At 28.2% G+C, this 72089-nt stretch overlaps 1 protein-coding gene across 1 annotated transcript; it reads right to left on the bottom strand.

Annotated features, from left to right (window-relative positions):
• Window positions 1–25141: 25141 nt before the first annotated feature.
• On the bottom strand, window positions 25142–60317 carry LOC129981263 (uncharacterized). Its single transcript, XM_056092033.1, has 3 exons — window positions 60079–60317; window positions 48229–48287; window positions 25142–28274 (listed from the first exon to the last, which is right to left on the bottom strand). The coding sequence occupies exons 1-3, from the start codon at window positions 60281–60283 to the stop codon at window positions 26754–26756; spliced, it is 1785 nt and encodes a 594-aa protein (XP_055948008.1). The 5' UTR covers window positions 60284–60317; the 3' UTR covers window positions 25142–26753.
• Window positions 60318–72089: the final 11772 nt, after the last annotated feature.

Here is a 72089-nt window from a genome sequence, read left to right on the forward strand (position 1 = left end):
AACAGGTGAAATAACCATTTTTCCCATGTGTCGCTCAAACACCTGGTGGACAACCCCCCTCTTCCCTTTTTTACTTTACATTTTCAAAGGGTTTTAAAAAATGGTAAAAGACAGTGCGCTTTAAAAGGTGAAAAAAGGAAACAAGAAAAGAAAAGAAACCACGAAAAAAGAAGGGAAAAAAAAGAGAAACAGGTGAAAGTGAAGAGTTGTGGTTATAAATTAAAACTCATCTCCCCCTCCCCCTTTCTAATGCTTTTGTTAAAAAAAAGGTAAAGGCCCCCTTCTAGTATCAAAGAGGGTGAGATTCCAGATACGATTTTTTTCAAAGGTAACCTTCAACGGTTTCGACAAGGAAACTGGTAGCAGCTGTCAGGCGGTAATCTTTTGTGTACGAATAAATTTTTAGACAAGCTGTGAAACATCAAACTCCCACAGTACATTTTTTTTTTGTTAACAGAGTACCCTTTTCTGTGCTCAGAAAAAAAAATGTAATGCTACGCGTTTAGAACTTGAAAAATCTGGATATTAATTGTTCTCTGATTTCCGTTACATGTTGTGTCACGCATAGCTGTGATTGCCATGGAAAGAAAAGTGACATTGGAAATTTCGGTACGATTATGTTTCAGGTATTTGTATTAAGAAAGAAAGGATCTCTCCTTTTGTTGTCAGTTTTTTAGTTAACAAAATGAAAAGACACTTCATGTTACCGAAAGGTCACTGATAACATAATGTGAACTCTCTTATAACGAATTAACTTGCCGTGTCTGCCCGTTTTCTGTACATTTTGGCGCCGATACGACTCTTATTTATAATAGAGAAGTTCTGAGTTTATGAAAAAAAGAAAGCACCAAGATTAATTCCGGTCTTGAGTATTATGAAATTATCTTCTATTATTTTATGCGTTTAAACAATATTATTATTATACAAAAAATAGTAAGAAGTTGAAAGAACCTATATTAATACCCCTATAATATAATGCCAATAATAATACCATTTTAATGTCTCCCATGCCCTAAAGAAAAGAAAATATTGAAACTTTTCATTTGCTACTGTTTCATTTCTTATTCATTGGAGGGCAACGATTCGTATTGCTCTATTTTTCATTTTATGAGCTTATAGCGTTTTATTTAAATACATTACTGTTTTTTTTTTTCTATTCCCAGGGTAAAATGAACTTCAAGAAAGAACAGAAAATTCTTTGTTTCAGTGTTTAACTGAATATTATTACAGTCATTTAAATGAAGGCTTCTTAAATGGCTTATTTTCAACATACTTTTTTGGTTTAAAAAAATTGATAATTTTTATGTTGTACTAAATCATTTTTTTTCACGCAATGAATGAATATCGACTTAAATGATTTCCTCAATCATTTTAATTGTTAATATTGTCACAAATAGACTGAAATTCTCAAAGTATACACATTTATAAACAAAACATGAGACAATCGTTTGCACTGAAGTTTGTATTGAAAGAAAAATTTTAAGATTAGAGCAGTATAACTAAAATTTCGTAACGTAATAATGCTTTGACTTTATTCGTTAGAACTAATATTGCTTGTTCAAATTGACTCATCGTTAGAGCAAAAATAAAATGCACAAAAAATTAGTTTCAATATTGTCTCAACGCGGTCTCCTATAAAATCAAAAGCAAAAACCGATTAGCATTCCAATTAAGATTTGACAAAACAGATCATTCACGGTGTGTATTTACTGACAAAAATAAAATACTCCCAAATTCGGTAACTCAAAGGTCAATATGTAGAGCACTTAGAAAGAATTTTTTATCATGCATCATGCAATGTATGGATTGTGTACCTATTAACATTAATGTGTAATAGTTTTTAGAGCTAAATTGCTTGCTTCTATTTATACATTCTGCAAGTCTGGAATAATAAATTTTGCGCATCGTAGGATGCAAAAGTTTACAGTTTTGAATTTAAAATTTAATTAATTGAATTCAGATACAGAATATTTTGGTCCATATAGATTTAAATCCATAATTACTGGCTAGTTTCGAAAATTGAATAAGCTTTTCCAAATACAACATCATTGAAGAAACAATCAAAGCCATGCATTATAATTTTAGTTCTCTTCAATTCAGCTTTTAAAATAAAAATTTTCAAAACTATATCACTCTGTTCTCTCTGTCTAAGATATATTATACCAAACCTTCCTCAGTCTGTCTCTCAATATATATTTATATATATATATATAGAGAGAGAGAGAGAAGGAGGGAGATTTGGTATAATATATCTATCTATAATATATATTATTTAGTTGATATAATTACTGAAGTTATTAAGTTATTTAACCAATAAATCCATAATATAATTGTATGCTTTTGTTTGTAATATTATTGTCCAAACACGTGTTCGTCGAAGACGTTTACAGAACACAGTCTTGTATATAAAAGACGCTGACTCATCGATTAAGCCCCCCTCCCTTCCTCAGGAATGTTGGAAACAGGGACTGCCTTTATATCGTTTCTCAATCTTTTCCGGAAAATGAAAGAAAAGTTTCTCTGAAAAGAATTCTTTTCAGTTTTTTATGTCGTAGTCTGGCTAGACGAAATACGAACCCATGGGAGTGCTTTAGCTCTCCACGACTCATCAAGAACTCTCCTCCCCCCTTCCTTGTCGTCCCCCCATGATTCCCTGGACTCTAATTAGAAAAAGAACTCGTAGAACCTTGGTCCTCAAACTCCCAGAAGAAATTTTTTTCGGGATTGAAAGTGATTTTTTGAATAGGAAACAGAAATCTAGGTTTGTAGGACAGCTTGCATTTCTGCCTTTCCTCCTACACCTCTCTTTTGGTTTGCAGAAATCAAGATCTCTACACGTTATTTAAGTTTAGATGAGTTTTTGTTGTCATTGTAAATAATATGGCATTTTTTAATAAATTTTCTACATTACCAAACCACTTTTTGAATTCATTTAATTTGAATGATATGTAAATTTGTCGATTAAGTGATTGTTGCTTTCTGAAAATTTTAAAATAGTACTTTATCATCGAAAACACATGTTTAAAATTGGTTTTTAAAAACTTAAATTCGGAAGTAAGTAAAAAAAATCTTTAATCTTATATCAATCGCCGTTAAATAAATGAAAAATGTTGATTTAAAAAGAAATATAATTTTGAGGAAACTGTTAAAAGAATATCAACTTTGTGAATGAAGTCTATCAATTTTTCTATATGAAAAACAAAATACTTTACATAAACATGTAATTGTTTATTAACAGCAATAAAACAACCATTTAAAAAGTCTTACATCAATTCTTATGGTTTATTTTTGCACTATACGATTATTTTTTATTCAGTTTTACTACTATTATGTATCATAATTAAGATATGTTTTGGTAATAGAAATTGAAAGGCATGACATTATTTTATAGATAATTTGTTTATAGAGTTCATAAATATACTGCAATAGTTTCTATCAATTGAAAAGATGAGCAGTTTATTTCTGATCCACAGGTATGAGAGATTCTCAAATTGAGTGAAAAATAATTCTTAGTTATAAAATTAATTAATTTTAACTGCATCATCTTAATGAAATAGAATATTTATAATGAACCATAGGATGCAACTGCATATTGGGCAATTTTACACAGTTAAAATAGCAAAACAGAGAAAAGAGGCGAAGAAAAAACAAACAATAATAGTCCATTTTGACAAACAAAACCTATTCACATCGAAGACCTTATTGTAAAAGCAACAAAAACTGCCCGATTTCAGTCCTACGAGGTGGCCCTTAGAAATGCAAGTCTTAGGGGCCTCTTTTCCAACTCTAATTCCCTGCACCAGATATTTTAAATATCGGTGTAAACAGTTTTATATCTAAATAAATTTTTTTGATAGCCTGATAAAACATGTGACTAACAGGCTCTCTCCAGAGAGTTGGTCTTAGCATTTACCGTATAAAAAATTTTAGATTAAAATTTCAAAGAATTTCAAACAAAACAGGACAAACATATTTTTTGAACACAGTCTAAATACTACTTAAATATAAAAAAAATGACAACTTTAATGAATATACAAAGCAATATTTTTTTTTAAAGTTTTTAAAAAACATATCATAAAACTTGTGAAAAGTTAAGAATATCAGAATATTATTTTAGCATTTAATCGATAACTGACTTGACGTGAATGAATTCGAGTCCATTTTTACGACATTTTCTGCAATTTAAATGAAATCATAAAATCAATATAATCAAAAATTATCGAGAAAAAATCCATCAAAATTTCGGGTCCCCTTTAATATCTCTTGGCATTTTGACTGTTTAATAATCCGACACTGGCTACAGGCCCATATTTGGAGCATTTTAATATTCAGTTCTTTCTACCCAAATCATCAAAGTACGTCAAAATAATTTTGAAAAAAAGGATAATTTTTGTGAGGTAGAGGGTTGGCGAACAAAAAAAATATAGCAATCTCCAGTCAAGGTCCACTTTATCGGATAATTCTTGACATTATGTACGATATGACAACAGGCAATGCTCAATAAATTGTTGCAAAGCTTCAAATAATGTCTCCTTTTTGTAGTAGCTATCTTATAATATGGTAAATAAATTTGTCTCTTTGGTGGCGTTTTGAATTTACTTCTATTCACTAATTCTTACTTCTCTATTCAATAAAGTGATTTAGAGTTGCTGTTTTCAATTGCATAGGTAATAATGTCAGAGCGTGTTTCATATTATTTAATATTTTTATTTAATGTCTAACAGCTTCCTAATGCTTTTTTCTGCTTTTTTCAGGTGCATTAACTTATTTATTTGGAGAGAAAGTATATCTTTATAATAAATTTTATTCATAGAGAAGAATATTCTTTTAAGTCAATTTCAATAGTTATTTCATACTTCTCTATTGTATGGTGAAATTGGAAAACAACAGTAAAAGGTTATAAACACTGCATTAATGGAACAAAAGAAATATAAAAATGTAATAAATTATCACTATTATTAGCCAACAATCTAGTCTTCTTGTTAGAGGGAGCATACAAGTCTAATAGTGATTCGTAAATGATGGTTGATTATTTATTCTCCCAAAATGGAGTGTTGGGAGGAAAATTCTGACGCAATTTGTGAGAACATTGACTTCTATACATTGTTCTCTGAGTCGTGCTGCCCTCTATTCAAATTTCTGAGTACTACAAAGTATAATAAAAGTAGGAATTTCCTATCTTAGTACATTCACCAAGTTAAAATCAAAGAAGGGAATATGAATGTTATCAATGCTTTAAGAATACATATGCTTTATTTTATCGCAAAATATTTTCATTTCGTCATGCAAGAAATATAAATAATAGAAATACCTTCCAAATTTTACGGTGAGAGCGAAAGCTGATTTTTGTTCGAGAAAATATTAATTGAAAAAATTACTTCACTGAAAATTTTTACACAGTAGTGAATTTAAGCATTTTGTTATCCTATGTAGCGGACATTATGAAGTTCTCTTTGAATAAGATGTTCAATTTCATTTCGTATTTCAGAACATTTCAAACATGTTAATGATTTATTTTAAGTTAATATTGGTTATTAATTTTGTGAATATGCACTTGTTTTTATTTATTTATTATGCTATCAAATTGGCAGATATCCATGTTTATACACAAAAATATTGAAACAGATATTCGATTTTTATAAATATCCTAATAAATAAGGGAATACAATAAGGGTAAACAGGAACCTATCCAATTATAATTGAAAATATTAACCCAAATATTTTATCATTTTTAGAATACGTATTCTTTAAAACATTTATTTAGCAACCAGTGAAATAAAGTCTTTTAATTCACTTGCTTTTGAATCCTTCTTAGGAAATTCGTAGGTGTTTAAGAAATCTGTCACACCATTCTTCCGTTTTCCATGAATGAATTTATAGATAGAATTATCCTCTTCCTGAAATTTAGCCAAACCTCAAAACAATATCAATTTCTTAAACAAAAAGCGATTTTTAATTTATTTCGGTAGATTTTAAAGACTGTTTGTGTTTCCTTAATAAGTAATTTTTATTTCATTTCGACTAAACCACAGCTTCAAATTCAGAAGGAAAAAACAGGAATTTGAAATTTCCCATTACTCTTTAGTTGTTTCACATCGTACTAGGAACTTCTACACTGAATAAAACCAGCCTCAAAAAGATTTTTTTTTTTTGGTATTAATTTGAGATTTTTATTTATGTTTCGACCACAAAAACAATTAGAGATTTTGAACAAGAAGATTAGAGGGATGGGGGACGTGCAGGTAAGTCGATTAAGAAATGTCACAGTCTAAGCGCCAAATGAATAGACGTGCAAAAAATATAAAATCCTAGGAACATTATCCACCATTAATTCTTCATCAAACCAGGCTTCGATATTCTTTATTACAATATTTATAAACACCGAGTGTCCGCTTAAATATAGTTATGTGGATGACGAGAATTCATAATAAACAAATAAATATATAAAACATTACATTTTCATAAAATTACTGAAATATATATAAAAAAACAATTTAAAGGAAATCATTGATATCTTCTTTATTACATTTATTTATTACAATATCTATAAACACCGAGTGTCCGCTTAAATATAGTTATGTGGATGACGAGAATTCATAATAAACAAATAAATATATAAAACATTACATTTTCATAAAATTACTGAAATATATATAAAAAAACAATTTAAAGGAAATCATTGATATCTTCTTTATTACATTTATTTATTACAATATCTATAAACACCGAGTGTCCGCTTAAATATAGTTATGTGGATGACGAGAATTCATAATAAACAAATAAATATATAAAACATTACATTTTCATAAAATTACTGAAATATATATAAAAAAACAATTTAAAGGAAATCATTGATATCTTCTTTATTACATTTATTTATTACAATATCTATAAACACCGAGTGTCCGCTTAAATATAGTTATGTGGATGACGAGAATTCATGATAAACAAATAAATATATAAAACATTACATTTTCATAAAATTACTGAAATATATATAAAAAAACAATTTAAAGGAAATCATTGATATCTTCTTTATTACATTTATTTATTACAATATCTATAAACACCGAGTGTCCGCTTAAATATAGTTATGTGGATGACGAGAATTCATAATAAACAAATAAATATATAAAACATTACATTTTCATAAAATTACTGAAATATATATAAAAAAACAATTTAAAGGAAATCATTGATATCTTCTTTATTACATTTATTTATTACAATATCTATAAACACCGAGTGTCCGCTTAAATATAGTTATGTGGATGACGAGAATTCATAATAAACAAATAAATATATAAAACATTACATTTTCATAAAATTACTGAAATATATATAAAAAAACAATTTAAAGGAAATCATTGATATCTTCTTTATTACATTTATTTATTACAATATCTATAAACACCGAGTGTCCGCTTAAATATAGTTATGTGGATGACGAGAATTCATAATAAACAAATAAATATATAAAACATTACATTTTCATAAAATTACTGAAATATATATAAAAAACAATTTAAAGGAAATCATTGATATCTTCTTTATTACATTTATTTATTACAATATCTATAAACACCGAGTGTCCGCTTAAATATAGTTATGTGGATGACGAGAATTCATAATAAACAAATAAATATATAAAACATTACATTTTCATAAAATTACTGAAATATATATAAAAAAACAATTTAAAGGAAATCATTGATATCTTCTTTATTACATTTATTTATTACAATATCTATAAACACCGAGTGTCCGCTTAAATATAGTTATGTGGATGACGAGAATTCATAATAAACAAATAAATATATAAAACATTACATTTTCATAAAATTACTGAAATATATATAAAAAAACAATTTAAAGGAAATCATTGATATCTTCTTTATTACATTTATTTATTACAATATCTATAAACACCGAGTGTCCGCTTAAATATAGTTATGTGGATGACGAAAATTCATAATAAACAAATAAATATATAAAACATTACATTTTCATAAAATTACTGAAATATATATAAAAAAACAATTTAAAGGAAATCATTGATATCTTCTTTATTACATTTATTTATTACAATATCTATAAACACCGAGTGTCCGCTTAAATATAGTTATGTGGATGACGAGAATTCATAATAAACAAATAAATATATAAAACATTACATTTTCATAAAATTACTGAAATATATATAAAAAAACAATTTAAAGGAAATCATTGATATCTTCTTTATTACATTTATTTATTACAATATCTATAAACACCGAGTGTCCGCTTAAATATAGTTATGTGGATGACGAGAATTCATGATAAACAAATAAATATATAAAACATTACATTTTCATAAAATTACTGAAATATATATAAAAAAACAATTTAAAGGAAATCATTGATATCTTCTTTATTACATTTATTTATTACAATATCTATAAACACCGAGTGTCCGCTTAAATATAGTTATGTGGATGACGAGAATTCATAATAAACAAATAAATATATAAAACATTACATTTTCATAAAATTACTGAAATATATATAAAAAAAACAATTTAAAGGAAATCATTGATATCTTCTTTATTACATTTATTTATTACAATATCTATAAACACCGAGTGTCCGCTTAAATATAGTTATGTGGATGACGAGAATTCATAATAAACAAATAAATATATAAAACATTACATTTTCATAAAATTACTGAAATATATATAAAAAAACAATTTAAAGGAAATCATTGATATCTTATTTATTACATTTATTTATTACAATATCTATAAACACCGAGTGTCCGCTTAAATATACTTAAGTGGATGACGAGAATTCATAATTTAACAAATAAATATATAAAACATTACATTTTCATAAAATTACTGAAATATATATAAAAAAACAATTTAAAGGAAATCATTGATATCTTCTTTATTACATTTATTTATTACAATATCTATAAACACCGAGTGTCCGTTTAAATATAGTTATGTGGATGACGAGAATTCATAATAAACAAATAAATATATAAAACATTACATTTTCATAAAATTACTGAAATATATATAAAAAAACAATTTAAAGGAAATCATTGATATCTTCTTTATTACATTTATTTATTACAATATCTATAAACACCGAGTGTCCGCTTAAATATAGTTATGTGGATGACGAGAATTCATAATAAACAAATAAATATATAAAACATTACATTTTCATAAAATTACTGAAATATATATAAAAAAACAATTTAAAGGAAATCATTGATATCTTCTTTATTACATTTATTTATTACAATATCTATAAACACCGAGTGTCCGCTTAAATATAGTTATGTGGATGACGAGAATTCATAATAAACAAATAAATATATAAAACATTACATTTTCATAAAATTACTGAAATATATATAAAAAAAACAATTTAAAGGAAATCATTGATATCTTCTTTATTACATTTATTTATTACAATATCTATAAACACCGAGTGTCCGCTTAAATATAGTTATGTGGATGACGAGAATTCATAATAAACAAATAAATATATAAAACATTACATTTTCATAAAATTACTGAAATATATATAAAAAAACAATTTAAAGGAAATCATTGATATCATATTTATTACATTTATTTATTACAATATCTATAAACACCGAGTGTCCGCTTAAATATAGTTATGTGGATGACGAGAATTCATAATAAACAAATAAATATATAAAACATTACATTTTCATAAAATTACTGAAATATATAAAAAAACAATTTAAAGGAAATTATTGATATCTTCTTTATTACATTTATTTATTACAATATCTATAAACACCGAGTGTCCGCTTAAATATAGTTATGTGGATGACGAGAATTCATAATAAACAAATAAATATATAAAACATTACATTTTCATAAAATTACTGAAATATATATAAAAAAACAATTTAAAGGAAATCATTGATATTTTCTTTATTACATTTATTTATTACAATATCTATAAACACCGAGTGTCCGCTTAAATATAGTTATGTGGATGACGAGAATTCATAATAAACAAATAAATATATAAAACATTACATTTTCATAAAATTACTGAAATATATATAAAAAAACAATTTAAAGGAAATCATTGATATCTTGTTTATTACATTTATTTATTACAATATCTATAAACACCGAGTGTCCGCTTAAATATAGTTAAGTGGATGACGAGAATTCATAATAAACAAATAAATATATAAAACATTACATTTTCATAAAATTACTGAAATATATATAAAAAACAATTTAAAGGAAATCATTGATATCTTCTTTATTACATTTATTTATTACAATATCTATAAACACCGAGTGTCCGCTTAAATATAGTTATGTGGATGACGAGAATTCATAATAAACAAATAAATATATAAAACATTACATTTTCATAAAATTACTGAAATATATATAAAAAAAAATTTAAAGGTAATCATTGATATCTTCTTTATTACATTTATTTATTACAATATCTATAAACACCGAGTGTCCGCTTAAATATAGTTATGTGGATGACGAGAATTCATAATAAACAAATAAATATATAAAACATTACATTTTCATAAAATTACTGAAATATATATAAAAAAACAATTTAAAGGAAATCATTGATATCTTTTTTATTACATTTATTTATTACAATATCTATAAACACCGAGTGTCCGCTTAAATATAGTTATGTGGATGACGAGAATTCATAATAAACAAATAAATATATAAAACATTACATTTTCATAAAATTACTGAAATATATATAAAAAAACAATTTAAAGGAAATCATTGATATTTTCTTTATTACATTTATTTATTACAATATCTATAAACACCGAGTGTCGGCTTAAATATAGTTATGTGGATGACGAGAATTCATAATAAACAAATAAATATATAAAACATTACATTTTCATAAAATTACTGAAATATATATAAAAAAAACAATTTAAAGGAAATCATTGATATCTTCTTTATTACATTTATTTATTACAATATCTATAAACACCGAGTGTCCGCTTAAATATAGTTATGTGGATGACGAGAATTCATAATAAACAAATAAATATATAAAACATTACATTTTCATAAAATTACTGAAATATATATAAAAAAACAATTTAAAGGAAATCATTGATATCTTCTTTATTACATTTATTTATTACAATATCTATAAACACCGAGTGTCCGCTTAAATATAGTTATGTGGATGACGAGAATTCATAATAAACAAATAAATATATAAAACATTACATTTTCATAAAATTACTGAAATATATATAAAAAAACAATTTAAAGGAAATCATTGATATCTTCTTTATTACATTTATTTATTACAATATCTATAAACACCGAGTGTCCGCTTAAATATAGTTATGTGGATGACGAGAATTCATAATAAACAAATAAATATATAAAACATTACATTTTCATAAAATTACTGAAATATATATAAAAAAATAATTTAAAGGAAATCATTGATATCTTCTTTATTACATTTATTTATTACAATATCTATAAACACCGAGTGTCCGCTTAAATATAGTTATGTGGATGACGAGAATTCATAATAAACAAATAAATATATAAAACATTACATTTTCATAAAATTACTGAAATATATATAAAAAAACAATTTAAAGGAAATCATTGATATCTTCTTTATTACATTTATTTATTACAATATCTATAAACACCGAGTGTCCGCTTAAATATAGTTATGTGGATGACGAGAATGCATAGTAAACAAATAAATATATAAAACATTACATTTTCATAAAATTACTGAAATATATATAAAAAAACAATTTAAAGGAAATTATTGATATCTTCTTTATTACATTTATTTATTACAATATCTATAAACACCGAGTGTCCGCTTAAATATAGTTATGTGGATGACGAGAATTCATAATAAACAAATAAATATATAAAACATTACATTTTCATAAAATTACTGAAATATATATAAAAAAACAATTTAAAGGAAATCATTGATATTTTCTTTATTACATTTATTTATTACAATATCTATAAACACCGAGTGTCGGCTTAAATATAGTTATGTGGATGACGAGAATTCATAATAAACAAATAAATATATAAAACATTACATTTTCATAAAATTACTGAAATATATATAAAAAAACAATTTAAAGGAAATCATTGATATCTTCTTTATCACATTTATTTATTACAATATCTATAAACACCGAGTGTCCGCTTAAATATAGTTATGTGGATGACGAGAAATCATAGTAAACAAATAAATATATAAAACATTACATTTTCATAAAATTACTGAAATATATATAAAAAATCAATTTAAAGGAAATCATTGATATCTTCTTTATTACATTTATTTATTACAATATCTATAAACACCGAGTGTCCGCTTAAATATAGTTATGTGGATGACGAGAATTCATAATAAACAAATAAATATATAAAACATTACATTTTCATAAAATTACTGAAATATATATAAAAAAACAATTTAAAGGAAATCATTGATATCTTCTTTATTACATTTATTTATTACAATATCTATAAACACCGAGTGTCCGCTTAAATATAGTTATGTGGATGACGAGAATTCATAATAAACAAATAAATATATAAAAAATTACATTTTCATAAAATTACTGAAATATATATAAAAAAACAATTTAAAGGAAATCATTGATATCTTCTTTATCACATTTATTTATTACAATATCTATAAACACCGAGTGTCCGCTTAAATATAGTTATGTGGATGACGAGAATTCATAGTAAACAAAAAAATATATAAAACATTACATTTTCATAAAATTACTGAAATATATATAAAAAAACAATTTAAAGGAAATCATTGATATCTTCTTTATCACATTTATTTATTAGAATATCTATAAACACCGAGTGTCCGCTTAAAAATATTTATGTGGATGACGAGAATTCATAGTAAACAAATAAATATATAAAACATTACATTTTCATAAAATTACTGAAATATATATAAAAAAACAATTTAAAGGAAATCATTGATATCTTCTTTATTACATTTATATATTACAATATCTATAAACACCGAGTTACCGCTTAAATATAGTTATGTGGATGACGAGAATTCATAGTAAACAAATAAATATATAAAACATTACATTTTCATAAAATTACTGAAATATATATAAAAAAACAATTTAAAGGAAATCATTGATATCTTCTTTATTACATTTATTTATTACAATATCTATAAACACCGAGTTTCCGCTTAAATATAGTTATGTGGATGACGAGAATTCATAATATACAAATAAATATATAAAACATTACATTTTCATAAAATTACTGAAATATATATAAAAAAACAATTTAAAGGAAATCATTGATATCTTCTTTATTACATTTATTTATTACAATATCTATAAACACCGAGTGTCCGCTTAAATATAGTTATGTGGATGACGAGAATTCATAGTAAACAAATAAATATATAAAACATTACATTTTCATAAAATTACTGAAATATATATAAAAAAACAATTTAAAGGAAATCAATGATATCTTCTTTATTACATTTATTTATTACAATATCTATAAACACCGAGTGTCCGCTTAAATATAGTTATGTGGATGACGAGAATTCATAATAAAAAAATAAATATATAAAACATTACATTTTCATAAAATTACTGAAATATATATAAAAAAACAATTTAAAGGAAATCATTGATATCTTCTTTATCACATTTATTTATTACAATATCTATAAACACCGAGTGTCCGCTTAAATATAGTTATGTGGATGACGAGAATTCATAGTAAACAAATAAATATATAAAACATTACATTTTCATAAAATTACTGAAATATATATAAAAAAACAATTTAAAGGAAATCATTGATATCTTCTTTATCACATTTATTTATTACAATATCTATAAACACCGAGTGTCCGCTTAAATATAGTTATGTGGATGACGAGAATTCATAGTAAACAAATAAATATATAAAACATTACATTTTCATAAAATTACTGAAATATATATAAAAAAACAATTTAAAGGAAATCATTGATATCTTCTTTATTACATTTATTTATTACAATATCTATAAACACCGAGTGTCCGCTTAAATATAGTTATGTGGATGACGAGAATTCATAGTAAACAAATAAATATATAAAACATTACATTTTCATAAAATTACTGAAATATATATAAAAAAACAATTTAAAGGAAATCATTGATATTTTCTTTATTACATTTATTTATTACAATATCTATAAACACCGAGTGTCCGCTTAAATATAGTTATGTGGATGACGAGAATTCATAATAAACAAATAAATATATAAAACATTACATTTTCATAAAATTACTGAAATATATATAAAAAAACAATTTAAAGGAAATCATTGATATCTTCTTTATTACATTTATTTATTACAATATCTATAAACACCGAGTGTCCGCTTAAATATAGTTATGTGGATGACGAGAATTCATAGTAAACAAATAAATATATAAAACATTACATTTTCATAAAATTACTGAAATATATATAAAAAAACAATTTAAAGGAAATTATTGATATCTTCTTTATTACATTTATTTATTACAATATCTATAAACACCGAGTGTCCGCTTAAATATAGTTATGTGGATGACGAGAATTCATGATAAACAAATAAATATATAAAACATTACATTTTCATAAAATTACTGAAATATATATAAAAAAACAATTTAAAGGAAATCATTGATATTTTCTTTATTACATTTATTTATTACAATATCTATAAACACCGAGTGTCGGCTTAAATATAGTTATGTGGATGACGAGAATTCATAATAAACAAATAAATATATAAAACATTACATTTTCATAAAATTACTGAAATATATATAAAAAAACAATTTAAAGGAAATCATTGATATCTTCTTTATCACATTTATTTATTACAATATCTATAAACACCGAGTGTCCGCTTAAATATAGTTATGTGGATGACGAGAAATCATAGTAAACAAATAAATATATAAAACATTACATTTTCATAAAATTACTGAAATATATATAAAAAATCAATTTAAAGGAAATCATTGATATCTTCTTTATTACATTTATTTATTACAATATCTATAAACACCGAGTGTCCGCTTAAATATAGTTATGTGGATGACGAGAATTCATAATAAACAAATAAATATATAAAACATTACATTTTCATAAAATTACTGAAATATATATAAAAAAACCATTTAAAGGAAATCATTGATATCTTCTTTATTACATTTATTTATTACAATATCTATAAACACCGAGTGTCTGCTTAAATATAGTTATGTGGATGACGAGAATTCATAATAAACAAATAAATATATAAAAAATTACATTTTCATAAAATTACTGAAATATATATAAAAAAACAATTTAAAGGAAATCATTGATATCTTCTTTATCACATTTATTTATTACAATATCTATAAACACCGAGTGTCCGCTTAAATATAGTTATGTGGATGACGAGAATTCATAGTAAACAAAAAAATATATAAAACATTACATTTTCATAAAATTACTGAAATATATATAAAAAAACAATTTAAAGGAAATCATTGATATCTTCTTTATCACATTTATTTATTACAATATCTATAAACACCGAGTGTCCGCTTAAAAATAGTTATGTGGATGACGAGAATTCATAGTAAACAAATAAATATATAAAACATTACATTTTCATAAAATTACTGAAATATATATAAAAAAAACAATTTAAAGGAAATCATTGATATCTTCTTTATTACATTTATTTATTACAATATCTATAAACACCGAGTTACCGCTTAAATATAGTTATGTGGATGACGAGAATTCATAGTAAACAAATAAATATATAAAACATTACATTTTCATAAAATTACTGAAATATATATAAAAAAACAATTTAAAGGAAATCATTGATATCTTCTTTATTACATTTATTTATTACAATATCTATAAACACCGAGTTTCCGCTTAAATATAGTTATGTGGATGACGAGAATTCATAATATACAAATAAATATATAAAACATTACATTTTCATAAAATTACTGAAATATATATAAAAAAACAATTTAAAGGAAATCATTGATATCTTCTTTATTACATTTATTTATTACAATATCTATAAACACCGAGTGTCCGCTTAAATATAGTTATGTGGATGACGAGAATTCATAGTAAACAAATAAAAGTATAAAACATTACATTTTCATAAAATTACTGAAATATATATAAAAAAACAATTTAAAGGAAATCATTGATATCTTCTTTATTACATTTATTTATTACAATATCTATAAACGCCGAGTGTCCGCTTAAATATAGTTATGTGGATGACGAGAATTCATAGTAAACAAATAAATATATAAAACATTACATTTTCATAAAATTACTGAAATATATATAAAAAAACAATTTAAAGGAAATCATTGATATTTTCTTTATTACATTTATTTATTACAATATCTATAAACACCGAGTGTCCGCTTAAATATAGTTATGTGGATGACGAGAATTCATAATAAACAAATAAATATATAAAACATTACATTTTCATAAAATTACTGAAATATATATAAAAAAACAATTTAAAGGAAATCATTGATATCTTCTTTATTACATTTATTTATTACAATATCTATAAACACCGAGTGTCCGCTTAAATATAGTTATGTGGATGACGAGAATTCATAGTAAACAAATAAATATATAAAACATTACATTTTCATAAAATTACTGAAATATATATAAAAAAACAATTTAAAGGAAATCATTGATATCTTCTTTATTACATTTATTTATTACAATATCTATAAACACCGAGTGTCCGCTTAAATATAGTTATGTGGATGACGAGAATTCATAATAAACAAATAAATATATAAAACATTACATTTTCATAAAATTACTGAAATATATATAAAAAAACAATTTAAAGGAAATCATTGATATCTTCTTTATTACATTTATTTATTACAATATCTATAAACACCGAGTGTCCGCTTAAATATAGTTATGTGGATGACGAGAATTCATAATAAACAAATAAATATATAAAACATTACATTTTCATAAAATTACTGAAACATATATAAAAAACAATTTAAAGGAAATCATTGATATCTTCTTTATTACATTTATTTATTACAATATCTATAAACACCGAGTGTCCGCTTAAATATAGTTATGTGGATGACGAGAATTCATAATAAACAAATAAATATATAAAACATTACATTTTCATAAAATTACTGAAATATATATAAAAAAACAATTTAAAGGAAATCATTGATATCTTCTTTATTACATTTATTTATTACAATATCTATAAACACCGAGTGTCCGCTTAAATATAGTTATGTGGATGACGAGAATTCATAATAAACAAATAAATATATAAAACATTACATTTTCATAAAATTACTGAAATATATATAAAAAAACAATTTAAAGGAAATCATTGATATCTTCTTTATTACATTTATTTATTACAATATCTATAAACACCGAGTGTCCGCTTAAATATAGTTATGTGGATGACGAGAATTCATAATAAACAAATAAATATATAAAACATTACATTTTCAAAAAATTACTGAAATATATATAAAAAAACAATTTAAAGGAAATCATTGATATCTTCTTTATTACATTTATTTATTACAATATCTATAAACACCGAGTGTCCGCTTAAATATAGTTATGTGGATGACGAGAATTCATAATAAACAAATAAATATATAAAACATTACATTTTCATAAAATTACTGAAATATATATAAAAAAACAATTTAAAGGAAATCATTGATATCTTCTTTATCACATTTATTTATTACAATATCTATAAACACCGAGTGTCCGCTTAAATATAGTTATGTGGATGACGAGAATTCATAATAAACAAATAAATATATAAAACATTACATTTTCATAAAATTACTGAAATATATATAAAAAAACAATTTAAAGGAAATCATTGATATCTTCTTTATTACATTTATTTATTACAATATCTATAAACACCGAGTGTCCGCTTAAATATAGTTATGTGGATGACGAGAATTCATAATAAACAAATAAATATATAAAACATTACATTTTCATAAAATTACTGAAATATATATAAAAAAACAATTTAAAGGAAATCATTGATATCTTCTTTATTACATTTATTTATTACAATATCTGTAAACACCGAGTGTCCGCTTAAATATAGTTATGTGGATGACGAGAATTCATAATAAACAAATAAATATATAAAACATTACATTTTCAAAAAATTACTGAAATATATATAAAAAAACAATTTAAAGGAAATCATTGATATCTTCTTTATTACATTTATTTATTACAATATCTATAAACACCAAGTGTCCACTTAAATATAGTTATGTACACATGCAAGTCGACAAACATAAACTCAAAGAATAATTCTTACATCGTAATATACAAAGTATAGAGAAAATATTGTATTTGTCAAAGAAATTCGAACTCGAGATTTTAACAAACCTCCACGTTTTAGACTTTCCTGAGTTCGAAAAACACCTTTTTGGTATTATATCTGTCTGTAAAATCCCGCTGGTGTGGCATGGTGGGGAGAGGGGGGTGCCAGCTCAGGTGTCGTCCTCGTCATCTGACCGAGGTTCAAAATTACGAGGTCCGTCCCAAAATAGCCCTAGTATTGCTTTAAACGGGACGTGAATATAACTAAACTAAACTAAACTGTCTGTGAATATATATATATAAAATTGAGCTGGACGGATGAAATATTGTATATGATTCTTACATCAAATATGTAGATTTCTATTAAATTTTGAGCAAAATCCGTTTAGAAGAAATTTGTCTGTCTGGCTGTTCGAACATAAGTGAACACGATAACTACAAAATGAAAAGAGCTGGATAGATAAAATTCGGTATATAAATTTAGAGTATACAGTGTAGATATCTCTCAAATTTTGAATGAAATCCAACAAGAGATTGGCCATCTGCTGGCTGTTCTTACGGAAGCATGTCAGTGAGATAACTCAAAAGCATAATGACTTAAATGTATCACATTTGGTTTGTGATTTTGTGACTATAATGGTAACTTAGTGTCAAATTTTTGTTTTAGTCGGCTGGGGAAAATACGTCTGAAACACAAATCCGATTTTCGGATATTATTAGCTGCATGATTCCAGTGATGAAACACCTGAAAACTCGCCAAGGATCGCAGGAAAGAATCAATAAAAAAGTTAAATTCACGTCAAGGGTTCATATTTCGTAACCATTATACGCCAATGACATGCAAGACATTTTTTAAGAATAGTAATACCTTTATAATAGAATATGCAGGAAACTTTGGAGAAACTACTCCCGCTGGTTCTGTATAAGAATAGTCTAAAAATTGTAGATTATCAGTGTCTAGTAGTTGAATAGTATATTTCTCTTAGTATTGTTATAATCAAAAAAATTAAAAATACAGAAATTCCATTAAAATATTATGCTTCATTTCTCATTTTTATCTGCAAAGTTTCGTGTCGCTTAAGCATCATAAAAATAAAAGCTTATGCCGATATGCAGCATTTAAATAAGATTATTTTTTGTTGTTGTTGTTTTCCTTATTTTAGGCAGAGGCCAAATAAATAAATCAAAGATAGAAACAGAATCTTCCTTCTTTTGTTAAATGACTAACTGGATGAGAAAGTTTGTCCATCGGTCAGAATTTTATTTCACAAAAAGTACGAATGCCCTTATTTCTCACATTAAATAATGTCACGACAGTTTCTCAATGATTAAAGTAAAATTAAAATCAAGATTATTTGGGGTCTTGAAATACAAGAATTTTATGTTTAGTTTCAAGAACAATTTTGCTTTATAAATCAATCTTGCTTTTCAAAGACATGTCTAGAATTTTTAATTTTGGTTTTAGAAACAGAGCTTCTCAGCTGTTTCCCGTTTGCTGGTTGGTTATATACGTTAATTGTACAGGTTTTCGAGGTTCAACAGCTTTTTTAAACAATGAGATATATACTTTCGACTAGAAAAAAATATTTAAACCTATTTGAAACATTATATTATATTTTATTTCCGCCAATAAATGCATTCTTAAAAAATTATGAAATGTATATTTTTTTCGCAGCACCTGGATTCTATATCAAAATATTTTCAAAGCACTGACATTTTGTTAAAGTTTCCTGTGACCAAGGTATGGAAAAAAATCACTCTCCCACAGTCTTGAAATTCTATGCAATTATGTATGTCTTGACAACAATATACTATTTTAAAATTTTTAAAAATTGATTTTTAATTAATCAATAATGAAATTAAATTTAGATTATGTACTAGTGACACTACCTGGAGTTTGAAGAAATTTGATCATTTATTTAAAAACAAAAAAAATGTGTAAAAATTTAAAAAACCGACTGTTGTTTTGTGCATAATAAGAGTACGACTTTGATTTCTTTTTAATTAAATGGAGTTTTTTTTCTTTCATTTTTAAATTTATAGATAGTTTGCCAACCTAAAAATATTATCAAATTTAAAAAAAAAAAACTCAAAGCTGAAATAATTGACACACTGAAAAAAATCTAGTTAGAAAACAAGGTGTATATTTATAATGATTCTGACTTTTTAAATAAGCACTAAAAGCAGCTTAAAAAGTTATGTAGCAGTGCAATCTATATAAACTACTACTGGACGTACGTCCCAAGAATAGCTCAACATAATTTTAATGACACTTAATGTTATGTGAATGGTGTTTACCACGTTAGCTGCCGAGTGGCTCGTCTCTGATTCACATCAATCTAATTAGATGAACCCTCCTCTATCGTACTTAAAAGATAGTAAAGAAAATGCTATCTAATTAGAAATCACAGGCTTACTGCGGCAGTGAATATGTGAAAGCCTCAAATTTTTCTCTTGGTTGAAAGATGAAGAGGTTATTTTAAGTACGAGGGTGTTTTTAATATGTAACTCACATAATATTGAATATAACAATAAAACAATGGATATCAATATGGGGCAGAAATGAAAGTATTATGAATTTACTATTTCTCGACATACCTACGACATGTCGAGGCTTATGTTCATTGTGCTGTTTGAAAATGCAGATCTTATAAAAAGCCCTCGGCTTCGAGTAGAGACGCCTGTTTGAGACAGTCTTCAAATTTAAGTTTCTAACCGCTGATAAACCTCTTCATGGGTGCAAGCAGAAATAAGCGAGAGTGGTTTTTCCAAAATTTTCTCTCTTACACTTTAATGAAGGTGAATTTTTTTAGACACTTTTCTTGTCATTGATTGAAATCAAAATTTGAAGCGGAACAACAATTGTAGTAAAAAAATCACGTACTAAATTTGATATATTTAAATTATTGCGTTTCTAAGTTATGGCTTTTCGTGCTACTGAAAGTATAGACGGTCAATCTCTTGCTGTATTTGGCTCAAAAATTGACAGTTGTCGGCACTATAAATGCCCAATTTATGTACCGAATTTTATCTATCTAGCTCTTTTCTGTTTGTAGTAGTCGTGTTAACTTATATTCGAACAGCCGGACAGAAAATTTTCTCTTAATGAAATGCTCAAAATTTAACAGAAATCTATAAATTCAGTGTAAAGTCATGAGGTAGTGGCTCATGGACTTCACTTAATTTATGCAACTAAAAATTATACACTAAATTTTACAACGGCTAAATTTCCTCTGTCTAGCTCAAAACGTTTTTGAGTTATCTTTGTCACAGATAGACAGATGGATGGATGGACTGACAGACAGAAATAATGACAAAAATTTGTTTTCTGAACCCAGGGAGGTGACAAATATTCGAATTATAATGCGTTCTCTATAAATTGTATACGAGAAAGTTAATACGAGAAAGAATCCATGCTCGGACTGTACTGCGGGTGCCCCGAATTTCCACACTCACAGGACAAAACTGCTCCCGGAATTTGGCAGTCGGAACACAGAACCCCCGAGTTTGTAACTGTTTGGGCCCAAGAAGAGATTTCTGGTTAGAGACAACCCTCTCAAACGGCCCATGAAGCAGCGGCTCAAATTGAAGACGACGACGTTCTAAGAAATCTGGGTTTTCAAACTGATCCAGCAGAGGGAACATAAGAATCAGCATGAATGGTAGTTATGTCAAAAAATAGTAAATTCTTCATAGTTTCATTGTCGTCCCGTATTGTTATCCAATGAATACTTTATTGTGATGTTCAATATTATGTTCATGATTTATTGGTGATCCTTTGTACAGAAATACGGTACTGATTTTAGAAGTGATAAGTTAGAGATAAGAAGAATATTAGGGAACGTATCTCGTTTCTTAGGAAAGATGACTGCGTTAAAAATGATTTTTTAAACCGAATTTTTTTTTTTAAATCTTAAAGTTTAAACAGTTTTCTTTTTAGCCCAAAAAAAATCCTTTTTTCAAATTTGTAAAATATTTTTGTCCTCTAACTGTGTAATTTAGTGTCATTGAAGTTTTTTTCAATACTTTTTATACAGAAATTCAAAGATATAATTATTTTTGAACGTTTTTCAAAAAAATTCACTTAAAAGTTCACATCGCATACGCTTAGATAAAAATTAACCGAAAATTCCAAGCAAAGAAAGAACTAGTTCGTGGATGTTAGTTAGCTAATCTCTAATAAAAGGAAGATTGAATAAGGTTTATTTATGGTTTATTTGACATACTGTGGCCACTCGTGATACTATAAGTATAAGGTAACTTTTAAAACTATAGAAAAAAGCACTGGAGTTTTGTAAAACTAAAATTCTCTCCTTTCTCAAAATGTTTCTCCTAAATTTCGAATAATTTAGAAATTAACTAAATGAAAACTGATAATTAATTAAAGCAATCTGATAATACTGCTGAAATTAAGTTTTAATAAAGATATTTAAAAAGCAATCACTCATTTTTAATTGATTTTAATTAAAACTTTAAAATTAAAAATTATTATTAAAATTATTATTCTTACTTCTTACTTTTATTATATAAATTTCCAAAGCAGCGACTTAACAATTAAAAATTCATGGACAAAAAATAAATGCAAATGCATAAAAAAATGTTTTTGTACTTATTTATATGTAATTCTTAATTATTTCTCATTCCCAAATTCATTTTTAAATTTTGGACATATGAAATATTTTTCTGAGCTGAAAAAGTTAAATCGCTCTTTCTGAAATTTGTAAGATTGTTTTTTTTTATTATTATTATTTTAACATAACCGTTTCCCCTCAAGCTGAATGCATAGTGGGAAAAAAATTCTATGTATCTCTCCAAACACAGAATGAAACCCAGAGCTTTTCCAACCTCTGCTAAGAGAAAGAAGTACATATTTTTCTTCCCTCTCTTTGAAGTTCGAAGGGTGAAAAAGAAAATTATGCTGAACTGGTGAAGATTCTCAATATTATTTTCAAAATTCAGTTAACTTATTATTAAGCTTACACGTTGAACAAAACAGAGTGATGCTGCAACTGTCGACTTATACAAAACTCTGTCCCTGCTAACATATTTTTAAAAAAATCTTCCACAATTACACTACTTCACTAAAGAAATAGATTTTGTTTTGCGAATTTTTTTTTAAACAATTGATGATCCACTAATTATTAATCAGTAAACCACATTCTTTCAGAGCTCTAGATTTTTTCCGTTTCTAGTTATTGATCACAAGATATTGTGATCCCATTTCAAAAATCCTGAAAGTTAGCGTGGGTTTGCAATCCATCCTAATTTATAATAATTTCAAATATTAGTGTATCATGCTTGAAGATGAATATACTTTTAAATTGTTTAATTTAGAAAATAAAAAGTGGAAATTTTCGAATTTCTTGAAAATTGATTTATACTACTTTAAACCGAGTCATAATAATCTTAATATGATGTTCAGAAATATTTTTCGACCAGAAGACAATGTCGATAATTTTCATAAAAAATTAAGCTAATTAATTAAGCATTAAGTTGGTCAAATGCAATTCCACTCTCTGTCACAATATCACCCATATAATTCACGTCTAGAAGTTGTATCTGTTCTTAAACGGCAAAATTTCGTTTAGATTTTAATTAATTAAAATTCTAATAAAACATTCAAAAAATAGTTAAGAGTGCACATTCCTGACCTCCAAGGTATATATTTGCGAAATTTGGTAGCTGTAGGTCAAACGGTTTGGCCTGTAGAGCGTCAACACACACACACTGAGCTTTATTTTAAGTATAGATATAGATATAGATATAGATAAAACGGTTTTTAGAGTAAGTATGTTTATAAGCCATACAGGTGAAATTATATATTTTTTAAGTCACTTTCCAAATAACGGCACTGCAGACAGCCATACCGGTTTCCTAAACTCAAGAAACGTTTAAAAAATGAAGTAGTTTGTCTCAAATGAATTTCATATGCATCTTGGAAATATTTTGGAAATAATATTTTTGTTTAGAAAATAGATTGATTAAACAGACATAGTTCTGCAACTGGGAATCGATTTCAAAGTACACAACTTAAGATATTTCACAAAATTCGTCATATTTTTAAAATTAATTATTGCATACTTTTAAAATGAATTTAAATTATCTAATGAGTTATAAATTGAAGTTGTCTCACTTTAAATTCCTGCATTTTTTTACACTTTATTTTATAAAGATTTTTCATGAATTTGACTGAATCGTAGCATTAAGATAACAAATTGTAACAACTCATATATTTTCTCTCAATTAAGAAAGCATTAAAATTTATACACATCGAAAGGGAAATATTTGATACTGTTATCAAATATAGGTTAATTAAAAATCTCGCAATCCATTTTGAAATTAATTGTATCTTTCTTTCCAGCATGATATCTAATTCAATTTAGAAAAAAATTTAATTTCGTTATGTTGGAAAACAAACACAAATTTTTATGTCAATTTAGCTAAATTTTTCTCAGTTCTTGACATTATGTTCTGCAGTGATCAAATGAATACTTATCATTTTTTTTATGATTAACTGTTGTATTGTGCTTAAAACATGATAACAAAAAGTGAAACATTAAAAAAACAGCAAAAATATAAACAAATTTAATTAATTATAAGACACAAAAAAATGCTACAATAACATTTCAAGAAATTCACACAAATTATATACAGTTTCACAAAATTTAAATTTTTTTTAACATCAATATTTGAACAAATATGGGCACTCAAAGCAAAACTAGTAAAAAGGATATAACAGCTTAAACTTATGCTTCAGTGTAAGCATTTTCGTAAAATAAATTATAAGTACTTGAATCTATCGTCTAAGTCTTCATTAAAAAATTGGAAAATATTTCTATTCCTACTTAAAGTTGAATCTAAATTTAATTTCGTTATGTTGAAAAATAAACAAAAATTTTTATGTCAATTTAGCTAAAAGTTAGTTTTTAATTTTTTTTTCTCATTTATTTTTATTCTCCAGATTGGTAGACCAATCATAGCCTTTATTAGAGCTAATCAAGGAGAATCCTGCAAATACTTTCTATAGGTTCGGCATTGCATTCAACAATTAAATAAATTAAATGGGTAAGGGAACTATGGAGGGAAAATTCAATAACATTTTCTAACATTCAATCTCTAACAATTTAGAGAACCACATCAACAAACTTTTTTTATTGCCACTTGATTTGGAACATCACTTAAAAGTACTTTTGAAAATCTTCAAAATGAGTGTTTCAAGAAAAGAAAGTGTGTTTCTTTAAAAGAATGTTCCTAAATAAGTCTAAGGCTTTTGCCTAGCATACCATTTTTTATACAAACTGTGCAACTGCCAGAAAAACCGAAACCATTCACAAATATTCAGTAAATAATATAAGCAATTATTTCGTTAGTAATAATGAGATTTTCTTGCTATAGGTTCTTTTAGATGTCATCCAATTAATTTATATTTGAAAAATAAGTTATTTTTGATTACATTCTATAAATAGATAAAATTTGTAGAATTATTCGCCTTATGTATTTACAATTGAAACAATATTTAGAAAGTTGAATCTAGGCACGTCCTAAGCAAATACTTGTTTTTAAAAACAAAGATGTTGTGGTTTTATATAAAAATACTGTATTTAATATTTAGTATGATGTCTAATGCAATTTTAAATTATATAATAAACAGGAAACTTCAATTTCAGTGTAATTTTAAGTGATGTTAACAAAAATCTCGGCGGAAAATGAATGGCATTTTTCAGCAGGAAGAGGAAATCTGCAATAATAATTTAATAAATGCTGTCATAATTAATCAAAAAGAATTAATTCTCTCATTCGCAAACAGTTTAACATTTATCTGACAACATTTCGCTCACGTTTTTTTTCCATATGAATAATAAAATATGCTATAAAATAAACATCTAAAATATTTTGACTGGCTCGAGACTTAGGTTTGATAAAACATTAGAGATCAAACCACCCTATTAAACTGTCACCTTGATATTAAACTTTCTATAACTCACATATTCCTAACAGAGATGCATCTAATTCAACTCATTATTCTTTACGTAGAGGGGCGATGCTTAACACTTCCTCTAGACTTCAACCTTAATGTCTACATAATATACCCAAAAGATTAAAAGTGATTTTAATAATATTCAGACACGAAAGAAATAGCTCTTATTAGGTAAAATATGAGTTCAGAAAGTTGATTTTCGTTGCGGATGAAAACAGTTTTCAAGGTATCACAGTGAAAGGTAGTAGTAACTTGCTCAACAATTGTTATCATTATCTTTAATAAGAATGGTAGTCGTGGTGGTTTTCCTTTTTATTCTCAATCGTTATACCAATGGTAACTTTCTTGTTGTTCAGAGGATTCAGAGAGGGTAACAATTTCTTGACAACATCGAAAGGATTTAAGCTAACAGGTATGTTCAATCCGTGTCCACCTCCTCCTTCTCCTCCGTGATGCGATGGAGATTTAGCTTTTAACCTTATAGTAATGCCAGGTTTGGAGGGCTCATGGTAAGTGTCATGATGATGGTGGTGAGAAGGAGCAGGATAACTAACAGATCCAGCTCTTGAAGGAGCTTTCGCTGATGAGGAGTATCCTGATGAGGATGAATAGCTAGGTTTGTGGGAGTGATACTCACTGGAAGTTGATGGAGAGCTGTAAGAAGGTTTTGGAGCACCTTGTGGTTTCGTATAAGTTGCGTAACGATATCCTGGTTTGTCAGAAGAGCTGTAAGTTGATTTGGGGTAGTGGGAAACTGAATTGGATGGGGTACTGCTATATGAAACAGGTGGGGGATGCGGAGGGTAGGGACCATGTTGATGATATGATTCTGGTTTCTTGCTCTGTTTGTCATCCCAATCAGTGTGGACTGGCGTTGCTCTCCAAGGTTCTCCAGAACTTCGCTTAGGGGCATAATTGCCGGGAGGAGCAGGATAGTGATTGCTAGGTGGACCAGAATATTGGTTGTGAGCTGGAGCAGGATATTGATGGCGACCTTGAGAAGAATATTGGTCATATGCTGGAGGAGAAGGTGGTGGTGGCTGTCCATAATTGTACCCAGACTGATACTGGTGAGCGGAGTTTTGGACAGCCTGGTAGCTCTTGGCATCATAGGAGCCTTGTGGAGGTGGTTGCGCTGGTCCTGGTGCCTGCCCATAGCTTCTTTGTGGCTGATGGTTATCTGCAGGGTAATATTCATTGGGTCTGTATTGTCTCTCAGTGCGATCATTGTCATACTGTGAGTGTTTATGCGGTTCGTACGAATGAGTATTAGGAGTGGGAGGATGCTGATGGTTGGGTGCATATCCTTGTTCAGGGTAATCTGGTCTAGGATTTTCAGCATAGGTTGCTGGTGGAATCGAATCTGACCCTACCATAGAAATATTTGAAATACTTCGTTTAGTATATCCGGATAGTTTTTCCAAATCTTCCTTTTTCAATCCTAATTTTGTAAAGATAGGATTATTGGCATCCACTACCGATATCTGATACTGGCCGACTACAGCTTTACTCAGGGTCGAATTAGAATCGTCTACGTTTGTTGTTTCAGTTAGCACCTCCTTATCATCTTGGGGTTTGTAATGAGAACCGGGAGTAACCACTTGTTTTTTCGGAAAGTTGGACCTTTCATAGTAGCGGGATCCATCTGATTTATAGTAATAGTAATATTTATTACGGGATGTCTTGGGTTTGTTGTAATGATTCTTTTCAGGTTCGCTTGAAGTTCCGAGATCGAAATCGAAGAATTCACTCAGATCATCAATATCAGGGTAATCGCTGCGAGATTCCATACTTCCATCCTGCAAAACAGAATGGTAAAGAATGAATTATATGCTCTCTACTTAAAGTACTCTATTTAAAGAGTACTCTATTAAAACTCTATTTAAAGTAATTACATTTTTGGATTAGTTAACGCTCAAAAGAGTAATGTAATCATAAATAATAATTAAACGGATCACACATAAAAAAAGTGCTACGCTTTTACTTATGATGTATTACCATGTTAGAAAATATTGCTACGAATATAAAATAATTTGTAAGAAAGCATACTTAGTTGTGTATGAGAGATTTCCAAACTGTTAGCATAAGAATAACAAAGACTGAATAATAAATATGAAAACAAACTTTTTCAAACAAACTCTTTTATCAGTATATTAAAGAGGAAAAATAATTCAATAATCAAAAATCTGAGGCTAAAATAAAAATCGTAAAATTTTGAGGTGCAAATCGAATAGGTCTCGAGAAATTCGAATCATAATTATATTTATAAGGTATTTTAATCTTATGAATGTTTGGTGTGATTCTTTCTTATGATATTCCTTCTGGCTTGCTGAGTTTCTCCTGTTATTCTTAACATCTCACATCACTTTGGCATTGTAACGCCATACAAACTATTGTGCTAAATTAACATGCTTTCTTTAAACTTATATACGTATTTTAAACAGTTATATTAAATTGCATTGTAAAGAAAATTACTTTTTATTTATATTCTAGATAAATAGTTTAGGTAATATTCTAGATAATAGATACTGAGAATAAATATTCGAATTTGTACATAAGTTATATATTTAATACTCTAGTCGGCATTAGCAATATTCCTGTTCTTAGAAAAAAAATTGTTAGCTCTTATCTCTTTTTAATATTCTATAATTTCCATTTTAATAAAAAAAATCTATAAAAATGGTGGATATTATTTATTTAAAAACACATTAAAAGATGTGATTCTGACCTTTTTAAATGCTAACCTGAGTTAGTTGAAATTTTTATAAGATTTATATTGAGCTCCAATGCCTGCCTAATAATTTCTTTCATATAGATGTTCTCCAATCTCAATTAAAAAAAGCACCATTTTTTACTTATTACCAGATTAATATATCAGCGTTTGAAATATTTTTATTTTTCTTCTTATTTATTTATTATTATTATTTTTGTTTTAATATATTTCATTATTCAAGGTTGCAAATGTTATGGAATCTAAACATTCCCCAAACTGATGGTGAGATGGCGTCATCTCAGTAAAAGCAAGTTTTAACTAAATTAATACTCTAATTGATTGTTAAAAGTTATAATGTCATTAAACTTTTCTGCTGTCATCAGAAGCCAATAACTAAATAAAATTTCATATCTCTGGTTCAAGATGAAGTAAATGAAAAATTTTATGTAAATTACCATAATTACAAATATGAAACAACGAAGATAATTAAAAACTTTTAATCGCAAAAACGTGAGGCACATAAAATCAAGTAAAAGGGTTTAATAAATTATTTTTTAATGAGAAGTTACTAGTCGGCCATTTTTAAAAAAATAATATAAAAGACAAACGAAATGATCCAAAAACATTTTCATGCTACGATGCTTCGGACTAGAACTCCAAAACTTCCTTATTTATTGATTCCTCTTGCAAGATAAACATTGGATTCTAAAATTGAGCTAATGTATTTAAAAAAAAAGTAGGCATAACGTATTTAAAAAATATCGAATGATCCTGAATGGATTCCATTTTTCATCCAATCAGAATTTAACCAACAGCTAATCAGTGTTTAAATGTTATCTCATCTAGTAACCACAAAAGCATTTATGGTCGCTAGCATCTTACGATAAAACCCAAAATATTTTTTGAAAAATCATTTTATTCCTTTTCAGCTAGCTGCAAAATTTAAAGAAATAGAAAGAATAATTTTTATGAATCGTGAATTGTTGGCTTTATATATTAAAACAAAATTGCTATAATTTTATTTACCAAATAAAATATTACAAAAACTAATAAATTTATAATTAAACTAATTATGATGTAGAGTGGTGGTAAAATCTACTAAAACTAAAGAACTACTCGCGAAGTAGAAAATGTTTAAATCGCCAGCTACTGGATTTTGACAGAAGTGGGAAATACCAATAGCTCGCACGAACTCAGAAAATGATGCAAAAATATTCTTGTGTTAAAATTTTAGTGGAGAGGAAAATAATTAATTTTAATACAGCAAATAGATTGAATCTAGTATACAGTCTAGTTCAAGGGAAAAGAAAAGAAGCAGTGGGCAGGGAGCTTTACTGTTGCTCAGACAAACACATTATATATATCTCTCCAGTTTTAAAGTCATAAGCTACGTTAGTTGAATATGGAATAATTGCTGTTTTAAACACATAAATTGTTCAGAAATATTCTCGAAATGTACCTCGAATGTATCAAATGTTTTGATTTATTGCCTTTTTGAATTGGACTATCGATAGTGTAAGATTTTTGTTTCGAATTATAAGTTTTGGCAGATTCCTTTCCATTTGAAAATATTAAATTTAGAAAATACGGATACTCCTAGTTCTTGAGAGTCAGATCAAACATTTGTAGTCATAGTTTGTGATTTAAATGCTCATATACTCATGAACATCTAATCCAAAATGACAATATTTCAAAGATCATGAAACATTAAATAAGTGCCTTATGAATATTTGATGAATTAAATAATATATTTTTTTAAATATTTGTGTATCACGCAAAATATACCTGCGCGTGTATTGTTAAAGATTTTAATTCTTCGTTATTTCCTTAAGTGTTCCGCTTGAAATTCGCACCAAAAATTGTTTAAGACGTGAAACAATTCTTTAGGGGGGGGGGATGCTTTAACAACAAATACAATCATTGGATCAAATTGTTTCTATTTAAGTCATAATGCCATTATACGTGCTGAAAGATGGTGCTCATTGTGCATTTTAACAAAAAGAGTGCCGATGATTCCGCAAGCAATAACAATGTGGTCAAAATTTTACATCCGGCATGCAAGAAACAAGATTCGTTTCTTTCGATTACGTTTATGAGCGACGACGCGTGCGGCTGACAGCAGATATTTCGGGACTTCCTTGAAGAAGCGGGTAATTGCAGAATGGGAAGAATGAGGAACTTAACGAAACAGGTGGGATTTGCTCATTCCACAATATATTCCGAGTTTTAATAATTAAAAAAATGGTGAGTTTAAAGTAACATGTTTCTTTTCTGTTTTTTGTTCGACAAAAGTATTACAAAATTGGCAAAAGATTGAAATAATTTTTACTATTCCATTTTCTAACAGAAAATTTGCTTTTATTAATAGTTTATTAATTCCTTTCTTCTTGAATTTCCCTTCATCTATAATCCAACCTAGTCCTTGGTGTTACCAGATTTGTTAAAAATAAACTTGTCAAATAAAAGTAGCTGAGTTCTATCTCAAAGCTATTTTTGATATTTAATGAGATCCTTACTTAATAAAAGATACGAAGTTATGAAGAATTTCATAATTTGTTCTAAACGCTGTTGCTTTTTCTTGTATTATGGTTTGATGTATAAAAATTTATACGATCACAATACTAGTCTAAAGTTTTGATTTTCTACTACAGTGCAAAGAATAATTAATTCAATAAGTGAGAAAAACTCTTCTGAGATATTAAGTAAATAACGAAATATATTCAGTAGTTTATACAAAATTCCTGAATGATTCTATTTAAATGTATTCGTCATAAATGGGGATATTTGCTGATCTGATAATAATTTGATAAAATAAATTTTGGTAAAATTTTCTAATGGAATTTCTTTAAATACCTTAAAAAAATTTTTAAACAATGTTCATTCTTTAAAAACTCAAACGTTTACTTTAAATGGATGTTCTTAGACGAAAAAATTACAATTTCAAATTAATTATTTAAAAAGACACTGGAGATGAGAAAAGATTTATTTAATTTCGGTGTTCCGTTATTATCTTACAATTTATTATTTTCAGAATTAAAGTATTCAATTTCTTTCCAAAATGATAATAATATTAAAATTGTTTAGATTGTCTTTAATTTGAGTGATTTTTGAAGTTATAATGAAAGAGAAGAATAAAGTTTCTGACATAAAGGAGATACATTCCAATTAACTTTTTTAGTAGAAAGATGCAAAATTTTTTTTAGAAAATAAAAATGAATGTGAAATGAAAAAAGAAAAAAAAACTTCCACTTAGATTATAATTTTAAATTTTAGATTAAATTCTTGAAAAAAATCGAATGCATGGATTTTTTTTTAAATTTGTAACTATCTACACCGCTTTTCATATGTTTTTGCGAGCAGAATATGTCACATGAAACAAAAATAAATAAGTTATCTCGAATAATTTTTCATCTATTAGAAGCATCTTTGATTTTGAAATAGAATTATTCCACCATTTAAAAAACACATACTGACTGCATTTATATATATAGCCAAAATTATTACTTTTATTGTCCTTGGTGTCTCTTATGTCGCAGTTCCCTTTTAAGCGAGTATCTCTCTCTCTTTTCCTGCTTTGTTCCATTTTATTACCAAAATTGTACTAAGATGGAATGGGAGATTGTTCTTCTGCTAATTCAAGCATCTTTCCTATACTCAATAAACATAAGAGAGATATTGAATCGATCATATTGTCCTATTCTTCACTGACAAGCCTAAATTATGCTGTCCAGACATTAATGAAGAATTTTTGCATTATTCGATCACCATCTCTAGTGAACATGATTCGAGCGAAAAATAATTTTGAAAAGGTGATGATCTTTTCTTCGAAAAGGCAAATAACATTTGCTGAGAGCATCTGCTTTTCCTCCTTTCGCATCTTTGCATTTCCTCCACGCAATCAGGTTACAGAAAACTAACTGACATTTAAATCTAAATGACATGTAATAGCCATTATGCTATTACATGCATTCTAACGGTCATTTCACTTCGTCATTATGAAGGATTTTAAAAAAATCGGTTAGATTTTATTTCGTATTCAGAGTTCATTCATCTGTAACCATTCTGTCAATCTAGTTCTGAAAAGGAAACATCTTTTCTTTGTCACATTGGTGCAAGATTACTTTGTATGCAACCTGAAAGAAAAATTCAAAATCCAATTTTTTCCTTGTCAGCCTAAACGTGAAATGGGAGTTTTTTGTTTAAAAAATATTTAAAGTAGAAGATAGTTAATTGGTGGTCTGCGCTAAGTTAGCCAGCTTCCGACATAAGTGCAAAAGAAAAAAAAAAAAAAGAAAGAAAAGAAGATGAAATAAAGATTGCGAAAGTAGAGCACACAGGAGTATAAAATAGGAAATTACTAAACCCTAATTTTCTAGTCTGTATATTTAAATTGCTTGTTCAAAAGATTAAAAATACATAAAATTTTAAAGAAAAATAATCATGAAATGTGTCAAAAAAGCTTTAATTTTCTTGAAATGTTTAAAATTCAAATATATAACTCATATTATTGTAGCTTCTTTCCTAGTCAATCTTGAAGAAATAGTCTTTTACGTTATCGCAAGAATTAGCATAAACATTAATTTTATGTTCATATGTTGACCAGGAAAATGAAATTTTGTTTGTCTTCGTCATTTCGCCGGGAGAAATTCTTGAATAATTAATGCATTTAGTAACAAATGTAAATAAAGTTTAAACTCATTTTATTGAAACAGCACAGTATTCCAGGTTCGTGGTAAATTTGGTAAACAGGTAAAAATTATTTTAATTACAGCCTTGATAGTCTTGATTATTAGTATCCACATAAGAGAAATAAAGGTTAACTGTAAAACAATGGAGTATTTAAACATGAATTTAAAAAAATTAAACTATTTGAAAAAATGCTGCTTTCATTATTCTTTTTCTCTTATTCCCAGAAGAACAAGTTATAGTAATTGCATTTTTTATTGTTGCTTTCCGATTCCGAATAAAATATCTTGGACGAAAGATACTATTAGAATTTTCCTAGATAATGTTGCCTCACAAGTTGCTTCAAATATATATATTTGAAATGCTAATTAGCAATATTTATTCATAAAGCTGGAAAGCTAATCTAAAATTCCGTATCGTTAATAGTTAATAGTAATTAGAAGAATTCGGAAGTTACATTAAAAGAAAAGTACTTTGACATTTTTATAAATTCGAAAAGCGGGGGGAAATTGAACTTTAATTCATCTCCAGAACCTTTTATTTTTTAAATTTCTTTTCATTTGTTAATCATTCGGCAGTATATTAAAAACTGGGAAGGTAGTTTTCTACAGAATATTAATTTTAAAAAATATAAATATTTTGTTAAATTATTTACGATTTCTTTCACGTTATTTCACTTCTGAATAAGCCTTAAGTAAAATAATAACTAAACACATTCCTTTCATGAAGAGCTATTAATTTGAAAGAAATCAAAGACTAAAAATGTCGATTTAAATAGTCCGTTCATTAGAATTATATTAGTGTCGTAGATTATAATATACAAATAATAAACTAGATAAATAATACCATAATAAAAAGCAGTAAAACTCATATAACGCTATTAAACAAACATGCGTTATAAATTCATAGTGTTGTAAGTCTGGCCGTAAGGAAAAATATGAATTATATTAAGTCCGTGTTCAATCTAGTTTATCAAATATTATTCATGTGATTTGTTTGTATTATAAAGATATATTTGATTTTGCTAATTAATAAAAAAAAGTATTTTCTGAAATGTTCATGACTTGATTGTCACAAATTATGCCTGCGTAGAAATTTAATGAGGAATTTGGTTTTGGAAATTAAACGAGATAACTGGATGTATAGAAATATTAAAATTAAAGAACATTATTATATATTAATATTAAAGAACAAAAAAAACCTTCATTTTAGTTTTTAAGAAGTTTTATTTTAGTTTTGGAGGAAAAGAGTAAATGACCAGCGGGAGTGAAAACCTGAAACTTTGTCGCATACTCTACAATAAAGGTAGTATCCCGGAGAAGAGTCACGAAATACGAACCTCTAGTGTGAATGTAGCATTTTTATTGAATTGATGAAGTGATTCTTGGCGAATTTTTTTGGCGATTGAACCCTGGCATGTGGTTAATAGTATCCGAAAGCCGAATTTCTGTTTTAGATGCTTTTTTTCCCCAATCGATTGAAACAAAAATTTGATACACACATGTAATTACAAAATTTATAAGTCATTGTGTTTTTAGTCATTTTAAAGTCATTGTGTTTTTGAGTTATCGAGTTTATATGTTTCTCAAATTGCAAACAGACAGAAATTCAATCTCTTGTTAGATTTGACCCAAAAACTGACAAATGTTTATATTATCGATGTTAAATCTGTCCTCATTTTGTTATTATTGCGTTAACTTATATTCAAGCCGCCGGGCAGATTGATTTCTTCAGTAATGAATTTGCTCATTGACAGAATTGACAGAAATCTACAAATTCGATGTAAAAACCGTATACTATATTTCACCCATCTTGCTCAAAGCGCTTTTGGATTATTTTTTTTCACAGACAGGTATAATGCCAGAAATGTGGTGTCCGTGTCGAATTCGATCTAAAGCACAGAGATTCGTCAAAATCTCGAGTTCGAATTTTTTGACAATTACAATACTTTCTCTATACTTCGTATATAAAAAAAGTAAGAAAGAATAGTTTTTATTAAATTTTGCAAATTATAGCGCAATTTTGTGCCCCCTGGATATTTTCCTGCCCCTTATGCCTCTGTCTGATATTGTGTGGAAATCGGGAGTTGACTTACGTGCTATCAGTTATCTGACCTGGATTCGAGATTGTAAGGGCCATTCCAAAATAGCCCTAGGGAGTCTGAAGAATGGAGAATAAATTTACTAAAGAAAGCCATCATGTTATAAGTCTGCTCATCGACTCTAATTTTTAAGACCCATTAGGAAATGTAGTAGTCATTTAAAGATTTTATAAAATTTCCAAAAAAAATACTAAAAGTTTAACTAGTATTCATTAAATTTTCAGGTATTGTTTTTTCAACCATGTCGCATAAAAAAAAGAAGCAATCAGAGATTCGAAAGTATTAAAGTAAAAACAAAAATATAAATCCACATTTCGGGCGCTGGCGATAATATGAGAGTCATTAAAAGATCCGTAACGAACCAATTACAACATTAAGACAATTGAACGCCGTTTTTCTATTTATAGCTCATACCTGTCTCGGTGGAAAGCTCTTTTTAATTGGGTGCTTTGAAGAGGTTCGGACACCACTTTTCCATTTCCTGCAATGCAATCGAGACTTTCCTTCTGAAACGCACGAAAATGGAACTTGGGGTTTGACCTTGCGGCCCAAAGTAAAGTGGAAAATGAATCGTCTTTCCTCTCAAATCGTTTTCCATTGCAGGCCCCCAAGCTGGTCACAGACCTACTTTTTCAAAAACTCGTCCACGCTGTTCGGGGAGTTGAAAGGTAGATGCTTTTTCTGTGCAGTTGAGGTTATTAACCGAAATAAACACACAAAAACAGTTATTTTTATTGACTTTTCTCTACAGAAAAAAAAATCAATAGGGGAGAATGAATAACTCCTGCTGAACGCGTTCAGTTTCAAGATTTTTTTTTTTTTTCATTTTTTCTTTTTTAAAGTATTTTATTATTTGACAGCTTGCGAGGGGAAAAAAAATGGAACTCTATGAAGGTCCAGAAGGAAGTGGCGAAAGTTTAAAAATAGTATGATCTGATTTAGATGGAGTGCGCTTTGTAAGAAAGGGAAATTTTCAATTCTTCTAAGAATGCGTTGGTGATTGATTAATTATGAAGTGAAAGAAAATATTACAATACAGACTGCTGAAAAGAAGTATTGCTTAGATGCAGAAAGGAAACTATCAACACGTTTTTCAATGCATTTTTTTAAAAGCGTAATAATGTTTTTAAGCTAGAAGACTTCCTGTAAATTGCATGAAAAATATAATTAGTATAATGCAATGTTGTACACGGCACATCATGGTCCATGATCATGGTAGTAGATATACACTAAGAAAGGTTTTCCCGAAATTATAATTAAATTGTAAATTAGTTAAAATTAACCGACATTTAAAAGTTTTCCCTCATTCATTTCGGTGCCTATTTTTGTCCAAAAGCCATTTTTATATTACTTTATAATATAATAAGGTAAAATAATATTAGTTAATAATAGCTAATAATTGGAAAGCTAATAATAATATTAGCTTTCGAATAATAAAAATTTAATTTTCGTGCAATTTTTCCATTGACAAATTCTTCCAAAAAATTTTTTAAACAATTTGTAAAAATTATTTTTATTGTCGAAATGGAATTTAAGCTAATTTCACTGTTTCAAAGGATTCTTAAACCGCCCTGTGAATGACCCCTGTGAGCACGATAACTGAAAATGCTAAAACTGAAGTTGGTGAAATTTCACTTACGCTTTTCTCATTAAAATTGTCAGCTTGTATTTTTTGAACAACATTCGTCAGTTGTCGATTGTTTTCACTCTGTCTCTTCATAAGCGCAAGAGCCAAAATAAACAATGCACCACGAACAAGAATGTTAGTACATGATTCTGTCATCAAAATTGAAAATGTGCTTGAAATTTTTGTTTCAGTCGGTCAAAGGAAGAAATCAAACCTCCATTCTTTTCTACGAATTGAGTCACATTGATTAAGTTGACCGGAAATCGGAAAGGCAAGCATTTCAGATTTCTACGAAAAATAACATTGGGCCACAAAATCGGCATGCATTGGTGGAACCCCGATATCATGCGATTACAAAATGAATTTACATTCTGACGGCTCTTCATTAATAGATTAATAAACGCCTTGAAGTTTTACGAAAAGATTTCAGTGCTTAACAAGTGTTAAGAGATTTACTTAACTTACGGCATTGCCCAGCGCCTTTAAAACTCTTCTAATCGTAAACTATTGCAATGCAAACTAAAGAAATAAAACAAGAGAAGAAGAAGAAGTTAGACATTTCCTCAATATCATTTAGAATTTTTTTCGCCTTATTTTCGTATTTTCTAATTTAAAAGAATCAAATGAATGTCGGAAGTATGATAAAAACTAAAATATTTTTAATGGTTTTAAATAATAATATTAGATTAGATTTATGTTTAACAATCGTTGTTTATAGTTGTTAAAAGATGTTTAACATTATAAACATACTTTAACATATGTTTAACATATTTTATGTTGTAAATTCAGAATATCTGATTTCTTTACTTTTTTTATATTCATTGCTTGTTTTTAATTTACTAATCTTTGTCCGAAAAAAACATTTGAAATATTTAAACAAGGGGGGGGGGAAACTTTCCGAAACTTTTTTTTCTAAAAAGTAAAAACGTTTACAAAGCACAGAACTATTATTTTTAAATATAAAATAATATGTTTTACTTAAATGTTTCATGTTTTTTTTTTTTTTTTGAGATGGAACAAATAAATTGAAAAATTCAGTTAAATTACAACTTCTGAAAGTTATAGTTATCTTTCATTGCGATCGTATTACGATGCCTGCAAATTTTAAATTTGATTCTAGCTTTCTTTCACATTTTTTTTAATGCGCTGTACATTCAATAACATATTATTCCATTCATAACTACAACTGGCTTCGCCCAAACGCCTCTAGCCTGATCATTCGACAGGCTTCTGATTTGAAGACGTCGCAGCTCTTTTATTTGTTGCCACGCATTTTTATAGAGGAGCCGATCATCCACCCGAAATTGCATCACGCTCCTGCCTTGTAACAAAAAAGAAAAACTACATTATTAAAAAAGAATATCCGTAAGCAATATATATCTTTTGTAAAGATATTTGTATTTGCTTATTTATCAATATTTTATGTTATCATTATCATGTGATTGCAAACAAAATAAATATTAGTAGAAATTTTCGCCACAAATGGACGTTTCGTAAAGATAAGGATTTATGTTCTATAACATATAATCATAAACTGAAAAATTTTGCTACTACGTCATTTTTAGAAACTTGCTATAAGATTTCATGTAGATATAAAAATGAAAACATTATATTTGTGATTTACTTCCTCAATTAAACACAGACGGCGCAGACTGAAAAAAGAAGTCATAAGCGGCAACAAAAGTCACAGGAACATTTTGACTTCAAAATTTGAATAGGGAAATAAGGACTTGAAAAAAGATATCGAAAACTCGTTTGGAAACAAAAACTCGTTCTTAAAAATAGAATTCATATTCAAAATATATTAGAATATATATTTAAGAAAATGAGGAATAATATTTTTTTTGAAAAGAATTTTTCTTAAAGGCGCAGCATTTTTGAGGTTAGAGTCTTGTAAAAGTTACTTTTCATTCACAAAGGATATTTACTTTTATTCCGAGTTCAATTCTTTTTGCCTTACAAATGTCTCTCTCTCTCTCTATATATATATATATACATCTAAAATAATAATATGTTAAAATGCTATATATTGCTATATTTGCAGTTATGATTACTTGAATAACACATGCAATTGTTTAGAGATAATGAGATCTGCCGGTGACATTATAAGATTTTTTCGCTCCTCATTTTCACTAATGTCTCAGTAAATATTAACATCGCTCGGAGGACATGGAATTATCAATATGACAATGTTCTGAGACTGGCATTTTCTGCAAACTGCCTCTGCAAATCTGCATCGTTTAAAATACTTAGAGTTGTCACATTTGGCAGTAAGTTTTCACAAACAAATCGTTTTCCAGAATTTTATTTAGATTTTTGAAGTAATAAGTTAAAATTAATCAAAATTCTAACACTTTCCTTCGATAACATCAGAGTATATTGTTGCACAAATATAAACTCTTTAAATTTCAAAATGTTGAAAAAATGCAAAGAACTGCAAAATTAAAAAAAAGGCATTTTTATTTCCTATAATTTTTTTTTTTTCATTTTAATGCATTTTTCAAAATTAGTTTTAATTGCTCATATATCCACGTGCAAAACATATAGCAAGGTTGTGAATAATTTTATAATTCTAGTTAAAGTAGGCAAAAAAAAAAAAAAGATTATTTTGGTTGAAATATTTTTTTCAAAACACTGGTCGCATTTTTACAATCAGTGTTAATCAGCGCTATACCGGATGCAAGGCATGTGGCTGTCATTCTTTATGTTAAGTGAGTGGAGTTAAAACTCTTTGCGCACAGAATTCAAAGGTTAATGCTATCGATTCAGACAAAGGCAAAACAGACAAATCAAATTTAAAGTAATTTCATGTTTAGATGCTTCAGATTAGAATCAGGAATCTCTTTGTTTTTGAAGTGCAATTCTGTTTTCGTTTATTTTCGAAGTGACATGCAATTTTGTTTTTCATTTATTAAATGGATTTATTAAATGAACTTTAAAAAATAATTATTAAACAATGAAATAAGATAAATAAAATTTACTTAAAACATTTATTCTATTTTACAAGATTATTTCATTAAAAAAAATATAAAAACACATATACATAGTTTAATGAATGAGGGGGGGATTAAAAATTCCTCTCCCGCCGGGGAATCGAACCCCGGTCTCCAAGCGTGACAGGCGGGTATACTGACCACTATACTACGGAGGATAATGGGTATTGCCGAAGCCCGGGATCGAACCAGGGACCTTTAGATCTTCAGTCTAACGCTCTCCCAACTGAGCTATTTCGGTACTTGTTTACGACGCGTTTTAAGTAAGAAATTCATAATAAAATTTCATAAAAACACGCTTTTAGTTATAAATAATAATTTAGAATATACAGTAGACTCCCGATTATCCGCTGGCGGGTTATCCGCCCCTGCCGTACAAAGTTTTTTTTTTTTTTTTTTTGACTGATTTTTTCAAAAAGGTGCAGTTTTACAGTTATGCTTTTGTAATTACATAATACATTACAGTATTAAAACAGTACATATGTATTAATTTTTCTGTGTATCCTTGACGCCTCTCGTAAGTAAGCACTTTTCTGTTTTCATTAACAAAATGCATTTTAGGTTAGTTTTGAGTGATATACTAAAATATTAAAACATTTCCTGCTGTTTATTTTACGTTTTATTGCACATAAAACGATTTTTCAAAGTTGGAATGACTGTTTTCTCTTTTGCTATACCCGTTTTTAGCTTTTTTTAATCCCCGCTAACAACTGCTATGTTTGATTGCAGCTGTATCCAATGGCTTAGAACTGAATAGGAGAAGCGACAGTTTGACTACTTTTCACATATTTGGCGTGCTTGGCGAAGAAAAAAACATTGTTTTTCTTCTCTGATTTAAAAACTACAAGAAAGTATAGTACGGATGTTCGTTTATTGCAGATACATCGAATATGGGAACTTTTCAGTTAGCTGGGCTTAATTGAAAATTGACCAAATAATAAGCGAAATCTAACAACAATTTTTTTTTTGGCGGCGTTTTAGGACTACTTACACAAGTGAACAAAGCAAAATGGCTTTGACTCAAAATAAAGACGTATTTATCAAAATTTAAAAAAAAAATGATTTATTTTTATTTTTATCAATATACAAAAAAATTACTTGTACAACAATGAAATAAATATCTTATGCTTTATTTTAAAAGTATACTGGAAATGACGTTTAATGATTCTCGTTAGGGTTGTACTCAAGTTGACGTAGGTCTAAATTATTTGGCGACTTTTCGCTTGTTGTTTGACGAATTTTCGCTTGCGCCCGGCAAAACGAAGAGTACTTAGGTATGTTTAAAATACGATAAATGATTATTGTAGTATTTAAGAAAAAAGGCATGATAAAATGAAAAAAAGAAGAAGAAGAAGAAACGAAGTAGTTTACACTCCTTTCTATGCATTAGATCTCTCAATCCGTCGAAAAAGTTCTTATTTTTCTGTAAAAAGAATGATGTGAGGAATATCGATAAGAATTTATTTAAAAGACGCCCACTTTTAAAGTAAGCCAGCCTGAAATAACTAAGAGCGCACTAAGTTGGACATAAAGAAACTGAATGATGAAAATGGGTTCTTCTGACGACGCTTCGGAAAGAATGGTATTCATTTCGTAGAGAACTAACTTCTTCAATGCAATATTAATGCATTTGCATTGACTTTTTTTTTTACAAATTCTCGCTATATTTTTTATATCAGTCGAATATTGTGTTCTTATAATGTAATTTTCTATGTATCTTTGAAACACATAAAAATTTAAGAAAGACAACACTTTTAGAATATTTAGTAGCTAATCTATCGGAAGAAAGTGAAAATTTTAGAATTATCCCTCATGGTAACAGAATTTATTAGAGCGTATTTTCATTCGCAGTTCTTTAATAATCCTTAAGATGATAATCAAAAGCTTCCCTTTTTAATGAATATTATGATTATTTATTATCACGTTGAATTAGAATCTTGAATAAAGAAAAAAAAACATAAGGTATTCATGCAAACAAATAGTATCGGTGAAATATAAAAAAATAATAGTGTAAATATGGTGGGAAAGCAAATTAGGTTTAAATTATTTCAGTCTCTTCGTGTATTTATTGGGTGACTGATATTACTTAGAGTATTCGTAAATTTTAATTAAGATAAAAAAATTGATGTGATCACAGTTAGAGTTTTTTCAAGGCAGTTCTTCAATTTATTAAAGTTTCTGTGAATATTTAAAAAGATTTAGAAAATTTAAAAGGTCTGTATGATCATCGAATAATTCCTTTTTTTAGATTGTTACAGAGAATATCGTTAATTTTATGTTTTTCAATAAAAAATGCGTGACAACAAGTTTCATTCGGTTATTAGATTTCTTATTTCGTTGACCAGTAGAGCAAATGTGCCAGATAAAATTGCAAATGGACAAACTAAGCATCAATTTCAAAAAATTTCTAATACTTTCCATTCCTACCAGAAAGGGAAATTGTAATCTAAACAACTTAATGCTAAGAAATCACAAGAATGATTAAAAGGAAAGAAACGGGGCATTGAAGAAACGAGTCGTATCCTCAGAATTCCAAAGGCAGATCCGGTGGCATTAACCTTGTGGGGTTGGCTGTGACCCGCTAGCCCCGATTTGCTCAGACATTGCGTGCGGGGAACGAAAGATGCGAGGAAAAGTCCACCGATCTCTGAAATCATTTGCAGGCGGAGGGGGATTATGATTAGAGGAGCGCGCTTTGTTTGCTGATGATGGTACGGTTCTTGCAATCACAACTACTGTGAATTAAAAATGCGACATCATTTCAGGTGAAGAGTTTGAAGAGAAGACGCTTGAAATGAACTTTTACAGAAGAGTTACGTATCTTCATTACAATATGTGCGATTGTAGAATTGTTGTTAATAATTGCCTTCCATATGGAAATTATTGAGAGAATATTCTTGAATAGAATATTTTATCCTTTTTAAAAGCCTTAACTTTTTATTTGTTTATGCATTAATAAAAAAATGAGTGAAATAAAAGTAAAAACTGAAGGTAGAAACAACATCGTGAAAATTTGAATCTCCTTTTGTAATTTTAGATTAAGCATTTAGCATAAACAATAAATCTATTTTTAGTTTACTTTCTTTAAAATTATAGATTGCAAATTTTTTATAGATACAAAACAAAAGTTTCCTTTTGGTTTTGTATATACTAATATTGAATATTCTTAGAAACTTTTAAATTACAAGAGCTTTTTAAACTCTCAAAGTATCTTTAAAATGTATTATTAAACAAATTCAGTTTCCAGACATATATATTTTGATGGAAGAGAAATTTTATAGTCTGTAAAAAAAGCAAATTTTTTGAATAAATTAACTGCTAAAAAGAGGACATAAATTTAAAGTTTTCATATCATATTCATGTCAAAATGCTTAAGTTACATCAAGGATAAATTATAAAGATGCATACGTAAAACAAGAAAGCGCTTTTTTTGTTCAGTTTTAATTACTGCTTTTTTTAAATATTATTTATCATCTGACAAATTTTGCTGAATATTTATGAATATGAATTTGCTTTTGCTGCTATAAATTCTCGTGATTATTTTAGTGTTGATTTAAAAAAAAAATTTCAAACGCATAACGGTATTTATTATTATGCTTGAAATTTTCTTCACATTAAATTATTCATTTCTATATATTCAACATCGCTTCTGCACGTATTTTTGTACGCTAGATGGCTGCACGATTACAGTTATTCTATCGCTCAACTTCTTATCTTCAATTATGCGAAAAAAGAACCCAACAAATCGGATTTGCTTATTTTTATCAGGTGTCAAAAAATTTCCAAGACTCATTAAATAGAGACTTTCAAACACATAAACATTTTTGCTACTGAAAAACTAAATCAAATTTTGATTATTTCTAATCCATGTAAATTTTTTACGACAAAATTTTGCGCATACTTCAAATAAATAAAGTGACTTTATCAATATTGCAAATTATGCAAATATACTGTCGCAATTATTTTTTTCAAAAAAATAATTCGGCTTTTACCTTATTTTAATAGAAGGCAATTTCTTTCATTTTCTCTTAATTATTAAAGACTAGCCGCCTTTGGCGACCAGCCGGTTCGCCAATCTTAATGTTCGTTTTAAATTTTAATAATTAAATAAGTTGAGCCGGAGTTTAACCCCCTTCTTCGCCAAGTTGCGATAACGCGCCAAAGCTGGCAATCTTTATTATGCACTATAATTGAACATCTGCTCCTTTGCTTTTGAACATTTCGCAAGGCCGTTGTTGGCGATTTTTAAAAATTGCGCCAAGCAGGGGATTAAACTCCGGTCGTACCATTAAATATTTTACGCAATTCCAACTTTAATAGATTCTTCAGCAAAATATATATTTTAAAACTTCAAATTTTGATAGTCATATAATTCACTCATAATATTATGAAGGCCTTCAGTCATAACGTGATATGCATCTCTCTAATTTTCTGTTACCCCTCGTCGAATTTAGGGTTTAAATTAAAGTGTAAATGATTAATCTGCAATTAATATAATAATATTTTTTACTGAAACAAAGCATTTTTTTTTAATAATATGATTACTGATAATAGAATCACTGAGCGTTTAAACTTTATGGGCACTAAAGAATATCTTTCTTAATTTATATAATATCTCAAGAATTTGTCAACAAAATTTTCTCAGATTCCTCATGAACAGATCGATTCATTAACAATGTTTAATTTTAAATGCATCAAACACTAAGAAAATAAAATGAATCTTTAAAATAATCGGTCTAAAACAGGTTTAAAAAAACTACTTAAAAACGATGTGCTTAAAACTATAAGCATATACAAAAAAATATATAACTAACATAAATACAATTTACTTACAAAAGCATGCAACTAACCTAAAAATAATTTAAATCGTCTATTGATAATGGTTGTCATGGCAACAATCGGAACACAATGAGCATGCGTGAATTTTCTTCGCCAATTACGGTAATGCAAATGCGTGAATTTTTCTACGCCAGTTGGGGTAACGCTATGCAGATTATACATTTTTAATTTCCTTTATTCAGTGTTATTTTAATTCAAAAGTACTTCAGAATGAATCTGAAACATGGATTAATTAACAATGTTTAATTTTAAATGCATAAAACATTAAGAAAATAAACAGAATCGTTTGAAATAATCCGCCGAAAAACATTTAACCCTAGCCTCATTACTGTTGGGAGAAAAAAAATATTGAAGCCTTACTCATTTGGCGGTGGGGAAAATGGAAGATTATTTTGGCGGTGGGGAAAATGGAAGATTTTTTTGGCGGGAAAGTTAGTTTTTAATTAATAATTAAAATTCTAATTAAAATTTCAAAAAAAGAGACCCCAGGTGTACATTCCCGACCAAATTTGATAGCTGTATGTCAAATGACCTGGCCTGTAGAGCGCCAACACACACACACACACACACACACATTGAGCTTTATTATAAGTATAGATTATAAAATAAGGCCAAAAGCTACAGAACTTTTGATTCGAAATTTTTAAAAATCAGCTTTCACTGATAAAATATAAATTAATTAATTACCAAGCTGAACATTTTTGATGAACGCATATAATTGTAAAATTATCTTTTCTGATTTTATTTGCTATTGTTAGATAACAGTTCAATGTGCGAAAGATGTTCTTTTTTTCCCCTAACAGGAATAAATGTTTAATGATAATGCATATAAGTTTTCTTAGAGAATAATGCTAAATTTCAAATGGCAAATAACGGCCAAATATAACTTGTACTGAATGAAGCAATTTATATAGTTAGCATTAAGATGTAACTATATAATCTGCTTCATTCAGTACAAGTTATCTAGAATCTGTATTAAAATTCCTTTTCGAATTAATTCAAATAAAATATAGGTTCAAAGCAATGCACCTTCATCTCTCTCTTAAGAAACTTTCCTGAACATACGAGCGACACGAAAGCTTAGGATACAATAAGTTGCTTTTGTCTTTCTAGCTTTTCTTTATTCTAATTGGCAAGGATCATTGGAACAAAGCGATCATTAAAAGCTTGTATTGATCTAGTTCTTTTATAATGGAATAATAGCGATATCTTAAATTTTTCGATTGTCTTACAGTTTTGATGCCATAAATACACCAAGGTAAATGCTAATGTATGAAGCTGCCGTTTCGAATTTATCTATGCTAAGATTACAGACTTCACTTTTTATTCAAAATGAAATCATTGTATCGCCATTTTTTATTTGATATCTTGGTAAAATATTTTAAGACATTGTTTTTCTTTTAATTGTTTAATATTTCTTGAAAAATGATCGATTGCAAATATCTTATTTTTGATTTCATGGTTCTCAATTTATATACTCTGTACTTTCTTAATTCTTGAGGATTTTGTAGGTTTTTACAGAAAAATAGCTTTCTTTCAAGATTTAATGGACTTCTGTCTTAGTCTATATTGTAATAATATTTCTGAAAAAAAAAGTTTCGGTCATTCCTTTAGTAATAAATTTAAAATAAGAGTTACAGAAAAAACAGTTTAAAATATTTTCTGAGACAATTGCATCTTATTTCAGAAGATTTTTCATAGTTAAAGCAACAGTTTTAGTTTTTAACTATGAATGAGCCATTTATAACTGTTCGAAGATATAGATTGGTCTTTAAAACTGGTAAGCTGAATGGTAAGCATGAAAATTGTTTATAATTTTTAAATTTTAGTCTTATTGAATTTTATCAAATAAAAAAATAGTTAAAATCAAAACAAAGGTTTTTAATAGAAATATATAAAAGAATAAAGCTATTTTTGAATTATACATCACAGCACCTCAAATGCCTCTTGTTTCATCCTTTTCACCCTCAACTGTACATTTTGAATTTTAATGGCTCTATCTACTTTCTTCTTTTAAATCTGCATATAATTTCTCCCATTTAGATGTTCAGATCTATGAGTATGCCTTTTGCGTGGAACTTTTTCCTATTCTTTTCCTCGTTACATGCCAGAGAAGAGAGAGGGGGAAAAAACCGGACTAAATTCTCTACGTCAATCATATTCAGTGTATGTGTGCGTGTAATTTTAATAAGATATCTAACAGGTGGGAAGGTGAAAATTTCTGCCCATTTTAATACTATTGGTTTGAAAAAATTCTCAATACTTCCTGAGCAGCAGAATTTTAAGTTTGTTGATACTGCTTTTTCATTTATCTAGGAAAACGTTTATAACGATTAGATAATAGACAATCATTCAAAATATAGTTGAATCTTTAGTTTAAATTTATCGGTCATATTATGGAAATTTTACATGAATATATTTTCGATGAATATTTTAAGTTGCATATTACAATTAACTGTATATGAAACAGAAAGTTAATAGCAAATTTAATTTATTAAACTGCTATAACCGGAATTTAATTTAAATCAAGATTTGATGTAAATTAAATTCAAATGAAATCAAAACTTATGTTAGAATTCGTAATATGTATTTCGTGCCTATATATAACACTACAGCTTCAATACATTTCAATTCATTTATTGTTTCGTGCTTTTCAAATTTCACATTTCTATTTTTTTTCCAAGCTTGTGATTTGTACAATATTAAACGCCATTTGATAAAATTGATCCTGTTGTTATTCTATCACGATACACTTCAGTCTGTCTTTTGTTGAGAAAAAAACTAATATTCTTACCTCAGCAGATACTTGGTTATTATCTTCCGATTCCGAAGCTACTGCCAGGGTGGTAATTCCTAAAAAAATATAAGCGTATCTCCATTAAAATACAAGATATTTTCGTAAATTCAGTTAAAAAGATACAGTGTTAAAAACATTTATGGACTAATTATAATACAAACAACATTCTTATCTTGCGAATAAATTAAATAAATACCGCGAGCTCCAATTATAACTCTAATTTATTTGTTCTTTTTACTACCAAAGGATTAATTTTAAAACTTACGATTTTTTTTTCTTTTGAGTATAATTCGTCTACAAATTTCAAACTGTTGTTACTAATTATCTTTAGGAACGTCTGCATTGAGATTAAGTACAAAACACCTCATGATCACATTACACCTTGTTATACCTATAATACAAACTTAATGTTTCTTAATTTGTTTAATGTTAACATTCAAATGCTTGTGATTTAAAACATACTGAAACTGTAATAATTTCAACGTGAAAGGCTGCTCCAAAAACGTTAGCTTGCGACAAAATGAATGTATGTAAGTTTTTAATTTTTCTTATTCACTAATAATAAAGCAGATAGCTTGGGTAATTCAAACTGAATCATGACAATCAAATGATAGATGATCGCGAACAGTATTATGGTTACTAAAGTCAGTTAAAAAAGGAGTACCCTTCAACCGCCAGTTACTACAGGTATGATCCTTTCATCGGAATGTGGCAACTACAACGCATCATCACTGCTGCTGATCTAAAGAAGAAAGCAGCTTACTTCTCCGGCAACTTCTCAACCATATTCATTTGGCATCCACCCCAAGTAGTTTAGATTATTTCGTCGGAATGACTCCCATTGTGTCCAAATATCCGGAGAGATGAAAACTATAGCAGAGTCCTAATGATCATATGGTACAACCCCTTTCGTAGAAAGTTTGTTCCGGCTTGGTAGCAGAGGTAATCCAATTCGGCAATCTTAATATGCAGACCGGAAATCAAAAACCATAGGGAAACCTCTCATCACCATGTCTGTGATGCCTCTCATTAATCCCACCGAGAAGCAGAAAGTTTGAAAAAAGAAGAGGTATTTAAATATATGCAGAAAATTTAATATCTAGATTTATTTCATGAGTGGTTTTTTTTAGCTACCATTCGCTATTTCTATCATTATGTTTTTGCTCCTCTTTGAAGCGCCATTCGCCTGCGACAATGATGAATCTGAACACAAAACAAATTTAGTAATGTAAACTTTCATTTTATATGCTCCGTGTAGTGATACATCTGAAGAATCGAAACTAATCAGATAAATGGTACAAAAATATCTGTTTTTGTGTGCGTGCATGTGTGTGCGTGCGTGTATGCGTGTGTGTGTTTTGCTTGCGATGCACAGAAAGAAAAAGTATAGCAATCGTCAAAATATCTTATCTTGGGAATTGGATGAGCCTGCAGCTTTCAGATTACCTGAATGAGCACAAGAATAATAATATATAGCTTCCGAAATGACGCAGTCTGCTTTGAGCACAATGACCTCTTTTCAAAAAAAAAAAAAAAAAAAAAAAAAAAAAAAAAAAACCTCAGCAGAATGAAATTTGGTGTCTGAATTTTACACCAAGTAGGTATGGATAAAATAATCTATCAAAAGAAAGCGTGTTTTTCTTCCATATGCATTTGAACACGGTAACTGAAAAACGCAATCTATTAGATGGATAAAATTTGGTATTTGATAAAATTTTATAAATTATGGATTTATATCAAATTTTGGATCATTGCCTGGTTGACTGTCTGTCGATATGCTCGATTGCGTAATCATATATGCGGTAAGTCAGCAACATAGCAAGCTATATGAGTGAATTTGAGAATATGATCTTTTCACAAGAATCGTAGATTTTTATTTAATTTTTTCAAACGCTTCAAAGAGCAATTTGTTTTTTTATTTGTTTATTTATTTGTACGTGAACATAATAACCCCAAAATGTGACTAATTAGATAAATTTAAATGATAATTAAAATTAATTCCATAATGGGGTCTCGACACCAAAGCTGCAGATTTACATCAAATTTTGACTCAATCGGTCCAAAGAGTCCAAAACAAATATTCGATTTTCTTTATTTACAATGAAATTAAATACAAAAGGTGAAATTTTGTGAGAATATTTGAGAACGTAGAGGGACAATAAAGATGCGTATTTCTAAGTAATGTCTTTTCTTCTCATTTAACATTTCTGAGATAATAAGAAATGATGAAAAAGAAAGTGAAGAATTTTTTTTTTGAACAAAACAAATATTATCTTAGAATATATTTAAGATTTATATATTTGTTGACATGGTTCAAAAGCCTGAAATAGCTAAAAGATCTGAATTAAGATATAATAAGCAAATAGAATACTCCAAAACTCATAAAATGCAATGTTAAAAGTCAGGCAGCTCACGCAAAAGAGAAAATCTCCATTTATATTCAAACAATGTCCTGTTTACTATCTATCTTTGCTCTCATTAAAAGCGTGACACAAACACATAAAAAAATCAAATAAAGTCAAAGATAAGTAAATAGTTTCATTTCTTTATCCTAGAGATAAAGAGATAGAATAAAAAATATTTATATTTGAAATATTACTTGATGCCAAAACGTGAGATATTGTTACTTTGAAGTTTTCTTATAGCTTTTTAATTTCTACTCTTTTCGCTGATGTTAAATATAAAACAACATTAATATTGCGTTTTCTTTTAAACTGAATTATAACCATTATTAACTTTATATTTTTGATCATTCTAAAGCGAATGGCGTTATTTAAAAACTGGTTTGTAGAATTCGGGACGTCTGTAGAAGAACGGAGTTATTTACAGCTCCTTGTGTGATGTGTTTCAATGAACGTATTCAGCTCCATTTTGTCATTAAGTATCATCAGTGTTATAATACTTTTATTTTTGAAAGAAAATATAAGCCTGTCTGCAATAATAAGTGGTAACAGTTCAAGAATCTCTGTTGGAGATAATAGAACAGCAAATCACAAAAGTATACATTTTTTAAGACATAGAAAAATGTTGGCAAAGAAAATAACAAGAATGAATAATTGGGAAAGATGGAAGGTGTCCCCTTTAAAAAGAAGCGATACATTCTTCATTTTGTAATAATTCATTCGCAGTCGGAATGCTTGTTATTTGAAAAATGGAAGTAGTACAGGAGTTTTATCGATTCTCACAATGTTAAATTTCAGTTTAATTAATGCATATTAAATGAAAGAGTAAAAAAAATATATATATCTTGTTTTCATCAGATATTATTTTTTTCCTTAATTTTTTTTCTTTCTGATTGTATTTGTTTCTTGATATTCAAGAATACACATCATTCAGATATGGTGATAGTAGTCATACTTATTTTGAATTCCTTTCAATATCTTAAACCTGTATAAATTTCTTTCCTTTTTATAGACCAAAGAATACAGAGTGATATTTTGTATTAAAATTCTCATTTGATAATTTAATGATAAATAGTACAAACAAAGTATTCTGATTAAATATAAGATTTCTGAAATAAATTATACGAACATTAGGTTAACTTAACTTTAAATAAAGCAAAATGCTTATAGAATTGATCTTTATGACCGATTTTATGTATATATCTTGAGGTACCCAGATCAGGGGTCATATCAAAAATGTGGATTTGAATCTTCCGTTATGGTGATTGATTCTAGCTTTTTTGAAAATAAATTAATGTTATAGGGTTGACAATCTTTATACCAATGATGGGGCATATTTTCTACGAGAGAGGTTGTATCATGATGGCTGATGAATAGAACTCAACCAGAGTTCTCAGCAGAGTGCCAACTCGATGATGCGGATTTTTCAGTTTATTCCGAATACTTCAGTAGGGCAAGAGTAGCTTTTTGTACTTTTAAATTACCAAATATACTTTCCTCTACCATTGTTTAATGAAATAGTTTTTGTCACATTGTTTACAAAAAGTATCTAATGATTTAGAAATAAAAGAGATGGAAAATCGGTAAAGACGATATATAAACCATTTTTGCATAGGTAACAGAGATAAAATAACAATAAAATTCAGAATATATTCCTAATAAAGGCATTTTTTAAAATACTTCAAAATTCTTACTTAAATTTGATCTACACAAATGAAATTCACAAAAGTTAAATTTACAATCATATGAACATTAGATATTTAAACTTTTTATCTCACGTTATATTAATACATAACAGTTCTATGAAAGCATTTTTTTTTTGTTTTTGTTTTAACGTTCAATTAAATTATTTGTTTTAAGTACAATTTGATATTTTAAAAAAACAACCTTTAAAACCTCGAAGAATTACAGCGTTATGTCTTTGAAAATGAAATTAGGTGAATCTACTTATGCTTATTCTTAAAAACCTAATTATCTCTTTCAAGATATGAAACTTCACTCTATCTGTTGTACGTATCGAATAGATGAGGATATTATTAGAATAATCCTGAATAAAAGGCGGGTCCCAAGAAAATACAAGGAATAAAGAATTTTTTATAAACAGTTGTTCTATTTTTACTTTGCAATGTTTAAAACTCTTCGGAATAAATGCTTCATATTTAAATAAATTATTTGTGCTTGCTCAAAATAGCCGTCCCATGCTATATCTGGTAGAATATTTGTGTCTGTCTTTTAGAAACCTGTAGCATTACAAATCAGGTTTGACATTCTACAGTGCTCCTCTGTATTTCATAGAGCACGAATCGCTTACTTGGCAAGCAACATGACTCATCTCAATTTTCCGTGCTTTTCAAGAAGAAATGAAAAAAGATCTAAATTTTCCGCAACCAATTACAAATATGACGGGATAAATTTAAGCACTAATGCATTTTATTTAGCCTCGTATTCATTTCAGATGTGAAAAAAATTTGCCATATTGATTAAATGGTTGGTAAAAATGTTTTTTTTTTTTCATTCTATATTAAAATTTGAAGAAAAGAAATGAGACAGGATATGATGGACAGAATATTACTTTCTTTTTGGTATTCGATGGAAGGTCTCAGAAATGTGATAAGTATCTATTCTCTTCATGTTTTACTTTAAAGCACGGGATAGTGTGTAAGCTTCTCTGCATTTACCAGATGGCCAAATATGATTCATTTTTAGAATTATGTCTATTCGCGAAGCCGATTGCATAACAATCAAAATAGATATAATTTGGCACATGGCTGCATTTTTAGAACCAAAGTTAAAACCTAATCTAAATGTGACAGCAAGAATGTCTTTTGATCGGTCTGTTCATGGTATGTGAAAGCAATCCTCCAAAAACTCTATAAGATAGAGGTATTAATTTTGATGCGTGATTTATTTACCAAAATTGGAAATCTGTATCCAATTTGCCATTAGATTCGTTAACAAGCAGTCTGTCGATTTGTTTGCCTGTTCCTATATATTTGAAGGAGATAGTTGCAACAATTGGGGGTGGATTCCTCAAAACTTTATCGCATACTCTTTAATAAAAGTGTCATCCCAGAGAACGTTTGGCATGGCTTTGGCGCACATGAATACGAAATATTAACCTTTGGCGTGAACTTAGCATTTTTACTGAATCTATCGTGTAATCCTTGGCTAGGGTTTTGGCAATGAATCCCTGGATTGTGGTTAATAGTATCTGAAAATCGAATTTCTGTTTTACACGCGTTTTCCCCTACCAATGAAAATCAAAATTCGTAGAACTACGATAGTTGTCAAAAAATATGTACTAAATTTGAAATATTTAAATCACTGCGTTTTTGAGTTATCGCATTTACACGCTTCTCAAATTAAAAACAGGTGGTCAATCTTTTGTTGGATTTGACTCAAAACGCGATAGATATCTGCACAATACATTTTAAATCTATGTACCAAATTTTATCCATCTTGCTATTTAAGTTAGTAGCTATCGTGTTAACTTATATTCGAACAGCCGGACAGCAGTCTCCCACTGAACGAGTTTTGCTCAAAATATTTAATATATATTTACAAATTTGGTATAAAGACCGTGTGCCAACTTCCATTCGTCTAGCTCAATGCGTTTTTAAGTTATCATTGACAAGACAGATAACAGAAGTAACGCCAAATGTGTGTTTTTCAAATTCAGGGAAGTATGAAAAATCAGGAAATTTCCAGACTTTTCGCTGAATCTCATTCACTTTCTCGAAATTTGTTTGATTAGACTTAAGATTTTATTATGATCACCAAATTATAATTTTTTAAAACAATAACATGAAATTGACATTGCAGATGGTTTCTGCTGAATTCACAAAAAATGAAATTGAATATTTCTTTCTTTATCAAGATTTCATTTTCTTGCCTCAATCCAAGATAGTGACCGTTTGGCGAACATTCCACGAACTTGGCAATGAAAGCTCAGCTTAATTCGATCTAGAGCAAAAATAGCATCATAACACCATGCATTTATCTTTGCAATTTTGAAAATCAACTTCTTGGTACTTTTATTTTTTTATTGAATGTATTAGAATGTGAATATTCATTATCTATATAATTATTAGATTCTTGGCGACTCAGAAAATTTCCAAAGTAGAGCACATTAAGTGAGACAATAATATTTTGAAGGAAGAAATTGCAGCACTGGGCGAATCCGGCTCAGCACTGCAAAGCAACAACTTCCACTGCTTTGATAAAATTGATCGATACATTTGTTAAATATGACTTTAAGTGAAAAGAACCAAGAACTGTCGCCTTAAGCGTTAAATAAGTGCAGAAAATACTGATGTTGTAAACTGCTGTGTTTAGTATTGAAATTAAAAGATGAATTATCTAATCTTGACAAAACTAATTAAATTTATTTTACTGGTTAGTTTCATTCTCTTTCAGGGGCCCATTTTTGATAGTCCCTTTAATAATTTCTATAATATTTTGATAAATAATGAACATCTTTAAAAATGGATGTATGTATTTTGCAAACTGTAAAATATTTATTTTCTTTAAACAAAACTGCGTGTAAAATTTCGGAGTCACAAATGTCAGCAAAACTTCAATGGGCAAGATATTATGGAAAATTTATTAATTCTTCTATCCATGCATATTTAAAAAGTGCCTCACTTCCCTACGAACCTTTCTTTTCCCAATTGTTACTCCTGCTACTCTAATGCCCGTTATTGTGGGTATTTTAACAGCCATTTTAGAATCTAATGGAGTTTCATTTATGAACAGTTCTTTACAGAATGCCGAATAATTAATAAAAATGCCAGAATAATCTGACTTTACAACGGATATCGACATCAAGGAAGAAATACTTTACTTTTTTAGATTGAAAAACTTTTTGAACATTGCATCCATTATTTCTAAGCAAAAGTCACAAGCTTTTTAAAAACAATATTGTATCATGCATCCACTTACTAAGCGGTAAGTCTTTTTTAATAACACTGTTTCATTTTTCCTTTTTAATTAATGCAATACATAAGTTTTCAAAGTTGTATGTTCTGCCTATATCTTTGAACTACACCTAACGCATTTTCCCTTTCATAGCAGATGAGTTAGAAAGTGGTTTTGCTGTGTGCGCAACTAATGTGACACAATTTCCATATTCAGCGAGAGTTAGTGAAAAGCCACTGTCTTACTCAAACAGAACTTTCATTCTTAGCTGAGGAAAAATCAAACACAGCTATATCCAGAAATGCCAGCCCTCCCAAAAAGTTGTCTATATTTAGAAATGGTTCAAAAGTATTGAAGAAATAAAATGCTAGGTAATAATTTGAATAGTGAGTAATTATTTGTTTGATGTTATGAATAATTATTTTCAAAATTAATCTTTTTCTTTGATAAAGGAAATCTTTTGGAAATGTGAGCATCATAAAATAATTAAAAAATACGTTCATTAGTGAAATATTTGTTAGTTTGTTCATGTTTTTTTAAAGTTTAACATTATTCGTTTTGTCGTACAAATGAATTGTTTCGAATTTCGCCTGTATGCATGCATGTGCATCTAAATTAGTATTCTGAATGATTCAAAATTATGTCGGATTTTCACTCCACTTTAATTTTCAGGAATTTTGACAAGGAGTATCCTTGTTTAACATCCTTGTTCGTATAACGAAAGTGCAAGTTTGTAAGGTCATGTGGGAAATTTCTACTCTCTTCCCAACAAATCTGTTGAACTGCAAAGAAAGTGCAACATTCGAAACGCACTTTATCGGATGAGAAGGCATGGCGGCTATGTTTGAAGTGCTCAAGCACGCCTTCCTTGTATGCTGGAGCACTTTTGTTGATTGTTTAACAAGGGTCGATCTTCTTCAAGTGTTTTCGCTTTCTGTTCAGATATACCCTTGCTGCTCAATCATGTGTGAGAATTGAATTGTGCAATGAAAGAACATTCGAAACAATGTATGTATGATTTTGATCCATTTTCTTTTATTTTAGCCATTAGTTTGTAGTTGCAGCAGACATATCTAAGTATTGATTGATGCAAATTTTTTTTCCAAATCACTCAGTTATTTAACAAGTATCGTCATTGGAACGTAATGCAGCCTCAAAATAACGGCCTTTAATGGCAAGCCTCTAGCGAAGTAATTTTAGGAATGATATCTTTCCACAAAAGTTGAGGTTGTTAAAGATATTAAAGTGTACGACATTCATCTCATGTCTTTGCAAAATAAGAACCGCAGCAAAAAATTTTGAAACTCCTCCACCCCCACCCCCCTTTTGATGAGAATAAGAGAGGAAGTTATGGCTGCTTTTATTTCCCTTAATTCATAAAAATACTTTATTTCGAATAGTGTATACAACTGACTTTGCTTATCGAATGATATTTTAATGCAACTTTAAGTTTTTATTTTGAAATTGGCAATTTTACATTTTACTCAGATACCACATATTCTTCGCATCAAAAGGGCAACCAGTCAAAACAAAGAGAAATCGTTTCAAAATGAAGGCGAGATTTTCTTCTCTACATAGCAAATCCAAACACAAAACGGGTCTGTTTTCAAAATATTAAAAAAAAAAGGGGGGGAAGCATTCCGAATTGTTTGTTACACTAACCATTTCTTTATGATTATGTATTGTTGACATTTAGTTCATCATTTGGGATTAAATATGTATATGCGATCATTATTCTTTCAGTCCCCCACCTCTCCGGTGCTACTAACATTGAATTCTAATAAAGAAATTTCCACGTGACGCAAAGATAGAGGCATCTTAATCATGTAATATTATAATTATCACCTATAGTCAAAAAATTATTCATTTTATAATACAAATTTTTTCACTTCTTTGCTTTGATTGAATTCAGGATGTAAGTTGTCCTTAGCACGGTTTCGGTATATTATTCGGTATTTTAAATTATTCCAATTATCGGTCTATTACAATTATGAAAATGTTCCAAAAATCATAATATGGTCACATTAAATTGTGATAACGTTTTCATCCCTTTTCTCTTGAAAACAAATTTATGTTAGTTAATTATAAAAATGGAAAAAATTTAAAAATCCATACACCGCACAATAATGTCTTTAAATTATCTTATTTCATTTTCCATTGCACCAGAATTAAGTGAAAAATAATTTTATGCGAAGAAATAAAATGTGAGGTATTTATTTGAAAATTTGCTGGCAATTGTTTAAGAAATTCACAAAAAATTAAAATACAGATAGAAAATATTTTTTCAACGAACTATATTTTAAGCAGCTGTTCTGCAAAATGAAATTACCCCTTTTTAAAATAAAATATTAGAAATAATTAAGAAAATCAATACTAATATACATCTGAGAAAGAAAACGCTAAAATTTACGTTATATTTATTAAAATGTATCTTTCTTTAATATAAAAGTATTATGATAAATTTAAGACAATCAAAACAAATTGCGAAAAAGAAAATAAATATAAAATGACAACAAAAAAAAAGAATATTTCATCTAAGGAACAAATCGAAAAAAAAAACTCTGTGAAAGAAATAATTTATTGGTTTAAGTTCTGAAACAGCATATGATGTGTACCACTTTTTTGTAATAGTTCAAAGAACTTGACTAGAATTCAACTTATACTTGTAATTTTAAGCAATCGGCATGTTTTGCAGAAAAAGAAAAATTGAAAAAAATAAATTGCATACCTTATTTACTTAATATCATAAAATAAAATAATTGAATATCATACTTGAATTCTTAGTATCGAATATTTTGTTATAAAAGTATTCTTAATTTATTCTTAGGTTTTGATAATTTTTCCGTACTTTTTACATGACATGTGTTCTATAATGCTTTTTTTACAAGGAAAAACTATGTATTTAAACTTAAATTCCTAAGGCATCATTCACAGTTTTCTATTTATATTGAGACAGTAACATTTGGCAAATTCGTACTGCATCTTTAGCAGAAAATTGTCATTATTATTTGTTTCTTACAATCTTAAAAATAGAAATTTATATCATTTCCTTTTATTTTTTAGTGAAGGCGAAAGTGAAGTTTATACTTCGAAGTCGTTTTGATGAAAAATAGAAATGAAATAATGACGTATAGAAATTCGACAACTCTAAAGAATATTTACGGTGAAATTAAAGACTAGTAGTTTTAGAATTATAAATTATTTTATAAAGTGAATTAAATAATGTTAGATTTAATTGGAATTTTCAATAGATTCGTGAGTTGTTTTAAAAGATAGTAAATGCGATCGACTGAAGAAACTAATGCATGATCGCATGTACATAAGCAAAGTAGAAAAAAGAATAACCCCACCATTTTAGATGAAATACTTTTTCCCTTGAATTCCGTAAGAGTAATGAAGCCATGAATAATTCACAACTAAACATAAATTATTTTTAAAGAAATTTTCATTTACAGCATCGTCTATTGCTTGCGTTTTTATCTTCAATTGGAAGATTATCTGATTTTTTTGAAATTTTAGGTTGTTTAAAAGGTAATAACAAGAAACAGCGTTAAACCTTTAAAAAATATTTTCTAAACAATTAATTAAGAATCAATTTTGAATTACTTTATTCTTTTTATTCTGATTTCTTTAAAATCTGATAATAAATTATGAAATATATATATTTCTTCTTACCAAATAAAGAAAAGAAATATTTTTTTTTACAGTTAAATCGATTTAATCTCTGCATAAATATAAAAAATGAAAGTATGCAGAAGATTAATAACAAATCTTAAAATAACAAAATTTAACTTCGAATAACCACAAAATTCGAAAAGAATTGGTAGAATAAATTTTGAACTAAGTATCAAACTGAAAATTAAAATTTTGTTATGTTCTTCAAATGGAAATGTCTCGTCAACTTACGTTTTAACTAAACAAAATTGTTCAAATATTCATCTATTAAATTATATTCAAAGCTGTAAAACCTTAGTCTTAATTGCTTAATTGTTTCTTAACTGTCATTCGGAAAGTAATAAGAAATAATAAATTTAAGTTATTTTGTAAAAAACAAAAACAAAAAAAATCTTTGAAGAGAAATAACCTAATAATTATTTTTATCGAAATATGGAAATCTTAAACTAAACCTTAGAAATGTTTGCCAACATTACTGAAATCAGGGCCAAGGAAATCTTCCCCTTAATTGCTAAAATCATTTAAATTAGAAAAAAAATCTAAGCAACAATAAAATGAAATTTCGCAGTGTCATAAGAATAATTTTTATCAGAATAAAAATATCTGACACCCAATTTAAACATAAATAAATAAGAGAGAGAGAGAGAGAGAGACGGCATAGGTATAAAACATACCAACAAAACTGTCTAACATTAAAAAAATTTGAAGCCGAAATTAAAGTTACCAAATGTTAACGTTATTCAACATAAAAAAAGGTTCCTATTCACAAAATGTTTATCGAATCAAACTATATGCCCCTACATTCCTCAGTAAACCAACACTCAACTGCAACATTCAGTAGAGCACTACTCACCCACTGAAAGTAGAGCTAAGACCAGTAGAACTCTCACTGCTGCTGCCATTGCTGATCTGCCTTGTTGCCGATGTGAGGGCCAGAGTAAATGTGACGCTAGACCGGTCAGGAGTGGGCCTGCTCTTCTTTTAATCCAAAAACATCCCTTCCTCAGTACATCGACATCGGGATCAACCCTTAGGCCCTGTTCCACATCCGAACACATAATCTGTGTCAAGTTTGGCGCCTGGAAAAGAACTCAAAGTTTCTCTGGATGAAAGTGGTGCAAGTTGCTCTTCCAACGAACTCTGTTTCTCTGTGGTTAAAAATGGTGAGCTGAAGATGGTTAACGGATCTGGCTATTGTACAAAGAGGGTTTTTCTTGGTTTTTAGGCGGACTTTTCGGTTTCTTTGGACATGGAAATAAGGAAGTGAAAAGCACTTGTTCCGGCGAGAGGGGTTGAGGCCAGATTTTAAAATTAGAATGATTATATAATGTATAAAATAATTTTATTGTAGCATGAATCACTGCAATGAATGAGTTTTTTTAAACTTATGGAGGAATTGAAAATTATTTCAATTTAATTCTTTCATCAATAAACAATATGAAATTATTTTCCGAAAATTATTCAAGTAAACGAAAATATATCTACATTTTATATGAAGAAAGTTTTTGCTTCTAGATCCTTGAAAAAGCTATAATTATTGGAGGAATATTATAACTTAGTTGGAATCCCACCTTATATATTTAAAAAAAAATAGAAATATCATTTTGAAAGAAAGAATTTTGAAAAAACGCGTTTCTTAAATAAATACATTTTCATCAGGCACTGACTGCCTGTCCTGTTATTAAATTAGGGTGCGACGGGGCATTTAGTTTCAGCTTTGCAACTGGATAGGTTCGACAAAGAATTTCAACAAAGATTTGGAAATTTGAAAAAAAAATGGCTTTAATTAGGGTAACTACCATCTCAGCATAGTTATGAAATACGAAATCCTCTTCAAAATACTTCTCATGTTGTTCCAAAATGGAATATTATTCCAATTAAACCATCATTATATGGTACAAAAAGATGAAACAAAAGACAAAATTCTTTTTGAAAAATAATTTCTAAAGCTAAAATTAGGAAAGACACAATTCGTTATTACAGAAATAAAAATGTAATTGATAAAAACAGATTAAAACTTTTAAAATATCATGAAAAGCAGTGTTATATCAATTATTGTTTTTACTCTAACTTGGAAATGATTAAACCGATAAAAAGAAACTCGAGTCCGTAATGTTGGCGGATGAGAATTGACTCCCCACACACTCTTCATTCGGTTCGATGAACTTCGAATATACCAACGCAGAAAGTATGAAAAGTATGACATTGCGATTTCAGGGACACGACGATCATCTTTTTTGATGTACGCCCGGATTTCAAACAATTATATATGAAGACTACAACCGGTTAGGAAGGGAAAAAAGTGCTTATGAATATTTTAATTTAACTCTGCATAATGATGTAGGCAGAGAAAGCATCATGATAATAACGTTACAAAGAACTTCATCACTATCAATTCTTTTACTGCGCTTGAACACTGCCATTTCGCTATTTCATCGCTTATGTTTCAAGCTTAGTTTTTAACTTTTTTTTTGTTAAGTAATATAAGCCTGTTGTTTAATTAATTTATTAATTTGAATTAACAATCCAAATAATAAACTTAATAATATAATTAGTTAATTTAAAGGCATGAACTGTTTATAAATATTTTATTATTTCCAAAACTTCTAAATCAAAGGGTCTGTTTTTGATATACTGAGTGATTCGTATATCAAAGAAAAATTTAACAATCAATAAACGAATAAAAAAGTATCAGGTTATTTTTGCTGAAAGGACGAAAATGAAACTAATTATTTTTTTCCACCAGTGGAATTTATTTTCACTTACTTCAGAATTTAAATCACTATACATTTCCGTAGTTACAAAAGCAATTGCAAAAAAAAAAAAAAAAAAAAAAAAAAAAAAAAGCGGAAAAACCATGTCCAAACACTCAGGGCTGCCTAGAAGCAAGCTGTCATACGAGGAGTGACCATTTTCGCAACTGTCACTTATCATTGTATGATCGAACATGAGCGACTGAAATATTGCTTAATTCTGAGAAATAATGTAGTCTTTCTGCTTCTTAATGGAGAATGCTTACCGAACATTTGTAAAATATTATTTGTACCCATCAAATGTAGAAACATCTGGTGGTTAAATTAAATCAATCGTATTGAAAATAAATTTTGGTTTGCTATAAAACACTTCATTTTTATATCTACCTTTTCTATCTCTCTTCATCCGTTTGCGTATCATGGATTTGAACTAACTTCTGAATCATTCTGCTTTACAAAACTGTTTAACTTTTATTTATTTATATATTAATTTGGTGTTGTTAAGATAGTTTTACAATACGTATAAACTCGTGCGATTTTTGTTGGTGACAATTGAAAACATGTGAAGAACACGAATAATTTTCTTTTTTTCAAGAAAATTTAAAAAAAGACATTAAACATTAAAATTAAATAAATATTTCTACGGATAACTTTAAATTTTTAATAGTGGTATGCGATAGTTTTCTAAAAATCTGGATCATCTATGAGACATTTTGCTATTTCATATTAAGATATAAACGTTTAAAATACAAGATTAATATTTTTATACAGAAAGAAAAGTTCTCGATGGAGGCCATTCATTTTAAAATGCTTTGAAAGATTAATAATTTGTCTATCACTTAGACAATGTTCCTAATTTCTTTTCTTCTTCGAAAAAATTATTCAAGTTTTAAATAATAAATGTGCGCCATGACAGAATTTTTACGAAATTCACAAAGCATTTGCTCTTTTTTTGCTGTTGAACTAGTTTGATGCTGTTTGTTGCTTCCTTTTTTCTTATTAATGATATTTTCTTTTGCTTTTCTGCTAACTTTCCTGCCATTCATGGAAGCAAAAAGTTATACGCAGTTGAAGTAATTTTCTTTGATCTACGTTATAAAAATTATACTAGCTACCTATCGTCAATTATCATTATTTTTATCAGGAACTCTCAAAAATTACTTTTTTAAAATCAAACTATCGTGATTGCAGATAAGATGATAAAAATTTTATAAATACATGATATTTGATTATAAGAAGTAAATAATTTAGATTTTTATGGGAGTTTTTTATGACGGAAAGATTATAATGAAAATATTCAGAAAAGTCTAGTTATTCGATTCAAGTCAATCTAATTTTCGAAAGATAATCAACTACTTACGTAATACTTTTATAAAGATTATATATTCCGATAAAAATGATTTTTCGTACATATTAAGTTGTATTAAATTGAAAATTTCATCTGATTTTTAATCGTAGTTTTTTTTTATTTATGAGCAAGTAATTATTTTAATAAAACTTTTAGTGATTATTTTGATGGTCATAATATTATTATTGTTAAAGAATAAGAGAATATGCTATTTGTTTTTAATAATATTAAACTAAACCATTTTCTGTCTTTTAATGTATAGAAATTTTGAATTAAATTTAGTCATTACTTAGATAAGCATAATTACTATTATTACCGCTTAATATAAAGGACGTCTATTTTTCTTAGAAGTAATGAAACCGAGATAACGACAGATTAATTTTCGTATTTTTTTCTTCTGATTTAAAACATTTAGAATGAATCCGTAGTAACTACTTTGCAGTATTCTTGATTAAAGGCAAATCAGCCAAAGCTGCTCTGAGCTGAATAAGTATATGAAATTTTGCGAGTCTAACCGTATACTGAAATTGTGTGGTTTGGTCTGATATGTGATTTTTGACAAAGAGAACTGATTCAGGCATTTTCTCCTTATCAGTCATTAGATTCCTTTTAAGAAGTCTATCTATTGTAACTGTTCTCACAGTCAAATTTCATCTCTTCACCGATTATGGATCGTGGTGATCACATTATTATTATTATTATTAGTAGTAGTAGTAGTAGCAGTATACCGTGTTTATTATTATTAATAATAATAATAATTCATGTTGATTAGAATACTTTTGATTGGATTTGAATTAAAAGAGATATGTTGAAGAGAAGATAAAAGTTTTGAATGAGTTTGTAGATTTCATCTCAGGAGGAAGAAATGTTGGGGAAGGGGTAAATTTTCCTTTTTTTGCAATTTCTCACCTACTGAAGTCAAATGTAATTTAAACAAATAACCATTTCTTATAAATAAGAACTTTTACAATAAACGTCTTTTGTTATCAATCTCTCTTTAATTCTAACCGCAATGCATCGGTAGGTTCAGTCGTTCTTAGTTCGCCAAAAAACACGGGCAAAATTTACGGCTTCAAATTTTACAAGTACATCTTTGTTGAATGTACTTATTGCATATATGCATTTAATCTAGAAAATAAAGAATTTATTCATCTTGCCAATAGAAATGTTTAACACCTACATTGTTCGTCCCTAGCAACAAAAAACATCGTGCCGTTTATATTTACAGAGTGACATTAATGCCAAAAGAAATACGCCCTGAATTTCATAAAATCTAGTTATAAAATATTTATTCTTGGAACTAAGTTCATGAAAGCAATAATATATTTCTGGAGCATCAGAAAGTAGCATGCTCTGGAGTTACCTCACTTTTCATCAGAAAAAGAGGAACGAAAGTTGTTTTGCAAACTTACTCTCTTTTCACTCTAAGTGGTTCACAATGTTTGACAACTAACAACTAGTTTTGAGACTCGTGAATGAGTGTTTGACTTTGTAAGAGATGATCTTATTCATTTGCCTCTTTTATTTACAAAGAATTCAAACGACAGCTAGGGTCTTGAATGCATCTTCCTGCTATTAATTTGTGGCTGACTTTTATCTATTATGTGTATGGAACTGGAGCATATTTTATTCGTAAAGTCAAGAAACTCTTACAAAAAAAGCTTTTGATTGTTTCAAATAGGAAACATTGAAGAAGTTTCGGAACTGTCAAAATTGTGAGCACTGTAGGTATTTAAACGCATGAAAGGAGGAATCAAAACGTTACTCAATGAAACATCGAAGTGTTTCTCATAGAAAACGAAACATTTTCTTTAGTTTAATTTTTCTTTGAGCTCTGAATCTCATTGACGCTCCTACAAAGCAAACTGAAATCAATTCAAACTTTATCGAAAGTAGTGGTTCAAATTATGAATAACTTTGTTCATATATTTTCCTCCAGTGAGTATAAAGATTCAAAACATGAATTGAAAAATGAAATTGCTATAAATAACTTTTGAAATGCATAGGAAAAGGTAAATAAGCATCAATACAGTTTGATGTAATAGAAAAAAGGTATTCTGATTATTCTTTTTTGCTATTTAACTTTCAGAGTGTTATTTATTATTTCTTTTTCTTATTTTTATTCTTGTGCATGATGGATGAAGTTAGGAAAAATAGTAAATCAGATTACATAAACTTTTTTTTTAGTTCAGATTAATTGTTCGAAAAATTTACATTTAAACTTGTGACGAAAATCTGAAATGATGGTGACTCCATTTTCCGCCATCCAAATTCCGTTACGTGGGAGAGGGAAAGGGGAATTCCTTTTTCTTAATTGTTAGGCTGAATCAGTTGAAATTCATTTGGTTTGCCATTTACCGTTCAGTAAGTAATTTTGTGTAACTGCGTGATTCAAATCAAACCACAGGGAAATTTTTAGAACCGCAAAGATGGCCAGCAGAATTAAATAATAAAAAAACATGTTTAGAATATTTGATCTGAAATTCTCTTTTCTGGACATCGGGATTTCCATGATAGAAAGGCTTTTCGTAAATTTTCCAGGGGTATTCCTCTTCTGTCACTTTACAAAACTATCAATTGTGATGGATTCGCGTTTAAAGAACTTTTTTTAATCGGACCAATAGCACAATAGTCCACAGGTGAAAGTCAGAGGACTTCGCAAGAACATGTTGAAAAAGACACATACACTAATACTTGCATCGATTTTCATTTTTTCAAGGAATACAGAGGTAGTTTTCGAATTATGATTTGTAGCTTTGTTTTGATGAAGTTTCATTCCTTGAAAATCACGACTTTAACGAAATGGAATTTCTTCTGTAAATGGCGAGCGTAAAACTTTCTCTTGATAGTAAGTTGAGTTGATTTTAATATTTATTTTCTATTCTTCTTCTTATTGATTTCCTACTGTAGAAGAACCCATCAATAATTAGAAACCCCTTACAGAAACCTTCCTTGCAATGATGGAACTATTTTATACATACTTTATCTTAATTTTCGAAAATAAATAGAGCTATTTTTGCTACAGTTATTTAGACAAATCCTGCTTCATCAAAAGTCACATCATATGTCCATTTATCTCATGTTAAATAATTATCATGCAAGGTTCTACAAACTGTATAGCTTTGAACTACATGCTTCAGAAAAATCTGGTATATTTTTTATACCAGATTATATTTTTTACATTTTTAAGCTGTAAATCTTGGCTTATTATTTTGTTTGTTGTTACTACACAAATATTTAAAGGCTGTGCGATTGATTTCTGTGACTGCGGGTTCTCTATTATTAGCAGCGATTTCGCTTCAGAAATACAGTACGTACATTGTTAGGGTATTTGAAATTTTCTTTCCACGCAGAAGAAATGATTAGCGGTTTTTCTTTTCCGGTTATAATGTTGCTTATTTTGCACCCATGCATTTTAATCCCATGCATTTCTCAACGTTTTTGAATTATGAAAATAAATATTTTTCTCTTTGGAAAGCACAAATACATACAACAGTTTGAAAAGAGAACAAATTTAAAAAGATCAGACGATATTTCTCACTTTAAAAAAATAAGAAATGAAGGAATGGGAAATTTTCATTGCAAATATCACTTCAAATAAGTCGAAATGAGTCTGCAATTTTCACTGCAAATAAATCGGAAGTCGATTATGTATTTGTTACGTTATCCGAATTTCCTGGTCTTGTAAAAAGCACACTCATTTTCCCTAACAGTTCCACCAAAAAGTAATCAAGACAGCAGAAGATCAGCAGTCGGAAAAAAAACAATGTAAATAAATGTTCATCTGTAGTATTAATTTCTTAGACGGCTAATTAAAAACAATCGGCAATATCTGATTCATCTTGTCTTTATATCAATTATTCGATAAATGTACTGCAATCTACAAATTGAATGAACGACAACAGAATCGGTAGAATCTGTACGACAACAGTATTCTGTAGATTTGTTTGTCTATCACCGGATTGTAAAGTTTAAAAAAAAAATCAGATTAGCATCTTTGGTATCCAGCTTTCCATATTTCCATTCCGAAAAAAAAAAAAAAAAAAAAACGGTGAAACGTTGAAACGTTTACTTCTTTCGCCCATGGGAGGGGGGGGGGGCAAGCAATTACTGAAAGGGAGTTGTCGCCACTCCTGGTTAGTAACCTTGATGAACTCAATCCATTTAACAAGTACAAAATAAAAAAAAATTATTATCATTCTTTTCGTCCTATTGTACGAAATCACACTTAAATTGTAGTTAATTCTCAATCTCTTTCTATAATGTTTTGGGTTACTTGTTGGCTGATTTTTGAACAAACTTCATTTTTCGGGCAATGTATGGCTTTATCGATAAAGTTGTCGACACGTTGCCATAATTTAAAATGCATTGGTTGGTACTGTTGTCAGCGTTTTATTTCTTCTTTAATCTTAAATTTTAAACAAAGCGTGTTTGTTTAAGGCAAGCTCATCTGTTATATCATAAGTGGGTGAAATATCTTATTCGCTAATCATTATTTAAAGCTATTGTCTTAAATTTAAAAAAAAGGAATGATTAAAATAGCAATAATATCATTATATTCAAAATGATGTTGTTTTGAATAGATGATAAGTGGCAACCACAAAGAATCGTGTGCGTCAAATATAAAGTTATAACACTTTCAAATCCTAGGAAAATTCAGCTTTTGTTTGAAGAAAATGTTTCTTTTATTCTTTAATAGAATACTAAAGTATAAGTCGGGATCTTTCATCAGTTTTTTTTTTTTTTTCCTAATACAACTTCTTACAAATTTATTCTCAAATTTTTTTTATACAGCTCATTAGGGTTGTATAAAATATTTCAATCCAAATAATCAATACTAAAAATGTGGCAAAAATGTTAAATTTTATAAATCTGCTTTAAAAACCTTTATTTTCTCACAAGAAAAATTATTTTTTTAATCTAAAAATTTATTTAAAAGCAAACCTTTTGATGATTCTTTAATATTTTTTCTTTAATATTTTTGAAATAAATATAGCTCGTTAATAACAAATTTCAATTCGATTTGATGAAATCAAATAATCAGCAAGTGAAATCTCCCAAATATGTTTTCGCATACTCTCTATTAAAGATGTTATCCCAGAGAATGCCTTGCATGGCAATGGCATACATTAGTCACGAAATATTAATCTTTGGCGTTGATTTAGCATCTATCATGTGATCCTTGACGAGGTTTCTGACGATTCATTCCTAATATGAATTTAACAACTTCCAGGGCGGCGTCCTGGCATAGGGGTAGGGTGTTTTCTCAGTGTTGTGGGCGTCCTGGGCTCGAGTCCCGGTTCGGGCATGGTTGTTCTTCATCCGTTCTATGTGTGAATGTGCCCCCCACCGTAAAAAGGGACTGTGCAAGCGAATGTGATGCATGAGTAGCAAAATCGTACTCTTGGCCCTAGATGGCGCTACTGAAAACAAGAAACGCTCTCTCTAGGCATAAAACCACTGAATTTGGAATAGGGGGGCTTGTACAGTGCAAGTGTCATCAGAAAAAATATATATATACATGAGAACATTGAACTTATATTTTAGATGAGGTTTTCCCTGAAGCAAACTTTTGAACATAAAACTACATTAGCAGTTAGAAAACCACATACCGCATTTGGTAAATTTAAGTCATTGCGTTTCGCCTTGACATGTTTCTGAAATACAGTCTAACAGACGATCAACTCCTTCATCAAAATCTCGAATTCGAAATTTTTGTCGATTATTATACTTTCTCTATGTTTCTATTGGTGAAATTAAAAAGCGGATAAAAAATTTTATTGCATAATTTCTCAATAAAGCAAATTTACTTAAAAATTAAAGCAATTGACAAACATTTTCAAGAAATAGTTTGATTGTAGTATAGTTTAGTACCATGCTTAAACATATAAGAAAATTAAATTATATTCTTTGGATTAAAAAAATGAAATCATAACTCTATCAAAAATTCACTATTCTGTGTTCTTTCAGTTTTTACGAATTTCTTGCTTTAAATAGTAAAATATCAGCTCGGATGAAGAAAATGTTAAGAGTATAAATGTTAAATTTTATCAAAATACAATGATTAATACTTAACAACTTGCGATCATTTTTTCCTTTTATTTTTATAGATTGCTGATTATTAAACATTTTTCAGAAAGAAAAAAAATTAAGGGATGCGGTTAGTGAAAGAACCTACCAATTTTATTAAGACTGTAATGTTAATTCAGAAATTTTATATCTCTCTTCCAGGATTAGAACTTATTATTAAAAATTTAATGAATTAGATAAAATATTATTTTAATAAAGAAACGGTTTTAGTACGTAAAAAATATCTATTTTAAGATTTTAATTCTTTTTTTTTATCAATGCTTGCAACGTACTTTCATTTCAACTTTGACGAGGCAATAATTCTAAGCCTAATTTCCACTTTGCCTCATTGGATATCCTAAACATAGAACTTGGCTCGACTATTCCAGCGCGCTCAATCCTACCGTCTTAATACTTTTGACATTCCTCCAGCTGCGTATCACACGATTTCCGCATGTTGGCAATCAGTCCATTTTCTGTTGCATTCAGCGTTTTTCGCAGTTTAGAGTGTTTATTTTTACGATTACAGATTTTTATTATATTATATTATTATCGTGTAAAATATAGTATCAATTCACTTTCTTTGAAAAATGGTTCACTTTTTTTGAAACATCGCATCTAAATAGTAATTTTAAAGAATTACACAGCCAGAGGGTTCATCCCAAAATCAAACGTGGTTTTGAAAATAAACAAAAGATGATACTGTGCTGTATCGTCAAACATTAGAACAACAAAAAATCCAGATAAACACGCAGTAAATGTCAATGTTTTTTCAAAGAAACCTAATTTTAGCTCTTTTGTTTTTTCCGCGCAACATTTTGTTCCGCCCTGCTGCGCCTAAGTGTGGGCTCCTCCAGGAACCGCAACACAATAGTTCAATTCTTGAGACGATCACTTTCGAATTCTTATCGGCTGTCCAGGTAGCGGGAAAAAATTCCTATTTTATCTAGGTCAGATATTAACCTCCGTTCAGGGACTTCCTAAGTTTTCACTCTCTTAGCAACAAAGTGGCGGATTTAAATATAGATGCTTATCTCGGAAGCGTCCGATTCTTTAGAATGGTGTTTCCGTCATGTTTTCCTCTCTCTGGACATTTCGAAAAAGAAAGGCAGTGCTGTGATGGGCAGGAGATGTATGGTTAATCGTGTCCATTTTTGTGAGATAACAGGAATATGTTTCCTCAATTACTTCCTGTAGATGAATGTTGGTGCTTGTTTTAATTCTTTGATTTTAAGCTTTTATTTTTCTATGGGCTTTTCGAAATTCGCATTAAAGAAACTGAAATTACAATTAAATATAAAAATGACTTTTTACCCATCATACTTTGTATACAAATGAAAAAAAAAATCAAAGTCGGCATTCTGATAAATCTTCAAGCTAAAGAACTTTCAGCTTTCGCTACTCCCTTTTTTAAAAAAAAAAATTACGTCAATCTATTGGTTTCAAGACAGATGCAATATGATATTATTGCACCTGTCTTATCTTCACACCAAAATTTTGGATTTCAATCAAGTTTAAACAAACTCTTATCTATTGTATATATGAACAAGTTCTTGAACGTCACTAACAAGGAAATATAAAATTTGAGAAAAGCTTTACAATACGAATCTCAGATATGAATCGCTTACAAATAGAATCGCTGATATGTACCGAACTTTTACATAATCCATCAACGGATTGACTGTTTGATGGTCGGTCTGTGAGTGCATTTGAAAACGCATTGAATAAAAATTGTAAAGAGTTACTTAGATGAAATTTCACATGATCTATTGATAGTAAAATGGCTGATTGATCTCAAATTTTAAAGCTACTACTCAGTCGGTACACACACAAAACACAGCGTGTTGTATATATATAAGGATGTTGAGAGAGGAATTCTCCCTCTGGTTTTTTCCTATCCAAAACTTTGTAATCCATCAAATTTCTGTTCTATGATGCATTTCCTACTGGCTCAAAATAATTCACATTTGCAGAATGAATGTCTCTTTTGCTATGAAATTGCAACAAAAGTTTAAAATGACCACTAGGCATATCAGATGCAAACAAAATAATTTGGTGAAATGTCAAACGTATAAAAATTTGCCATTTTCCAGTAAGTTGATAAAGAAGGTGGAATACAACATCTCAGAATAAACTTTTGGATTTTTGGGCTGGAAAATGTCCATAACGACTACATTGCTTAAATTTTAAATAGAAATAAATAAAATTCCTAGGGGTAAGCTAAGAAGAGAGTATGAAACTGCAATAAATTATAAATCATAGAATAAGACAGCAACTGAACAAGCTCATAGCATATATATGTGCTTCTCTACCATCTAACAGTTAAAATCAAAAATGCATAATTAGTGCACCTTTTAGAAACTGCAAGCTTTCGATTTGAACCTTCAGACTATATCCACTTTCATAGTGATGCATTTTCAGCCCATTTCAAAGTCTAAAGCATTTACGGAACTTTTGCCACAGGATCACGATAGATGAGGTGGAACACAGGGCCACCCACTATCTAGATGAGAATCAAAATTAATCATCCTATAATCATAAACAAGTTTTTTGCCGTTAGAACATGAAAAACACAGCATTCCAAAAGCAATGCTGTAAAGGTAAAATTTGGTAGTTCATTTTTTTTTCCTAAACGTACCATTTGCTTATATCTTAAACCTTTGTTCCATGTATCTTTAACCTATAAGAGTTTAT

This window comes from Argiope bruennichi, chromosome 8 (genome assembly GCF_947563725.1).
Source record: "Argiope bruennichi chromosome 8, qqArgBrue1.1, whole genome shotgun sequence".
Taxonomy (NCBI): domain Eukaryota; kingdom Metazoa; phylum Arthropoda; class Arachnida; order Araneae; family Araneidae; genus Argiope; species Argiope bruennichi.

Coding starts and splice junctions, on each gene's coding strand:
- LOC129981263 (XM_056092033.1), bottom strand. CDS start 60,283: ATGTGTTCGGATGTGGAACAGGGCCTAAGGGTTGATCCCGATGTCGAT. Junction 48,288..60,078: donor CTTAGCTCTACTTTCAGTGG/GTGAGTAGTGCT, acceptor ATATTTTTTTAG/GAATTACCACCCTGGCAGTA. Junction 28,275..48,228: donor ATAACCAAGTATCTGCTGAG/GTAAGAATATTA, acceptor TCTGTTTTGCAG/GATGGAAGTATGGAATCTCG.